Source organism: Cervus canadensis, chromosome 6 (assembly GCF_019320065.1).
Source record: "Cervus canadensis isolate Bull #8, Minnesota chromosome 6, ASM1932006v1, whole genome shotgun sequence".
NCBI lineage: Eukaryota > Metazoa > Chordata > Mammalia > Artiodactyla > Cervidae > Cervus > Cervus canadensis.
The window spans coordinates 24,092,110-24,158,285 of record NC_057391.1 but is presented as its reverse complement, the minus strand read 5'-3'; the positions used below and the strand labels follow the sequence as shown (position 1 = coordinate 24,158,285).

Sequence of the window (66,176 nt, the reverse complement as noted above, 5' to 3'; positions counted from 1 at the left end):
TTTCTTTTAAAGTCCTCTATTTCTCCTCTATTACTCCTTAATTTTCATTTTCATTTCACTATAACCTTGCAAAAAAAAAAAAAGGAGAAGCCTTATTTTTAAACTGAACTTCATATATATTTCTAAAATTTTTTGTGTTTTTGTTTTTCATATTGTATTTTTAAGAGTCTAACCTCTACCCTAAATTTTTAATCTTTGTTTTTTAGTATTTGGTATCAATTTTGGACATTTAAGAAAATCCATGCTTCAAGAGTCAATGAACTCTTGGAAAGCATTTTCTGCCTCTTGTTAGTTTTGGAAGCATTTTCCCTGCAAAAAGTTCTCAAGGTTCTTGAAAAAGTGGTAGTCAGTTGGCAAGAGGTCAGGTGAATATGGCAGATTAGGCAAAGCTTTGTGGCCCAGTTCATTCAACTTTTGAAGCATTGGTTGTGGGATGTGTGGTTGGGCATTGTCATGGAGAATTGGGCTCATTCTGTTGACCAATACCAGCTGCAGGCATTGCAGTTTTAGTGCATCTCACTGATTTGCTGAGCATACTTCTCAAATGAAATGGTTTCACCAAGTTTCAGAAAACTGTAATAGATCAGACAGCAGCAGACCACCAAACAGTGGCTGACCATGACTTTTTTTTGGTACAAGTTTGGCTTTGGGAAGCGCTTTGGAGCTTCTTTTGGTCTAACCACTGAGCTGGTCTTACCAGTTGTCATATAAAATCCACTTTTCATCACACATCAAAATCTGATCAAGAAATGGTTCATTGTTTTTGCAAAGAATAAGAGATGACACTTCAAAACAACATTTTTTTTTATTTATGATCAGCTCATGAGCACCCACTTATGAGTTTTTTCACCTTTCCAATTAGCTTCAAATGCCAAAAGACCAGAGAATGGCTGACACTGAGTTCTTTAGCAACTTCTCGTGTAGCTGTAAGGGAATCAGCTTTGATGATCCTCTCAATTGGTCGCTGTCAACTTGCATTGGCCAACCCCTCATCTTCAAGGCTCTCATCTCCTTTGCAAAACTTCTTGAAGCCCCATGGCACTGTACATTCATTAGCAGTTCCTGGACCAAATGTGTTGATGTTGCAAGTTGTGTCTGCTGCTTTAGGACCCATTTTAAACTCAAATAAGTTCTGGAGTGCCTGGAGGAGGTACTGGAGGCACTGGAAGAGATAAAAATAAGTGCCTGGAGGAGGGCACAGCAACCCACTTCAGTATTCTTGCCTGAAGAATCCCATGGATAAAGGAGACTGGCGGCCTGCAGTCCATGGGGTTGCAGGAGTTGGACACAATTGAAGCAATATAGTATGCACACAGGGGATATAACCAATATTTTATGATAACTTTAAGTGGAATGTAATCCCTAAAAACTCTGAATCACTATATTACATATCTGAAACTTATATAATATTATAAATCAACTATATCGCAATAAAAATAAAATTTTAAATTAATTTTTAAATGCAACAATAAGAAAACAAATCAAACAAATGAGCTAAATATCTAAATAGACACATTACCAAAGAAGACAAGCAAATAAGCAAACTAAAGAGTGTTTCACATCATATGTCATCAGAGAAATGTAAATTAAAATAATAAGTAGATACTACTACATCCCTATTAGAATGGTCAGAATCTAGAATATGATAAGATCAATGCTGGTGAGGATGTGGAACAACAGGAATTCTCACACATTGCTGGTTGGGAATGCAAAACGGGGTAATACAAAATGGTACAGCCACTTCAGCAGACAATTCCGAGGTTTCTTACAAAGCTAAGCATATGCTAACCATATGGTCCAGCAATAGCATTCCTTCGTATTTACCCAAAGGAGTTTAAAAATGTCCATACAAAAACCTGCATACAGATGTTTATAGCAGCTTTAGTCATTATTGCCAAAACCTGGAAGCAACTGAGACGCCCTTCCCCAGGTGAACAGATAAACTGTGGTATATCCAGCAATGGAATATTACTCAGTGCCTAAAAGAGATTTGCTCTCAAACCATGAAAAGCAGGTGGAATCTTAAATACATATTCCTAAGTGAGATAAGCCAATCTTAAAAAAGTCTAGAAACTATATGATTGCAACTCTGACATCCTGGAAAGAGCAAAACTATGGAGGCAATCAACCATTAACTCAGGAAAAGGCTCAAAAATACCACACAGTGGCCTATCCACAGAGCTTCTCAAGATTCAAACCATTCCACACAGGGTTTGTAACTTTCCCCTCAGGAAAACATGAGTGACAGCGAAAGGAGGAAATGTTAAAAGTGCTCAAACCATAAGATTAAAAGTCAAAACATCGAATTGATGCGGATGTTCACGCCTCAGTACCTCGGTGTTGACCAGTTTCTCTCCACATGTTCCCACAGGAAAATGTCCGCTGGGTTCTGCTCTCCCGCCACAGACTCCCGGGCGCCCTCTTGCGGCGGAGACGCGTGTGCCTGACAGGCGCGTGGAGGCCTCCTTGCATCCCTGGCGCCCTGCTGACCGGGGCGTGGACTGCAGTACTGGCCCCCAGCTGCCTGTTAGCATCTCCCCTCTGCGGTTATGCTCTCCAGTATGAGCCAAGTGTCAGGCTGATGCCTTGCATCCTTGTTTACTGCGCCAGCACTGCGGTTTACAGCCGAGAAGAATCTACTTTTCTTCGCCCCTCTTCATTCTTTCCCTGCAGTAATAAATCCCACTATGGAGCCCCAAAAAAGAAAAAAAAATTGTTTGCCAGGACTGGATATAGTCTAAAAACCATAGAATGTACGATACCAAGAAAGAGTCCATAGGTAAACTATGTATTTGGGGTTGATTATGACGTGCCAATGCAGCCCATTCTAGTGAGTGATGTCAGTAAAGCGGAAGGTTATGTATGTGTGTGGGTAAGAGGTACATGGGAAATCTCTATGCCTTCCTCTCTATCTTGTTGTAAACATAAAAGTGCTCTAAAAAATAGCCTTGGGAGGGGGGAAGGCTATCAGATTTATGTCAGAAATATAGAAGATATGCATGAACTCCCCAAAAAAGAACTAAAAAGCATAATAAAATATATACGACATCAGAACACTCATAATACCTAAGAAACAAGGTATTGAATGAGACAACGTAAACAACAAACAGATCAGACCAAAAAAAATAAAACTTTCAGTTTCAGAATAAAACACCTGGTGGCTCAGAAGGTAAAGAATCCACCTGCAATGCGGGAGACCTGGTTTTGACCCCTGGGTTGGGAAGATCCCTGGAGGAGGGCATGGAAACCCACTCCAGTGTTCTTGCTTGGAGAATCCCCATGGACAGAGGAGCCTGGCAGGCTATAGTCCGTGGGGTCGCAAAGAGTCAGACATGACTGAGCGACTCAGTTCAGTTCAGTTCAGTCAGTCAGTCGTGTGTGACTCTTTGCGACCTCATGGACTGCAGCATGTCACGCCTCCCTGTTCATCACCAACTTCCGGAGTTATATAATAAGAAAATGTAAGTCAGAGAAGTAGAATTTTACATAGCATGATATTCAAAAAGAACTTATTCAATTAAGTTCCCCATGGTTTTACCTAAAAAACTATTTTTTTTACAATTTTCTTGTAAAATACATGACAGAAAATACATAAAACATTTATGCTAAATACAATAAGTATAAAGAATAATTAAAAGACAAATATCCCATAGCCACTACAGAAGTCAAGAAAGAAGGCATTGTTAAGAACTCTGGAAGTCTTGTTATCATACTTTTTCTCCCACTAATTTCTATCGTACATTTCTCTGCTTTATAATTTTTATTTATCTACTAAAAATAGTTTAGATATACTTGTTTTAAAATTTCACTTAAAAGGAATCTTTCGCTTAACACAGGCTATTTTAAATTTTTTTATATACAATAAAATTCACTCCTTAAATTGATTTCACTTTGATCAGTTTTTGCTGATGTATTTTGGAAATCTGTTGTCAGGTATATCATACATTTGGGATTGTTATACCTTCCTGGAGAAGTGACCCCTTTTGAATCATGCTGTATCCTAAACCCATAGACAGGAGACTGGTGGGCTAGTCCATAGGGTCGCACACAACTGAGCGACTGAGCATGCACAGGTATCCTACTTTATTCTTGGTAATGTTCCTCATTCTGAAGTCTACTTTGATATTAATATGGCTACTCCACCTCTCTTTTGATTAATGTCCATTTGGTATACTTTTTCTAATATTTTACTTTTAATTTTTTTTAATTTAAAGTGGATTTCTTGTAGAAAACATATTATCTTGCTTTTTTCCCCCCAATTTACATTATCACTCTTAACTGGTTTCTTTAGATCATTTGTATTTAGTCTAATGGGCTTCACTGGTGACTCAGCGGGAAAAAATCCACATGCAATGCAAGAGACACAGGTTCAATCCCTGGGTCAGGAAGATCCTCTGGCAATGGAAATGGCACATTCCAGGATTCTTGCTGAGAAATCCCATGAACAGAGAAATCTGACAGGCTACAGTTCATGGGGTCACAAAAGAGTTGGACAGGACTTAGCAGCTAAACAAGAACAACAATTTAATCTAATACCTGAAATGGTTAGATTAAAATCTACCATTTGGGGACATCCCTAGTGGTCCAGTGGTTAAGACTTCATCTTCCAATGCAGGGGGTGTGGGTTCAATCACCAGTTGAAGAGCTAAGATCCCACATAGCTTGTGGCCAAAAAAACAAAACTTGAAACAGAAGCAGTATTTTAAAAAATTGTAAAGACTTTAAAAATGGTCCACATCAAAAAAGAAATCTTTAAATAAATAAATAATAGCTCCCATTTTGCTAACTGCATTCTATGTTTATCTATCAGTTCTTTTTTTCTTCTTTTTCTGTAGTCTTTGGCTTATTCTTTATGAATCCATTTAACTCCTTTATGCCTTACGATTTGTATCTCTTTTTTAAGTTTTCAAATGGTTGTCCTATGGTCTACAATATACATACTTAATCAGAGTCAACTTCAAATAATATTATACTACTTCATATGTTGTAGAAAGGATTTATACAACTTTCCCATTTCCTCACTCTCACCCTTTGGGCTATTTTTTTTGTCATGGATTTTTCTTTTATCCTATAAAAAACACACAAAATATTGGTACTATATGTATTTCTTTTATTTCATTTCCAGTACTTTTCATTTCCTTGGTGAAACCATGTATCTGTCTGGTAACAAATTCCTTCTGCCTGAAAAAATTAAACATTACTCCTAGTACAGATCTACTGGCAATAAATTCTCTAGCTTGCATAAGAAAGTATATACTTCTTCATTTTTTCTAACTTTTTTGAGGTAAGATGATAAATATAAATTGTACTTTGGGATATACAACATGGTGATTTATTAATAATATATGCATACTTTATGAAATGATTACCACCTCAACACATATATTGCCTCAGATAGTTACCTTTTTTGTGTGGTGAGAACCCTTAAGCTTTCTCTTAATAAATTTCAAGTATAATACAATATTATTAATTATAATCACCATGCTGTACTTAGATCCCTGGAATTTATTTATTTTACAACTGACAGTTTATATCATTTGACCAACGTGGCCAACATCTCCTGAACTCTCCCCCTCCCTAGCCTCTGGCATTCACTATTCAGAGAGCTCGTTTGTGGAGTTCACTCTTTTAGATTTCATATATAAGTAAAATTATACAGTATTTACCTTTCTGGGTTTCAGTTAGCACAATGTCTTCCACATTCATCCAATTTGTTGCAATTGGCAGAATTTCCTTCTTTTTTTGCAGCTGAACAGTATTACATAGCTTTGGATATTTGAGTCTTTTGTGGTTTCATATAAAATTTAGGATTGTTTTATTTCTGTGAAAAGTGTTCTTGGAATTTTGGTGGGGTTTGCACTGAATCTGTAGATGTTTTGCAGCAGTATGAACTTTTTAACAATATTGATTCTTTTAATCCATGGACACAGACTAGATTTTCATTTATTTCTGTCTTTTTCAATTCCTTTCATCAGTGTCTTATAGTTTTCAATGTGCAGATCTTTCACTCCTTGGTTAAATTTATTTAACCTAAGTATGTTTACTTTTTGATGCCTGGTGACAGGAGTATTTCTCACCTATGGCTAAGAGAGGCTAGAGTTCAGTTAAAAGGCTGTTTCAGGATTTGTAGTTGGGCCAAGGTTAGAGGGCCTGCCTCAGACACATAGTCTTTTCTGCCACTCAGTCCTTGGACAGGCACAACTGGAGGCTAAAAGGAGCAGGAACTGAGTCACAGATTATGTCAGGATTCACAGGCAAACAGCTTGGTGGGACTGTTACCTGGGGCAGAGGTGAGCGTGACTCCTGCTGGGTTTCTTGGAGGAATGGCACTGGTGGAGACCAAGGCCAAAAGTGGTTGAGCTGAGCCACAGGAAGATGAGGCTATTTCTGAATCTGCACCCAAGACCTTGGTCAGCAAGTCTACATCTGTGTGTCAGCCTGCCTTCTTAAAATGGCATGCTTTGGCCATGGGCTTCCCTGGGGATTCATAATCTCTTATCTGGATCCCAAAACTCCCACAAAGGCACTTGTGTCCTTGTATTGCTGCCAAATTATTGTTGCTGATGGGGGAATGTAAGGCCAGCATTATCCTGATATGAAAGCCAGATAAGGATACCACAGGAACAGAAAAGTACTGCTAGTATCCCTGATGAATATATATGGAAAAATTCTCAGCAAAACATTAGCAAACCAAATTCAACAACACATTGAAAGGATCATACATCATGACCAAGTGGAATTTATTTCTGGGATGCAAGGATGGGTGAACATAAGCAAATTAGTAATGTGATACACCACATTAACAAATAGAAGAACAAAAATCATATGATCATCTCAGTAGATACAGAAAATGCATTTGACAAAATACAACATCCTTTCATGATTAAAAAGGCAAAAACTGTTAACAAATTGAATATAGAAGGAATATACCTCAACACAATAAAGGCCATATTATTACAAGTAAACAGCTAACATCATACTCAAATGTAAAAGCTTGAAAGCTTTTCTTCTAAAATCAGAAACAAAACAAAGGTATCCACACTCACCATTTCTATTCAACATATACTAGAAGTCCTAACCAGAGCAACCAGTCAATAAAAAGAAATAAAAGTCCTCCAAATCAGAAAAGAAGGTAAATTTTCTCTGTTTGCAGATGACGTAATCTTTTATATAGGAAATCCTAAAGACTCCAGCAAAAATTTTTAAAAAAAAGAATTGTTAGAATTATCAATAAATTCAGTAAAGTTGCAGGATGCAAAATCAGCATACAAAAATCAGTCTCATTTATATACACCAACTATGAAATATCTAAAAGAGAAATAAAACAATCCCATTCACAATAACATCAAAAACAATGAACTAATAAGAATAAATTTAACCAAGATAAAAGATCCATACACTGAAAACAGAAAGACACTGATGAGAGTAACTGACAAAGACCCAAATAAACAGAAAACTAGCCTTTCATGGATTGGGAAGAATTAATTCTGTTAAAATGGCTTCCCTGGTGGCTCAAACAGTAAAGAATCTGCCTGCGATGCAGGAGACCCAGTCTCGATCCCTGGATTAGAAAGATCCCCTGGAGAACGACATGGCTACCCACTCCAGTATTCTTGCTGGAGAATTCCAGGGACAGAGGAGCCTGGTGGACTACAGTCCGTGGGGTCACAAAGAGTGAGACACAACTGAGCAACCAACAGACACACCCAAAGCCATCAGGTAGACTCAATACAAGTCCTATCAAAACTTCAATGGATTGTTCACAGAAATAGAAAACACAACCCTAGTGTTTGTCTGGAACCACAGAAAACCCCAAATGACCAAAGCAATCCTCAGAAAGAAGAACAAAGCTGGAGGCATCACATGTCTTGATTTCAAACTATTCTACAAAGCTATAGGAATCAAAACAGCATGGTATTGGTATAAAAATAGACACATAGACCAGTGGGACAAAATTGAGAGCCCCAAAATAAACCCCCATATATATAAGTACAACTAATATTTGACAAGGAAGTCAAGAATACTCGACGGAGAAATGGCATTGAGTGCCAATAAGCTGCCCTGGTAACTATCAGTGAAGATTTTCTCATTGACTATCATTCACCTTTCCCCAGGAGTAATATTTACATAAGTGGTTTAACAGGATCCTAGAAAGAAGCCCCAATTCTTTCAGAAGAAAAACAAAAGACCAGTGATTAAAAATCTCATCACATTTACACTGGTTTCAAATTCCCCATTCATAGAAAGTGAAATCAGAGTAGAAATTGACAGTTTGACTAGATAAGTCAAGTAAATGGCTTCTGCCATCTTGGATTTCCCTCCACAGCAAGTAAGGTCATTCCGCATCATGATTAGGCAGTTCCGCATCATTCAAGGCAGTTCCTACCTAGTACCAATCACCTGATTATTACAGTGAAAGGCTCCAGGATATTTTAGTGGATTTAATTATAAACTAGCCAACAGAATTCAGTTTCCTATATCTCTATGTTGTAGTGCTTCATTCAAGCTAGAGGGGAAATATTTGCTTACAAGCATGTCTCAGTTTCAGAATTAGAGTCATGGGGGAAAAACTTCCATTTATTGTACTGATCCCCACAGAAGGTGATTCCTCAATGGAATGCAATCCCTGCAGTGAAAAACCTCCTGAAATTTACCCAATATTTCCCCTGGATTCTCTGTTCCCTTGACTCCAGCCACTTCAGAGGAGCTAATCTACTAAAACCTGGATGAGTCCTAAAGATTGAAAAGAGGAGGCACTCCAGGGGAAGCAAGGAAGCCACTGATACCACCTGGGGAGAGACAGAGTTTTAGAGTAACCCCTGAGAGGAAACATGGATTAAACACTGTTTCATATGCTAAATGTCTTAGCAAACTTAGAAAACAAACCTCTGGAGGCTCCAGGACGGAAGTAAGCCCAGTCAACCACATAAGAATGCCCTCACCTGGAGTTTTCCTCATCAGAGTCAGTGAAGAGGACACGCTTTTATGTTCAGCTCTACCATACCCATATATCTCTTCAAACTGAGCCAGGAAATCCAACAGTGTTTGTAAAGAAAAAAGGACTAACTGTTCCTGTTACAACCACTGATGTGATATACTGTAGAGTGCCTTTTACCTCATAAATCTGGTTAGTCATTATTCCTCTGTATCAGTAGAGTGTAAACTTTCCGTATGTGAACATAGAACATTTTTGTTCATTGGATAAAAAGCCATGGACCCTTTATGAAGCCTATTTGTGAAATGAACAGTTAGCATAGATCATCTGCACCATTTTTTCCTATTGTATTTTTTTTCCTATTGTATGATTTTTATGATTATTAGAGACTATCTTTCTGAAAGCAATCTCACTTTCCAGGTAGTATACTCTTCCTTCAGAATGCCTGAGAAGACAGAATACCAAGTGAGGAGCATACAGAAGGAAGCTGTTTAATCAAGCTATTGTTCTCAAAGTAGTTGGACTGGTGAGTTGACTGGTTGGCTGGTTGGCCAGTTTCTTGTATTGGAAAGAGGAGTATGAAAAAACTGGCCCCTAAGTTTGTCCTCATGTAATGATTTATGAATCCCCAAAGCATAAGAAATAGTGTGTGTATGGCATAAAATTGTGATATTCCATTCTAACACCCTAACTATTCCCAGCAAGTAATTTTGGAGACTTTGGAGGGTGGAGTTATGAAGAACTTAATTGAGTCAGTTTATTCCATCAACGGTAAAAATAAAAACTGACAACTCTAGACTTTTCTATTAAACTTCCCACTTTTTGACCATCCCACTGCTTATCTACATTTTCACCAAAAGCTGCAGGAAAAATAATGTCGCGGCTAATAAATCTTATAGGGCACTGTGGCAGAAAGGATGAAATGAGATGTGAAGTTGTCAAATCTAAGAGTGTTCCAAACTGTTGTTCACATTGAGCAGACATAGTTTGTTTTTTCAGAAAGAAAAACAGGAAGCACAGATCTCATGATTCTGGTTTAAATCTGTGAACTTGGATTTATCTCTGACCTATTACAGAGAAAGTGATTTATTTATGCTTTGTAAATAACAGTCTGGGAATCTTCTATCAAACACCTTATTCAGTGAAGATGGTAAACAAATATATTTTGGATTCAACAATGATTGGAAAACTGGACAGCTTTAGACTTGGATGCTCAAACTTCCTTTTAATGCTTCCTTAAAAACTACCAATGGAAAATTCAAAATCTTGATTCATAAGTATCATACATGATCTTCCTTTCAATTTCTCTGTTCTTTTTTGCCTTTCAAATTTCTTTATCTCCTATTCCTAACAAAGTTAAGACTGGTGACTTCTAATAACAAGGCAGGAGACCTGAATTTAATAAGAAAACTGAATGTTGAAACTATTATTTTTAGGTCTCTTGCTGTTCAGTCACCAAGTCATGTCAGACTCTTCACAACCCCATGGACTACTGCACACCAGGCTTTCTTGTCCCTCACCATCTCCCAGAGTTTGCCCAAGTTCATGTCCATTGCATTGGTGAGGCCATCCAACCATCTCATCCTCTGTCGCCTTTAAGCCTCTTAGTGTTTTCTTAATATTAATCAATTACAAGATTACTCTGTTGTTTGAAATGTAGAAAGATTTATACATTTTTGTACAATTTTTAAATGCTGCACAATTTTTAAATGTACAAAATTTAAAATGCATATACTGAAAAGTACATGCCTGTCCAAATATTTGAAAATGTCCTCACTTTCTTTTCAGAGAACAAAATTAATTCTACCAGATAAAATTGCAGATAAAACCCTGTTTGATTGTAGATCCCTTTAGTTGTTTTTATCATCCAAAATACTAACTAAATGAACTAAACCTTTGTATTGAAAACACCATTTTCTTTATCTAGGTAGGGTCTGAATATAAAAAGCAAGATAGTTTATTTTTTTATAGTATGTGTAAAATACGTGAACTTAAACGAATAGGGATATTTTAAAAATAATAGCAAATATTTATGATATACTAGGTCTCTTGTACTTTTTTTAGGCATTACTCAAGTGGTTAGAGTGATATTTTAAAGGAATTTAGGAGTAGCCTCCAGTCTTGAATGTCATGATATCTGTCACAAATAGTAACTAAGTTGATTAGGTTATTCTGAAAAGACAGTGTCCTGGAGTAATTTTTATCTCCATGTGTAAATCAGCTAATTCTGTTCTATCGCCAAAGGCTTAGATCAACCTCTCCCTAACTGTCCTCAAAATATGACGTTGTTGTTTTGTAACAAGGTATGCTGAATAAGAGAAAGTGGATGAGTTTGTGCATGAATATCTATAGTCAACTTTAGAAAAAGGCCAAAATCAGAAAGAATTTTCTTAAGGATCAAAATAAAAAAGAAAGAAATTTACACCGCTGGTTGTACAAACTGATGTGGATCTTTCTGCATTGGATTCTAACAAAATAATACTGAGATTTAGATCCATAGTCAATTCAAAATAAGGTGAGATTTATTCCCACTTCATTTCAAAATACCTCATATATTTTAGGGCAGGGCTTAAGTTCCCTTCAATAAAATTCTTAGGATATGTAGGAAGCAAAATAACTTGGGTTGCACTCATATCTTTCTTCTTTGTAGATTTAAGACCCATGAACAGGTCAGAAACACACATCGTGACTGAGTTTGTTCTCCTGGGATTCCCTGGTTGCTGGGAGATACAGATTTTTCTCTTCTCACTATTTTTGGTGGTTTATGCCTTGACTTTGGTGGGGAATGGAGCCATTATCTGTGCAGTGAAATGGGACCCACGACTGTACACCCCCATGTACTTTCTGTTGGGAAACTTTGCCTTCCTTGAAATCTGGTATGTTTCCTCCACTGTTCCTAACATGCTAGTCAACATTCTCTCCAAAACAAAGGCCATCTCATTTTCTGGCTGCTTCCTCCAGTTCTATTTCTTCTTTTCCCTGGGCACAGCTGAATGTCTCTTCTTAGCAGTAATGGCTTATGATCGGTACCAGGCCATCTGTCACCCACTGCACTACCCCATCATCATGACTCGGAGGCTCTGTGGAACGCTGGTATCTCTCTGCTGGCTCATTGGATTCCTTGGCTACCCAATCCCCATTTTTTTCATCTCCCAACTTCCCTTCTGTGGACCCAATATCATTGATCACTTCCTGTGTGATATGGATCCACTGATGGCTCTGTCCTGTGCTCCAGCCCCCATTACTGAATTTATTTTCTATACTCAGAGCTCCCTTGTCCTCTTTTTCACTCTTATGTATATTCTTCGATCCTACACCCTGCTGCTCAGAGCTGTTTTTCAGATCCCTTCTACAGCTGGCCGGAGAAAGGCCTTCTCGACCTGTGGTTCTCATTTAACTGTGGTGTCTCTTTTCTATGGGACAGTCATGGTAATGTATGTGAGTCCTACGTATGGCATCTCAGCTTTGATGCAGAAGATCCTCACATTGGTATATTCAATAATGACTCCTTTCCTTAATCCCCTGATCTATAGTCTTCGCAATAAGGACATGAAACTTGCCCTGAGAAATGTCCTGTTTGGAAGGAGAATTAGTCAAAATTCATGAGCCAAAAATGTGTCATACTTCCGAGTTCTAATGAAGAATAAGGTGGAAATGTGTAAGTTCTTTCGGTAGTCTTATAGTCTTTACTCTGAGTAGTTAGAGGCCATTTTTTTCCCTGGAAATGTGCCTAGCTTAAATATCTATGCTGACTACTAAAACCTTAATTCACTGAACTTCGACATGCAGTAAAAAATTTTTAAAGACTGTCTTTATTGGAATTTTAAAAATGGGATTGTTATATGAGGGAAAGTAGACACTGCTGAAAGATTTATCATAAGTTTTAGGACAAGTCAGGCTAATGACCTTTACCAAATGGTTAAAGGTACAGTGACTTTTTTAACTTTTTATTTAGTTATAGTTAATATACAAAAAGACAGCACATAATATATTTTAAAGGTGCTGTGAATTTTTTTCCTTTTGGAAAGAGTATCCTTTTTAAAATTAATCCTTTTTTAATTTAATTCTTTTGAAATATAGTTGATTTACAATGTTGTGTTATTTTCTGGTGTGATTAAAGAGGTACCTTTAAGCACAGTGATTCAGTTTTCAAACTCTTTTCCATGTGACTTATTACAGGATTACTAGAGCTCCTGTACTATTCAGTAGGACTTTATTGTTTATGTATTCTATATATAGTAGTTTGTATCAAGGGACAGAGACTTTTAACAAAAAAATCTTTCTATAATCTTTAAGAGACACCTCTTTCTTATACCTAGTCTAACAATCTTATCTAAATACACTTTCTCTCTATTGAAAGAGAGAAAAAAATTCTCTCAACCAGAAGAAACTCTTTCTTAGAGATATAGTTCCTTTGTGGTAAGTTTGAAATACAATTTGAATATCTGCTAAATAATAATTTGTTGAATTTGCTTTTAACATTTCTGTTATTACACATACTACACTGTGGTTGTAGTAATTTATTTGCATGCACTTCCCCTTGAGGGAGCTCCTTGAGGACAGGAACTGCCTTTTTCAACACACAGTGTCAGAGACAAAAAAAAAGCCCCTGGAATCTGGGAGCTGGCCTGGCTCTCTCAGCCAGGCCATAGTGTAATCCTGTTGAACATAAAGAAGTTCCCAGACCACTCTAGAGTCATGTTGGAGCACAGACAAAATCAAGAATAGTCACAACCACAAAAAATGGCCAAATACCCTTTTCTTTAGGCTAATATGAATGGCTACTGTCTCTTTACCAGATAAAGCTTTAGCCCAAGTGCGTTCTAGATAGCCCTTAAGACATTCAATCATAGAATTTTCTTCCATTTTCTGACAGTACCCAGAGAAAATCTCTATTCCCTTCAAGCTCTCCCCAAAGTCAACAGCAAAAGCCCAAATCATATAATAAATCCTTTCTAATGTCTTTCTACAGAGATGCGCCATGTTCCTCATGGCATGTGTTCTCTCTCTTTGCAAAAAAACAATAAACCCATCTTTGTTCAACTACAGTTGTGTTCGTGAGGGCCATTGTTATTGGGAATCAACAGCAGTATAATACTTAGCATAGAAGAAGAGCTCAAATATTTATCTCATTCTATTTAACAGGAATATTGTGTCCCATTATATGAACATATCACAATTTATTTACTTAATTTACTCAATTTACTTAATTTACTCAATTAAGTTACTTTATTATAGGCAATATTTTACAACTAAAACAATGCTGCAATAAATGTCCTTAAATAAAAGTCTCTATTCAATCACATAAGTATTCCTTAAATTAAAAGAAGGATTTATGGGATATAAATTATTTAATTTTTTAATTACATAAAATACTGTTAAACTCTAGATACTTCTAAATTGTGTACTACTTTTCAACAAATGGTTCTGGGACAACTTGATATACACATGGAAAAGAATGAGGTTGGACACCTACCTCACACCACTGACAAAAATTAACTCAAAATGGATCAAAGATCTAAATGTAAAAGATAAAACTACAAAACTCTTAGAATGAAACATAGACTTAAATCTTAGTGTCCTTAAATTATACAGAATTATATGTTTTTAAGATATAATACCAAAAATACAAGCAATAAAATTAAAAATAGATAAATTGAACTTCATCAAAGTTTTAAAATTTTATGCTACAAGGATATTATCAAGAGAGTAATGTCACAGAATGGGAAAAAATACCTAACAAGAGTCCAGTATCCAGAATATATATATATTTTTTAAATACACTCTTACAACTCAACAATAAGAACACAAATAACTCAATTTTTTAAATGTGCAAAATATTTGAGTAGGCATTTCTTAGAAAAGGATATACAAATGGCTTGTAAGCAAATGAAAAGACACTCCATTAATCTCTAGGGAAAGATATATTAAAATCACAGTAAGGTACCTCTTCATACCCACTAGCATGGCTAAAATCAAAAAGACAGACAATGCCAAGTGCTGGACAGGATTTGGAAAAATTTGAACACTCACATGTTGCTAGCAGAAATGTAAAATGGTGCGGCAGCTCTAGAAAACCATTGGCAGTTTCTCAAATAGTTAAACATAGAGTGGCCATATGATGCAACAAGTTCATTCATAAGTATAACCCAAGAGAATTAAAAACATATTCATACAAAACATGTATATGAATGTTCATGGTAGTATTATTCATAATAGGCAAGAAGTAAAACAATCTAAACCTCCATCATCTGATGAATGGACAACAAAATGTGGTATATACACACAATGGAATATTATTCACCCATTGTTACATGAACTTTGAAAATATTATGCTAAGTAAAATAATCCAAACACAGGCCATATACTATAGGATTCAATTTATATAAAATATCCAGAATGGGCAAATCTATAAAGACAGAAAGTAGATTAGTAGTTTCTAAAGACTAGGCAGAGGGAAGAATGGAAAATGATTGCTAATGGATACTCAGTTTCTTTGGGGCTGACGAAGATGTTCTATAATCAGATAGTGGTGTTGGTTGCAGAACATTGTGGATATACTAAAAATTACTTACACTTTAAAAGGATGAATTTTATGCCATGTGAATTGTGTCTTGCTAAAACATTTGTTTGAGAGTGCTCATTTTCCCACAGCCTCCCCAACACTGGTTTTTATCATGGTTTCTCATTTGTTTGCCAATATGAGAGGTGAAACTAGTATTGTGTTCATTTTCCTTCCTTGAATTTTACATTTAGTGCCACAACAGCTTAGGAAAATAATTATATAAGCATCAGTATATGCAGTAGCCAGAAATTCATTCAAAAAGGAAGTTGCAGTTGACTGGTGGCTTGAAGATAGGAAGGAGAGGGGAACAAACATGTGCTGAGAATCTTCCAGGTTTCTTTTACTGTGCTGTGGTCTCTACATAAATTGTCTCATTTAATCCCTGTGACACTGTTATAAGATACAAGTTATACCCATTTTACAAAATAAGACCCAAAGGATCTGTGTTAAGTATCTTTCTAAGCCTGCAGAGCAGAAGATGAGGTGAGGCTCTCTGGGCTTAAAGAGAAGCCTAAGCAAATGTGTGCAGTTGATAGAGGGTAAGTGACTAGCCTGATGAAAGTTGAGGGTTCATCTTGGGGTCATATTACGAAGGGTATTGAATACCAAACAGGAAAGATATGTAGACACTGAGGAACAGAGAAAAAGACTGATAGAAAGGAAGAGAAAATCAGAACCCTAGATATCCTTCATGACCTAGGTATCCATGCCATCCAAATCTGCCACCTCCTCTATTTCAACAAATCTCAACACCTCCATCTCCACACCACCTCTCAATTGTTCCCAAGAAAAGAAGTAACTGATGTAAAATTACCGTTGAAACTCTTGAAGGATGAATTTATGGAACAATATTTTTCACCCTTACTTTTGTGTTGTCTTGGAGATACTCCTTGGATGCTGGATGTACAATTTTTGAGGATGGAAAATTGTGGCAAAATATAAAACCTGTCACAGTGAGAATTCTCATTGACTTATTCCTCCTTTGTCATTTCTCCACTTTAGCTTTCGAAATTCTCTAAAACCTTAGCCCTACAAAATTTCCTTTTTCCATGGTTTTTTTGTGACTTCTTTTCCATAGCCATTTGTGTTTTGCTATCTTCTGGTGGTCATTGTACTTCCATTGTATGCCTAAGAATAAGACAAAAAAGCTTCAACCCACCCAAGTATTATATGTGAAGGAGGATAATGGTTAGTTGAATCTTCTAGTTAATCAGAAAAATCCTTTTGACATTGAGTATTAAAATCTTTCTAAAATGTGTTTGCCCATTCTTAAACCTTGCTATGTTAAAAATTATTTAATCTTTCACCATACAAGAACACAGCAAGTGTAATATGTTGGGACAGGCAGTGACCAGGCAATCAGACCATAGGCAATCCAATCCCATTCTATCACCAGCCAGCTACCTGTTCTTACGTAAATCACTTCACCTCTCTGGCCTCAGCTCCTCTATCTATAAGAAAGCTAAGGTGAGTGAACCTAGGGTGGCCTACACTGATTTTTCTCAATATATGACAAGTCTCATAGTACTTACTCTGTAAGAAGACACAGGTACATGAACAGTTTGCTTTAATTGAGTGTGTGTGAAGCGCTATCCTGGAGTAAACACAGGGCCCTATCAGAGCATATGGGAGGAGCCCTGGATCCAAAGGTATACGGGAGGTGGCAGGAAAATAAAAAATGAAGAGAGAGGACTGGCTATAAGAGTACTGGAATAATCTAGAGAAGATATTATGATGACCTCATCTAGGACAGTGCTTCTCAAAGTATGGTCCACAACAAGAAAACAACAGAAACTATCACAGATTATGTCCTTGTATCTGAGCAATTAGACATCCCTCAGAAGTGCTTTATTTGGATTAATGGATTAATACAGTTTTAACCTTAATTATACATTTTTCTATAAAACAGGCAAGTACAAACATCAACTATGTGAAAAACTACAATTAAAAATTAAATATAAGTGCCTAAGGAGAACGGGCACTGTACAAACTAAGCTTATCTATTAGAATTTTAGTCTTTTCTGCATTCTCTTCATGGGTTTAATTAAAAACACATAATTCCTTTCGCTTTCTTACTTTGACATAAGAACCCCACAAAACAGCCTGGTTTAGTGTCAAAGCACCAGTGTGTGCTCAGCAGTGTCCGACTCTTTGTGGCCCTGTGGACTGCGCACACCAGGCTCCTCTATCCATGGAATTTTCCAGGCAAAATACTGGAGTGGGTTGCCATTTCCTCCTGCAAGGCTCTTCCTGACCCAGGGATCAAACCTGCATCGCCTGCATTGGCGGGTGGATTCTTTACCACTAGTGCCACCAGGAAGTAGACCCAGATTAAGTCTGGATTTACCACCTATTATGTATGATTATGTATTTTGCATGAATTATGTATGACCTTATTCATCTTAAATCTCTCATATTGTTATATCCAACACAAGAGTAGGTATTTAGTCAACAGTTATGAATTTAATCAGGAACTGAGTCTAAGAGGAACCAGTAAGGTAGTGAAAGAGATCTCCTCTTTGTTTGCCAACTTATGAATTGGGCTACAGCAGCAGGCAACTAAATAAAAATTATAGTCCTCCCTCCTAACTGTTCAACCACCTGGCAGGGCATAGGATATGGCCCGCACCAAGAAAGGAGCACAGAGAGAAGCAGTGCTGGACAGGGTGAAAAGACTGGTAGGCTGACACCCTGACTAAGATTCCTTATCTCCTGGGAAGCATGGTTTTTCCTGACCACACTGGTAAACCAGGTACTCTGCCATCTAGTGGGGCCATACCCTCAGATTCCAGCACTCTGGATCTACTTCTGCATTCATATGATGGAATTCTGGTTAACACCCTCTACAGCCATCCTGCCCTGACTGTGTAGCCATTTTATTTACTTTCTCTATCCACATAAACATTCAGTTCAGTTCAGTTCAGTTCAGTCGCTCAGTCGTGTCCGACTCTTTGTGACCCCATGAATCGCAGCACGCCAGGCCTCCCTGTCCCTCACCAACTCCTGGAGTTTACTCAAACTCATGCCCATCGAGTCGGTGATGCCATCCAGCCATCTCATCCTCTGTCATCCCCTTCTCCTCCTGCCCCTAATCCCTCCCAGCATCAGGGTCTTTTCCAATAAGTCAACTCTTCGCAGGAGGTGGCCAAAGTATTGGAGTTTCAGCTTCAGCATCAGTCCTTATACATGAAAAAAACATGCGACAAACTGATTTCTAAATATAAACAAGAATAAAAGTGTTCAGAGAATTATAATCAACAACAGAATAATGTTTGCTTATTCAAAATTTATTGAATGTGTACTATAAATAAACACCATGATAGGGTTAGGGACACATTCTATAAAGACAGAGAAGATATCACAATCTCTTGGGAGATGTATATATAATAATTTACACATCACATATATTACATAGTGATATAATTATATACATATGTTTGCTTTATCTAGAATGCAGTTCTCAATGAACACTGATGAAACCATAGACAGATTTCTGTGTCTTTCTTGGTCTTGTCTTAAGACATAGCCTTGTAAGCAAGTTTATCTGTAGGATAACAGCCACCCTCTCATTCAGTAAAAAAAAATGTCACAATTCAGCCCTCAACAAAGTGTTTTCTATCCTGGATAATAACTGTGACCTGGCCAAAGAATGTTGGTAATAACGCACTCGAAGTCAAGTCTACTACTATTGCATTGCTTCTGCAGAGGTGAGTTGGTACAAGGAAGTTTCCTTTAGCAGTATCCATTTATTCAAAAAGAAGTTACACAAATATGCTTATGTTTGCAGAGATATATGTATTCTCCATCATAGCTTTAAAACCACACTAAAAATAATTTTTAGATGTCATTTAAAACCATAATGCATGAAGCCAGCCTGAAAAGGCTACATATTCTTATGACTCCAAGTATATGACTTTCTAGAAAAGACAAAAATATGGGAACAGAAAAAAGATCAGTGGTCGTCAGGGGCTAGGCAAGAAGGGAAGGATGAACAGGTGGAGCACACAGGATTTTTAGGGCAGTGAAACAACTCTGTATGATACTATAATGGTAGATACAAGTCACTATGCATTTGTCAAATCCATAGAATGTACAACATCAAGACTGAACCCTAATGTGATCTGTGGACTTTGGGTGATCATGATATGTCAGTGTGAGTCCACGGACTGTGACAAATACACCCTTCTGATGCAGAATGTTGACGGCGAGAAGCGTGTGTGTGTCTGTGTCTGTGTCTGTGTCTGTGTGAGGGCACAAAGTATATGGGAACTTTCCATACCCTCCACTCAGTTTTGCTGTGAACCTAAACTGCTCTAAAAAAAATAAAGTCTATTTTGAAAATACTTATTAAAAATGTAACCCAATAATGATTATTGTTGAAAACTGTACAACTGCTGTTTGTTTAGGCAGTGACAAACAGAAGCAGATAAAGTAAGTTTTCCACAAGGCTTTTTGCTATAGAGAAGCAATCTGTGAACCAAAAGGGACTCACACTCCTCAAATGATACATTTTTTCATCTACTCCCATCATTCCCCAGACCCATGTTAGACACCTCAGCTAGAAATCTTCTCCCTCTCTGCCAGAAAGAGCAAAAAACTTCAAGTCAAACACAGTAGTTGGCAAAACCTAGAAGAGTTTGGCACTGTTTAAGCTGCCTTGGTGAAAGGACTCCCCCAAGGATCCCTATACCCCCAGGCCTAATCCAAAGTTATTTTAACAGATTAGAAAAGAAACTTGGAGAGTCATAACAGAAAAACCTAGAGTCCCCAAGGTCCCAGTTTTAGACTCTCTGCAGAAGCTATGCTTTGGTTGATTAAAGCAGGAGCTGGAGGCCCATGAGAGCCAATTAGAAAAGGAAGTTAGGATGAGGGAGGGAGAAATGATTCCAGCAACTACCAATTAAAAGTGAATGGATCCCACAGTACCAAGGGACCATGATTCAAACTGTTGCATCATCCAAGTTCCAGCACCAACTCCCTGAACATGAAGAGAGAGCAAAGAGGAGGGGTAAGGAAGAGAAGCAGGGGTGTCCCACACTTTGGCAAGCTTCCACTTCTCATCTCAAGTGAATACACATCTGACAATTAAGGTGCAGGTAGAATCTCCTGATTAGCCATGCAGAAAACCCCATACCATGCCGTAAGAGGGACAGGACCTGTGGGCAGGGAAACATGCCCAGAAAAGTTCAGCAGGAAGCTGCTGATACAACAGACCTGCTACCAATTCAGAACTGCTCCTGTTAAAGCAGGTTACACGTGATTCATCGTCCTTGTATAGAACAATACTACTTCCATCACTACTCTCCCCTCCATCCTGTACTTGTAAAATACATGATGATTTTCAAGTATGTTCACAAATACTACTTCATTGACAGTCACAAAATCCCTGTGGATTCTGTTGGCTATGTATTAATATTTCCATCTAAGAATTTTAAAAAGTTAATGCTAAAATTCAAGAGATCTGCCTAAGAGCATAAAGGCACTATTATTTTTATACTTTTAAATGATATGCTACTACCTTTATATACACATAGAATATCCCCAGGGGAAAAAAAAATGTAAGAAAATGGAGTGGTTACTACAGCAGAGGAAGTAGGGGGTCAGGAGTGGAAATGAAGCCTTCTTTTCTCTTACTATTTTTTGGTAATTTTACACTATTGTATATACAATTTCCTAAAATTAAAAGAAAATAAAGTTACAATTAGGGAGCAGAAAACCACAATCCAATTCTCTTTCCCACCGTATAGTGCTGTCTCCCATGTTGGGTAAAGACGGAAGACAGTTCTCTTTCCTTTTTATCATCCCACTTATTCCCCATTTCATCATCACCATCCACATGTACATATACATAACACAACTTTCTATGAGAATTTTCCCATGATTGCCTGTTCTGTGCAAATCTGCTAGGAGCTGAGAGTATGCTAAAAACCAACCAAGTGATAAAGAAACTGAATTCCAGCACACTTGAGTGATCTTACTTAGAGTGATTCTAACAATACATTTTATTTGGGGAAAACAATAGCATTTTTGTTCAAATATTTTGAGAGAACAGAAAAATAAGCTAGCACTTCAGTATGAAGGATCAGTTTTAGAAAGAATGAAGGCCATAATATCTGCCAGTTTGGGGAATACAATTCCCTAATACTCAACAGCCTGGCAAGTCACTGACAAAAATGGGAAAAACTTCCTCTCCTGAATATCAAGAGATATGACACAGTGGGAAATGCAACTACACACATTTAAAGATAATATATATGTTAACAGAATAATGGAAGAAATTGCCTCTCAGGTCACTTTCAACAATGAAGCACTGACTCTACAAATCACAGATGTATGTAGATCAGTAAATAGAGAAAGAAAATGTTAACAGAATCCCGGCACCAAGGGGCAGTCATTACCACAGACTAACATAGGAGACTATCAAGGAAACAGCATAAATGCTCTCTTATCCATTGGTTTCTTTTTTTTTTTTTTAAACATTTACTTTTATTTATTTGGCTACATAGAGTCTTAGTTGTGGCATGTGGGATCTAGTTCCCTAACCAGGGATCGAACCCAGTCCCCCTGTATCAGGAGCGCAGAGTCTTAGCCACTGGACCACCAGGGAATCCCCTCTTATTCATTGATTTTGTATAAATTTATCGAGCGCTTGTGTCAGGTACTGAACCAGGATTGACGACTGCTAAGATGAGTACCTTCAGAAAGCTCACAGCCTGTAGGAAACTGGCAAATAATTAAAACACAAAAGTGCTCTGAGAATATAGAGACAAACACATCAAAATTGAATATGCTTGGGAAAGCTTTACAAAAAAGGTAATGTTTGAGCTGAATTTCAGAGGATAATTAGGAACTCTCCAAAAGCAATGACAGAAAGAATCACACGTGCAAAAGTACTGAAGTATGAAAGAGCATGGAAACGAACAGATACTAAACATATGCTGGGGTTGCCATGCATTAGAATTATAATTCTATAATTATATTCTGCCCTATTATATTCTATTAATTATATTCTGCCCTCCTATAAGAGGGCAGAAATGAGGTAATATAGATAAGCACACTGAAATATGAAGGCTGTGGCCCATGTGAAGGGAGTATCATATTGGAATTAAAGAATTGCTGAGGGCTTTCTTGAGATTTGTGTGTGTGTGTGTGTGTGTGTGTACCATTTTTAAAGTCTTTATTGAATTTGTTACAATATTGCTTCTGTTTTATGTTTTTTGGTCACCAGGCATGTGGGATCTTAAGATCCCCCAATTGAACCTGCATCCTCTGCATTGGAAGGGGAAATCTTAACCACTGGACTGCCAGGGAAGGCCTTTGCTGAAAGTTTTTAAACAAGGAAATTAAATGATCAGGTTTGTCTTGAGAAAGATGAAACTGTTGGCAACATTTCCCACTTCAGAAATAGCAGAAGAGCACGTCAGCATAAGGGTAGAGTATAAATTTTAGACTCGGGAGAACTGGGTTCAAATCCCAGCTCTAATACTGCTGGAATTCTAGCATAATTGAGCCCTGCTTGTCTCTGTACCACTTGCAGGACATGTGTTAGTTCACTAATCCTCATAATAATCCTACAAGTTAGGTAGTAATGTTACCTCCATTTTACAGATAGCGACACTGAATCTCAGAGAGCTAAGAAACTCTCCCACAGCCTTAGAGCAGAATAACAGTTAAAATTTCAAACAATGGCTCTGTTAGTTACAAGCTTATTAACTTGGGACACTACTACTATTATGATCATTATCATTAAAATAATAACAGATAAGCAAAAATAACTTATCTATTCTTGATTCTAAGATGGAAGAGTAGAAGGACGTGCGCTCACCTTCTCCTGCGAGAACTCCAAAATTACAACTTGCTGCTGAACGACCATTGACAGGAGGATGTTGGATCCCACCAAAAAAAGATACCCCACATCCAAGGGCAAAGGAGAAGCCCCAGCAAGAAGGTAGGAGGGGCAAAATTGCATTTAGAATCAAACCCCATACCTGCCAGAGATGCTCAGAGGGCTCAGACAAACCTTGTGCACACAGGACCCAGAGACCCAACAGAGACTGAGCCAGAACTGTGTTTGAGAGTCTCCTGTGGACGTATAGGTCAGCAGTGGACTGCTGCAGGGGCAGTGGCTCTGGGTGCACTAGATCTGGGTATCGCATAAGCCCTCTTGGAGGAGGTCACCATTAACCCCACCGTAGAGCTACCAGAACTTACACAGGAATGGGGAAACAGACTCTCGGAGGGCACAAACAAAAGCTTGTACACACAAGGACCCAGGAGAAAGGAGCAGTGACCCCACAAGAGACTGACCCCAACTTGCCTGTAAGTGTCCTGGAGTCTCCAGGGGAGGTGTGGGTCAGCGATGGCCTGCTGCAGGGCTGGGGGCACTGAGTGCAGCAGTGCATGCATGGGACCTCTTGAAGGAGGTTGCCATTATCTCCATTACCTCCACCATAGTTTGGCCTGGGTCAAACAATAGGAGGGAACACACCTCCTTCATCAACAGAAAACTGGATTAAAGATTTACTGATGCCCCACCCATCAGAATAGACCCAGTTTCCCCCCCAGTCAGTCTCTGCCATCAGAAAGCGTCCATAAGCCTTTATCCTTCTCCATCAGAGGGCAGACAGAATGAAAACCACAATCACAGAAAACTAACCAATCTGATCACATGAACCACAGCCTTGTCTAACTGAATGAAACTATGAGCCATGCCATGTAGGGCCACCCAAGATGGACGGGTCATGGTGGAGAGTTCTGACAAAATGTGGTCCACTGGAGAAGGGAACGACAAACCACCTCAGTATTCTTGCCTTGAGAACCCCATGAACAGTATGAAAAGGCAAAAAGATAGGACACTGAAAGATGAACTCCCCAGGTCGGTAGGTGCCCAATATGCTACTGGAGGTCAGTGGAGAAATAACTCCAGAAAGAATTAAGAGATGGAGCCAAAGCAAAAACAACACGCATTTGTGGATGTGACTGGTGATGGAAGTAAAGTCCAATGCTATAAAGAGCAATATTGCATAGGAACCTGGAATGTTAAGTCCACGAATCAAGGCAAATCGGAATTGGCCAAACAGGAGATGGCCAGAGTGAACATTGACATCTTAGCAATCAGTGAACTAAAATGGACTTAAGTGGGTAAATTTCACTCAGATGACCATTATCTCTACTACTGTAGGCAGGAATCCCTTAGAAGAAATGGAGTAGTCATCATGGTCAACAAAAGAGTCTGAAATGCAGTACTTGGATGCCATCTCAAAAATGACAGAATGATCTCTGTTTGTTTCCAAGGCAAACCATTCAATATCACAGTAATCCAAGTCTATATGCTCCAATCAGTAATGCTGAAGAAGCTGAAGTTGAATGGTTCTATGAAGACCTATAAGACCTTCTAGAACTAACACCCAAAAAAGATGTCCTTTTCATTATAGGGGACTGGAATGCAAAAGTGGGAAGTCAAGAGATATCTGGAGAAACAGGCAAATTTGGCTTTGGAGTACAAAACAAAGCAGGGCAGAGGCTAATAGTTTTGCCAAGAGAAAACACTGGTCATAGCAAACACCCTCTTCCAACAACACAAGAGAAGACTTTATACATGGACATCACCAGATGGTCAAAACCGAAATCAACTGATTATATTCTTTGCACCCAAAGATAAGAGAAGCTCTATACAGTCAGCAAAAACAAGACCAGGAGCTGACTATGGCTCAGATCATGAACTCCTTATTGCCAAATTCAGATTTAAATTGAAGAAAGTAGGGAAAAACACTAGACCATTCAGGTACGACCTAAATCAAATCCCTTACGATTATACAATGGAAGTGACAAATAGATTTAAGGGATTATATCTGATAGAGTGCCTGAAGAACTATGGACGGAGGTTCGTGACATTGTACAGGAGGCAGGGATCAAGACCATCCCCAAGAAAAAGAAATGCAAAAAGACAAAATGGTTGTCTGAGGAGGCCTTACAAATAGCTGAGAAAAGACTCAAAAGGCAAAGAAGAAAAGGAAAGATATGCCCATTTGAATGTAGAGTTCCAAAGAATAGCAAGGAGAGATAAGAAAGCCTTCCTCAGCGACCAATGCAAAGAAATAGAAGAAAACAATAGAATGGGAAAGACTAGAGATTTCTTCAAGAAAATTAGAGCTACAAGGGAACATTTCATGCAAAGATGGGCACGATAAAGGACAGAAATGATATGGACCAAATAGAAGCAGAAGATATTAAGATGAGATGGCAAGAATACACAGAAGAACCATACAAAAAAAGAACTTCATGAGCCAGACAACCACGATGGTGTGATCACTCACCTAGAGCCAGACATCCTGGAATGGGAAGCCAAGTGGGCTTTAGGAAGCATCATTATGAACAAAGGTAGTGGAGGTGATGGAAGTCCAGTTGAGCCACTTCAAATCCTAAAAGATCATGCTATGAAAATGCTGCACTCAATATACCAGCAAATTTGGAAGACTCAGCAGTGGCCATAAGACTGGAAAATGTCAGTTTTCATTCCAATCCCAAAGAATGCTCAAACTATTGGACAACTGTACTCATCTTACATGCTAGCAAAGTAATGCTCAAAATTCTCCAAGCCAGGCTTCAGCAGCACATGAACCATGAACTTCCAGATGTTCAGGCTGGATTTTAAAAAGGCAGAGGAAGCAGAGATCAAATTGCCAACATCCGTTGGATCATTGAAAAAGCAAGAGAGTTCCAGAAAAACATCTACTTCTGCTTTACTGACTACACCAAAGCCTTTGACTGAGTGGATCACAACAAATTAGAAAAGTCTTAAAGAGATGGGACTACCAGACCACCTGACCTGCCTCCTAAGAAATCTGTATGCAGGTCAAGAAGCAACAGTTAGAACTGGACATGGAACAACAGACTGGGTCCAAATTGGGAAAGGAGTACGTCAAAGCTGTATATTGTCACCCTGCTTATTTAACTTATGTGCAGAGCACCTCATGAGAAATGCCGGGCTGGATGAAGCACAAGCTGGAATCTAGATTGCCAGGAGAAATATCAATAACCTCAGATATGCAGATGACACCACCCTTATGGCAGAAAGTGAAGAAGAACTAAAGAGCATCTTGATGAAAGTGAAAGAGGAGAGTGAAAAAGTTGGCTTAAAACTCAACATTCAGAAAACTAACATCATGGCATCTGGTCCCATCACTTCATGGCAAATAGATGGGGAAACAATCGAAACAGTGAGAGACTTTATTTTGGGGGGCTCCAAAATCACTGCAGATGGTGACTGCAGCCATGAAATTAAAAGACACTTGCTCCTTGGAAGAAAAGCTATGAGCAACCTAGACAGCATATTAAAAAGCAGAGACATTACTTTGCCAACAAAGGTCCATCTAGTCAAAGCTGTGGTTTTTCCAGTAGTCATATATAGATGTGAGAGACTATAGAGAAAGCGGAGTGCTGAAGAATTGATGCCTTTGAACTGTGGTGTTGGAGAAGACTCTTGAAAGTCCTTTGGACTGCAAGATCTAACCAGTCCATCCTAAAGGAAGTCAGTTCTGAATATTCATTGAAAGGACCAATGTTGAAGCTGAAACTCCAGTATTTGGCCACCTGATGCGAAGAACTGACTCAGTGGAAAAGACCCTGATGCTGGGAAAGATTGAAGGCTAGAGGAGAAGGGGACAACAGAGGATGAGATGGTTGGATGGCATCACCGACTCGATGGACATGAGTTTGAGTAAGTTCCAGGAGTTGGTGATGGACAGGGAAGCCTGGCGTGCTGCAGTCCATGAGGTCACAAAGAGTTGGAAACGACTGAGCGACTGAATTGACTTTTAAAATGTGAAAAAACTTAGAGAAAGCAAGATTTCAACTATAGGGAAAAAACTATTGCCAAAGTCAAGCAAGAAATGCAGAATTACTAAACTAAGACAAAATGAACAGAAAGAAAATAAAGACATGTCTAAGGGATATGATCAACACAATAACCATATGACAGACTGGAAACTAGAAACAAAGTATCAGAAGTGATGCCCTAAGTTTCTGGCCTGGATAAGTGAATACATGGTGATGTCAGCTGCTCATATAGAGAAAACAGGTGGCTGCTAGAGACAATGAGTTCTACTTTAGATATATTGGATTTTAATTGCCTGTGGTACCTATTGCCTGGTAATCTGATGTAAATTGATCACTAGTTCTAAGGAAAAAGATCTGGAAATACAGATTTAGGAAAATTAGTAGTTTGGTAATTGAACAACACATGGGTAGGAGTGAAATGGTTCAGTGAAAATGTTTTGAGGGAGGAAAGCAGCAGGCCATAAGTAGGACTCTTAAGGCCACCATCATTTAAAGAGAAGATGAGGAAGAAGTGTCCGTAGTAGGTCTCAATAAGATTTTGACTTCACCAGGGCTATGCTCATCGTATCCACAGATAGAAACGATCTGTGCTTTGGCACTTACCTGGATTCACTATGTTAATGGTTACCTTCTCAGATTCAACACTCTGGGTTTTTTTCCCTCCAGTTCTTCCCCTAATCACGGTAATTAGGCCTCTTTTCCTCCCCTGTAGAAACTAGTTATTAATCTTAAACTTCGGCTCTACTCTTGGAGTAACCTCCTAGAAGTCCTACATGCTGGTTTGTACTCTGCCAACCTGCTAAGCTGGAACTGCACAAGGTCTTTTTTATATAATAAACATACTATTACATTTGTTGTTCAGTTGCCCAGTAATGTCCAACTCTTTGCGACCCTGTGGACTGCAGCATGCCAGGCCTCTCTGTCCCTCACCATCTCCCAAAGTTTACTCAAGTTCATGTTCATTGCATCAGAGATGCCACCCAACCATCTCATCCTCTTTCCCAACATCTGGAACTTTTCCAATGAGTCAGCTTTTCGCATCAGGTGACCAAAATACTGGAGCTTCAGTTTCAGCACCAGTCCTTCCAGTGAGTATTCAGGGTTTATTACTACATAAAATATGCAAAATATTACCACATAAGACATTGCATAAGGTCTAATTTATATAATAAATCCCTTGTCCCATAACTCATGAAGGTTCTGCTCCTGTGACTGAACCATAACTGATACATTCCATCCTCCTAGTTCCTAATTCTGACCTCCATACCCCTCATTTTCTGATAAAGAATAGCACAATTTGCCCTCTCTCTCTGAAACGCTGGAGACCTATTGAAACTACAAGAAGACAATTACCAGAGCAGGAGCCCTGTTTCAAAGGCTCTTCAAGCCAAAAGAATAGTTTCAAAATCATTATTATTCTGCATACACAGTGTTAACACCCTCTATATTAATCTTATTTGCCTAACCCACTGTCTGTCCAGTCAGCCAGCCATTTGTTAATGAGTCAGGCAATGTCTAACACTCAGAGATGTATATAGTAATGTCTAGAACTTAAAGGTAAGTGTAAGTTAGTGGCTTTGCTTTTAAGAGTTCAAATCATATAATCAAGATATCATAATATAATAAAATATGTGCCATATAATTATAGATTGTACCAAGTGCTATATCATTTCCTAAACATATCTCCCTAAAATTTTTTAATACATATTCTTCAGTGTTAGATGCTCTCTTTTGCATTTTACATCAAACTTATAAGTAGTTAACAAGTATTTTATTAAAAGATCCTCAACATCACAAATAAAGGAATGCAAATTTAAAACAATGGAATGTCACGTTGCCTGCTGAATATAAAAACTGTATACCAGCTCATGAATAGGCACTCTTGTAACAGGAGAAAAAAAGAATATTATGAAGACAAAAATAAAAACTAACAGAAAAAATATACAAAAAATGACAAAAAACAAAGTCAAGTTCTTTGAAGACCTGTAAGAGACAAAAGGCTGAAGGAGAAACAAGTTGCAAATAAACAATACCAGTAGAGAAAAAGGAAACAAAATGACAGATACCATGGAGAATAAACAAGGAATATATTACAAATATTTAGGAGAGTAGATTTGGAGACTTAAATAAAATAAACTACTAAAAAATACAAAATATCAAGACTAAATCAAGAGAAAGCTTGAATAATTCAAAAAAACATTAAAGAATTTAAATCAGAAGTTAGTCTTCCCATAAAGAAAATGCCAGCTGCTGATGTCTTTACAGGCAAGTTCTACAAAGAAAAAGACAAACTGATTTTACATAAACTTCTCACATATAGGAGAAATACTCTTTATTCATTACATGAGGCTAGCATAACTTTCATACCAAAATTAAACTAGAACAGATTAAGAAATAGTGTACTTATAAACTAATAGCACTTGTGACCCTAAATATTACCCATGTGAATCCAACAATGTTAAAAAAAAAAAAAAATACATATCCTTACCAACAAAGGTTTGTACCAAGAAGGCAAGTTTGGTTTATTAATCAAAAGCAGAGAATGCTAATCCACCACACTAAGGGATTAAAAGAAAAAAAAATCATCTGCTATCTCAATAAATGCAGAAAAAGCATTAGATAAAATATAATCTGGCATGCTGCAGTCCACGGGGTTGCAGTCAGACACAACTTAGCAACCAAACAACAGTAATAAAAATATAATACCTTTTCATGATAAAAACTCAAATAGGATTGAAATCTAAGATCAAGTATATGTAAAAACCATATAACAAACATTTAATATTGAAATTTTGAAAATATTCCCGTTAAGTATAGGACTGCTTGCAATCATCACTTGTACTCAACATATTAGAGATCCTAACTACTGCAGAAAACAGAACAAAATAAAAAGTAAAGGGGCTGAAAAGGAAGACGCAAAACAGTTGTTATTTACCGGAAACCAAAGGAACCAACACATTATGAGAGAGTTCTAAAAAGTCACAGCCACAAAAAATATATATATAAAATAGTCGATTGTATATCCCTTCTCAAGTACAGTCAGAAAATGTCATTTTATGAACTATACCATTTATAATAGCATAAAAAACTATGAAGTATCTAGGAAAAAAATTCTAATAAAAGATATATAGGGCTTTCCCAGAGAAAGTATACAATTATATTGAAAGACACTGAAGAAGACTTAAACAAATGAAGAAAATCATGGAAAAGAAGATTCAGTTGTTATAAACATGTCTATTCTTCCTAAATTGATCTATAAATTCAATGCAACCCCAAGCAAAATCCCAGAGGAATTTTTCATGAAAATTTAGATCCTAAAATATAAATGGACTCATTGGTTAAGGACAACATGGCTCACTGTTACTGACTGGATACTGACTTTTATGGTATGGTATGTGTTTTATGGTATATGTTCTATACCATAACACAATATGGTACTGGTATAGAAATAAAGAAATAGATCAGAAAAGATCAGAAAGAGAAAGCTCAGAAACAGACCTACATACTATATATGAAAATTTAAGACAGACTGGGCTTTAAAGATCAGTGGGTAAAGGATTGATCTTTAATAAAAGGTGTTGGGCCAATCAATTACTCATTGGGAAAAAAATTATATACTTACATCACAACATAAGGAAAGGTCATAATAAAAAGAAAGGGACAAAATGATAAAAATTCATAAAAACAATAGAGAGGAAATGTTTTGATGACTTCAGGATAGGCAAGGACTTATTAAAATACAAACAGTGCTAATCATAAAAGAAAATATTGATAAATTCAATAATGCAGAAATTAAGAATTCTGTTCAACAAAAGATCCAATATAGAGTTAAAAAAAAAAACAGCCAAAAACTCTTAGACGTTTGCAGCACATAAAATGACAAAAGATCAGTACAGGAGATAAGTAAATCCTACAAATCAATTTGAAATCCAATGTACAAGTGGGCAAAGACACAAATAGGCATTTTACCATGAAAAAGAATATGAAAGGACGCTCAAAGCCATTAATAGTGAGAGAAATGCACATTAAGGCCACAGGGAAATATTCAAATTTCCTATATTTGTGAACCCTAAAACATAATGAGGGAACCAAACAGAAATGGGGATGCAGAAGACTCATTAGGAACATTCATCCACTGACAGCAGAGATATAAACTGGTATAACCACTTTGAAAACATTTGATATTTCTCAAAAAAAGCTGAGTACATGTAACTCCATGATCCAGCAATTCTACCCTTGTGCCAGTACTCTGAAACAATGGTTCTCACATATTGGTATGCATCAGAAATCTTTGAGAACCATTGCTATAAAAGAAATTCTTGTACTTACTCACCAGGACACATAAAGAATACTCATAATGTACTGCCTTAATAGCAAAAAAAAAAAAGAAATCCAATATCCTTTAACAACAGAATGAATACATTGTGGCATAATCAAACAATGAGATATTTATCTGTAAAAACAAGATGAGATCATGAGTGGACATTTCTAATTACTCTTTAAACTGTACATATATATTTTGTATACTCAACTGTACATTTATTTCATCATTAAATCTTTTAAGTTCCACTTCTATCACCTACTGGCCATCTTTCTATTGTCTGGCCCAACACAGATATGTCACCTTGTCTCAGGACTTGAATAAAAGGGGTAGTTATTAGATGTCCTCTCTTCCCAGATGGCTCACCAGGTAAAGAATACACCTGCAGTGCAGGAGACGCAAGAGACACGGGTTCAATCCTTGGGTCAGGAAGATCCCCTGGAGAAGGAAATGGCAACCCACTCCAGTATTCTTGCCTGGAAGATGCATAGACAGAGGAGAAGAGCGGCTACAGGCCATGGGATCACGGAAGAGTCGGACACAACTTAGCAACTAAACAACACAATTGGATCTCCTCTACTGACTTTAACATACACATCTTACCACCCTCCTCCTTCCCAATCATTCAACCGTTTCTCAAGATATTTTACATTCCCTCAAGTTCCTGATCACTGTTTCATGACTATACACCTCACAAGCAACAATGAGAACTGGATACAAGGCTCCACATGTGGTCTGCCAGACAATGTATTAAAAACTCTTTCTGTCTAGCAGAGAAAGTATAGTATATTCTCATTCGTATAGTCTTTAAAAAAAAGTGTTTTGCATCTATATCATACTAGTTACTCCTACTGACTTTATCTACTAAAATTCTGAGTAATTTTTCATACATGATGTTGAAGATACAACTTAAAAATTGCCCTTTTTGGACCAAAAGAATGGACTTTAAATTTTTATTTTAGATTCAGCCCTTACAACTTCTTAAGATAGACTGACATTTATTCTATCATCCATTCTCTAGGGACTTCTCCATATTTTACATTCTTCATAAACTGAATGAGTCATCAATGATATTCAAGGAGCAAGGACAAAGACCTGAGGCACAGCACTAGAAGTCTTCCAAATTAATCTGTATCCATTAATGAACTCTCTGGATGTAACCATTCAGCTGGTTAATAATCCTCCCTCATATTTCCCTATTTTCCCACAAGGATATCAAGAAAAACTATTATAAAATATATCACTAGAACCTAAAGGAACTGAACATCTAACTCTCTCGTCTTTCAGCCTAATAACACTGTTAGAACAGTTCTGCTGTCATGTTGGACATGATAAGGACCACTCCTGAGGATAAGAGAATAGGGAAATGGAAGAAAGTTGATTCACAAGGACTTCATGGAACTGCCATTCCTGCCCTGAGCTGCCTATTGCCAGATTTCTTTTAACTGAAAGAAAAATAAACTATTTTGTATAAAGAAAAAAGTGGGGGAGGGGTATTGCTCTAATGGATTGAAGTGATCCTAAAACCAAGAATTCAAGCCTGGAGAGAATGAAACAAGCCAAACTACACAGTATTTTTTTTTTTCCAAACAAATTTAATTCTGTTCCAGCCCCAAAGAAGGGGAAGGACCTAAATTTTAAAATAAAAATAAAATAAAAATTGCTCAAAAACTAAGTCATTAAAAAAATTAAGCCCCCTCCCTTAGCAATAAATACTGAAACGATATATACACATGAGGCTCAGGAAGGAGGCAAGAAGGGGAACCTTGGGGACTCTATCCCATGGCAAGGTCCCAACCCTTCTACCAATTCCACGCTCTTTGCCAAAACATAGAAGAGCAATGAAAGAGGCAGGAGAGATATACCAGGAACATGTGTGGCCCCAGAGAGCTGAAACCTAATAGAAGACACAAGTGTCTTACAGGGCAGAGGAAGGAAAGTTGTCATCTAAAACATCCCCCCAATTCCAGCTGCGTTACTAGAAGTGGCTGACGGAGCGGCTGAGTGCCCTAGAGCTTATCTCCTGGTCTCCACTCTCTGTAGCATGCAATCCCAGGAGGGTCATTCACACTGTGGCCTCGAGGCAACCGTGGCAGCAGCCTGGCTGCTGGAGCCCTGAGGCTTCCCATTCACCACCAGCAGGAGGGGCGTCTCCACACGAATACTGGAAAAGGAATAGTCCTGGAAAAGACAAATATAGAGACTAATTACAGATCCTAGGATGGAAGAAACTCTAGCACAGGAGTACACCATCTTGACTTTCTTCCCCTCCTTTCTACCTTCTTCAGTAGATACACCCCTTACCTCCATCTCACATTAAACAAACATGAGCTTACATAGGGTATGCAATTTTCCCAAAGTTTTCAATCCTCAAAAGGAGTATCTGGGGCAGGCAGATCGCCAGTACTGTCATTACAAGAAGGGGACAAGTGGATATATGTACATATATAACTGATACACTTTGCTGTACACCCAAAACTAACACAGCATTGTAAATCAACTATACTCCAATAAAAATTAAAAAAAAAAAAGGGGGGGTGGACAATTCTCTAATTCAAAAAGGATAGGATCCTGGCAATGCCCAACAAAACAAGTCCCACTGGCTCTACAAAATCTGCCCTTTCCACAGTGTTTATCAACAATTATAACTAAATACACACAGTGGTCAATCCAGAGCCAATGCAAAGTCCGAGGAACTCTTAAATCAAGTGTTTGTTAGGCTATAAATTAATCTGCCAAATATAGATTGACTTCTTTTATATAAGGAGGAATTAACAGAGGTAGGTTTTAAACGTTCTCCTAATAACAGAAGATATCAGCTCACTTTATCAGTTCAAATGTACTTTAAGTTGTAAAACATGTTGCTAAAAGATCTTTATCCAAAATATACTGTTCTACTTGGAGTGTAAAGGAGGTTTTTTTTAAGTCAAAGTAAAGAGATTCTCATAGAGCAATTTTTTGAAACATACTGAGCAAGTGACCCCCCCAAAAAAAAATTTATAAAGGATTACAAATAGTCAATAAACATATTAATACAATTTTCAACCTCACCAATAATCAAGAAACCAAAGCCAAAGAATACTGATGCTATCCTTTTCATGAAAAATCAGCAAATAGTTTTTCAAAGATTTCTACACATAAGTGCAAAGAAATATAACTACATTCACTGTTGGTATTAACTGGTAGAACCTTCCAAAAACTAGTTTGGCAGTATATATCAAAAGTCATAGACTGCATAAGCTTTGAAACTAAGATTTTACCTTAGAAACTCATTTATTTCTTTAGTCAATTAATTAAACTTATGTAATAATCATGGATATGAGCAGATATAAATAAAAATATTTACTACAGTACTTTTAGAACAAAGAAAAATTGTAACTAATCTAGATCTGGGGTCAGCAAATTTTTTTGTAAAAAGTCAAATAGTAAATATTTTAAGGCTTTGTGGGTCATATGGTCTCTGTCCCAAAGCTGTCCAACACTGACACTGTGGTGTAAAAGCAGCCACATGCGTGCTCAGTCGTGTCTGACTCTGTGACCCCACGGACTGTAGCCCACCAGGCTCCTCTGTCCATGGGATTTCCCTGGCAAGAATACTGGAGTGGGTTGCCATGCCCTCCTCCAGGGGATCTTTCAAACTCAGGGATCAAACTGAAACTCCTCCATTTCCTGCACTGGCAGGCAGATTCTTTAACCACTGAGCCACTTGGGAAATCCCCAAAGTAGCCACAGATAACAGTAAACAAATGAGCATATTTTGTTTCAAAAAAATTTAATTACAAACACTGAAATTTTAATTTCCTATAATTTTCACATACCATAAATTATTATTCTTTCCATTGTTTTCATTTAAACATATAGAAACCATTTTGGGCTCACAAGTCATATAAAACAGGCAGTGAGCCAGCTTTGGTCAATCAGCCATAATTTGCTGACCCTAGGTAGAAACAGTTTGAAAAAGTGGTTCAACACCTGCTCTTGTAGAGTTTTATGAGGATTAAATGAGCCAGAGCAGGCAGTAAAACTCTAAACAGAGTGTCTAGAGTCAGTTAAGTGTTCAGTAAATTTTTACTATCCTCATCATCATCAGCTCCTCTGTCTTAACTCAAAACAAATGTAGAATTTGTTGAATTGTAGAATTCAATTGTAGAATTCAAATTGTAGAATATGGAAAGCCAAAGGAAATGTTCACAAACATCTGCATATAATATTCCACAATTAATTTAAAATATACATACAAATGTGTGTATATTTTCATGAAAAGAAGAGACTATAGGTTTACATACCAAACTGTTAACAGCAATAACATATGAATGAGAATATTTCAGTCTATTTTTTAAATCTTATTTTTATTGAAATAATTGGCATATAACATTATATAAGTGGAAGGTATACAATGCAATGTGTTAATTTGATATATTTATATACTGCAATGTGATTACCACCACTGTATTAGCTAACACTTCTATCACGTCACATAATTACCATTTCTTTTTTATGGTGGGAACAATTAAGATCTAATCTCTTGGCAGCTTTGAAGTTTATAATGCCATATTGTTGTCTATAATCACTATGCTATGCATTAGGTCTCCAGAACCTATTTATCTACTGGTTGCAAGCTTGTATCCTTAAACAAAACCTCCCCAATTCCACCATCTACTGTTTTCACAAGTACAGTTTTTTCAGATTCCACATGTGATATCATAGATAATTTTCTTTCTCTGTTCGGTCCATTTTTAAAATTCTCTTTGTTTACCAGAAGTTTTTTGGTAAAAAAAAAAAAAAAATCTAGCTTTTAGTAAAAAATAATTACATATATGTGTGTAGATATAAGATATCATACCACACATACACACACATATTACATTACCTTACATAAATATTTTTTATAAGAGGTAAACTTAGTCCCACTTTGAGGACCTAAGGGCTGAGAAAGAATGCTAGCCATCACTCACCTTTCCCTTGTGCTGAATTCGGTGAAGACGAAGGTTAGCCTCAGGGATGGCTACAGAGTCCCCAATGAGTACTCCCCAGCTCTGCACCATATTATACACCATAACTGCATAGCAAGGTCCGTCTGAATCTACCAGGCCAAATGTACTGCCAGGTTAAGATGGGTTAAGAGGGAGGGACGGGTGGGAAAAAAAGGAGTGAGCAGCAAAGAAAAGCAGAAACAGTGATTTTAATAATACCAGCAAAATAAACAAATGCTTTCATAGTTACTTCCTTAGAAATCCTACAGCAGGTACCATCATTCACTATGTACACCTGAGGGCTCATTTGTCTTAGATATATATCTTTAAAAAACATCCATAAGACTCATCAATCTGTCACTTTCCCAAGAACCTGGGAAACAGGCACACTGAAGCCTTCAACAAATATTAATAATGAATGAGCTCAAAATGTTACAGCAGAACAGTATTCCTGCTCTACCAATTTAACTATCACAATATCAAACTCTCTAACCATCACTGTCAATTTACTTAATTCCACAAACTTTCACTGAATACCTATCTGGTGTCAGCCACTGTGCTTAGCAGTGAGACATCAATCCAGCTATAAGTGACTTTATTCGTCTAGTGGATGTCAGACAATTAAACCATCACTTACAATACAACTGCAAAAGGTTCCAGAATAGCTCTTTTCTTGTGCTGAATTCAGTGAAGCCAAAGGTTGGGCTGTGGGGGCCCAGAGAAGAAATGTCTAAATCAATGGAAAGCCAGGAAGGTTTCCATTTAGACGAGACCTCAAACTGAATCTTAAGGAATGAAAAACTACCTGGGTTAAAACAGGAAAATTAATCCTCAGTGGAAATAAAAAACCTCTACAGGGAAGGGAATAGGGCTTGACAAGAAAGGAACATGAGAGAACTTGCTGAGGTGGCGGTATTGTTCTCTATAGGTGTCCGGGTTATATGAAAATATCCATTTGTCAAAACTTAGGAATGTACACTAAGATTTTCACATTTCATTGTATACAAATTTTACATAAAAAGAAGAAAACTATAAACAATACTGAACTCTAATGATTGCATGCTGAATGCATACTAATGTTTACAATTACTTTGAAATGCACCAAAAATAAGATATCAACAGATGAATAAGGGAATAGACAGATATGTGATAAACTAAATATAATAAAATATGAATAGTACAATATAAGTACACAAATGTTCACTGTAAAATTCTTTCAATTTTGCTGTATGTTTGAAAAATTTTATAATAGAATGTTGGGGGAAAAAATGTAATCTATATCAAGAAGCAGCAAAAAGATTATCCAGGTCAATAATTGTGTATAAAGACACAGAGGCATGAAAACGGCTGTTCTGAAACCTATAAAATAATCCTAAAATTGGAATAAAATGTACAAGAGGAAAAATGACAGAAGACAGTAGACAGGGAAAAAATCATAAAGGACTCTGTGTGTTAAACTAAGGAGTTAAAACTTTATCCCAAAAGTTACACAATACCAGTAAGAGATTTTAAATAAGAAACAGCAATGGTCAAATCTGTATCTGGGGCATATTCCTCCGCACTGTGGAACACTGGAGGGAAAACAGGGAATAGGGAGACTTGTCTGGAGAAGTGCTGAGGCTGAATTAAATTAGCAGACACAAAGAAGTAGGGACTAAAAGGTATATCTATTAGTCTTGGCGATTGCCTCAAGGCAAGAGAATGGAGAAGTTTATAACAACTTCCAGAAGTCTTAATTAAGTGACTGACTAGAGGTAACACCATTGATTGACAAAGAATTCAGGGAGGTGAAGCAGATTGACAGAGAAAGATGACATAAGTAATTTTGAACATAATGAGTTAGAGATTTTATCAAAGCCCAGAGGCAGGTAAATACAGGAATCCAAAACTTAGAATTGAGGCTTGGGCTGGAGCTGGACCTGTGAGCATAAAGGAGGCAGCCAAAGCCTTGGGTTTATATGACATCACCAAATGAGATGACCTATAAAAGAGACGGTGAGGAATCAGTACTCAAGCTCACTTGGCACACTCAAATTCACAGTAAACACTGCAATCAAGCACAGCATCCTCTCCTGGTGAAAAAGCCTCAGAATCCTTCTAAACAGTAAGCCATACAGCCATTGCCAAGTGATCAAAGTTGGCATCTATTTGCCATCCTAGCAGAGAAAGAGGAAAGAAAGAAAAACAGAGTCTACCTCGAACTTAACATTTAGAAATTAGGCAGAAAAAGAGAAACCAAAGAGTAGCAAAATATTTGTTCCAGGGCCCCTAAACCTACCTTTGCTTATACTTCTTCCTCATTCCTCTTAACTCTAAGGTCTGCTATAGTAACTAAACGTTTCTCAACTATCTTCCTGTTCTTCAAACACATACACCATGAAAATGCCATGGAGGAAAATCAGGCACACAGTGGGAGCTGTATTTTAGTTTGAATGAAGCAGAAGGAATTTGAAAGGCAATAGTGACAGAGAAGTCAGGATGCTGAGGAGCCATGTAATACAAGCTACTGGATCAAACACCGGTGAGCCCAGGAACAAAAGCGTTTCAGCAGAAAACAGAAAAAGGAAACCAGTCAATCAGGGATTGGGAAGTGAGCAAAGGACCAAGCAATGATGGCACTGACTGAACCCTCATTTTTCAAAAGTTAAAATTTTCTAAATGAATATTCTTAACTCATTTCCTCTGCTCAACTATAAGAACCCTTCACTTGGCTGTGTTACATTTTTTTTAACTCCCAACAACACATATAGCAGATGCTCAATAACAAATGTTGCTCAATATTCAGATGTGGAACAACATCTGAGAGAATCTCTCCAACAGGCCTTAAATTCAAACTCAAAGCTCACCTTCCAGAACTGCTTAGGCATACCTAAGCCCAAACAGGATTTAGAATTCTTTCTCCTACTTCTATGATCATGAAAACACAAAGAGGTAGGAGAATTATACGGTTTCCATCTTATAGAAAGATATCCTATATTATAAAAAAAAATGTAGCTGTCAAATTTCAGCTTCAGATGTAAGAGTCGACAGAACACCAAACTCGGGGAAAAAATGGGTGGTAACAGAATCTACAGAGAGACTGTCAGACATCACTTAGATAATACAATGTCTCTTGGGACAGTCACAGAAGGTAAAGAGAATTCACTGATCTCTGACCACTAACGATTATCTTCAAGTTTCAGAGAAAGGCCAGGAAATGAGAGCAACTAATTTAAAAGGATAAAAAATAGAAAAGGCAAGAGAAACTCACAAGGGGACTTTCTCCTCTGTGGTAAGGCTGAACACCACCTTTCCCAGGACCACAGCTCCACTATTTACACCAGGCTGCAGAGCACTCAGGGGCTTGCGCTCCAGAGTCACCTTCTGCCCCGAAGCTGACTGATAGCGCCCATCACCACAAGGGCCTAGGTGGGCTGGGCGCAAGTTCCCCAGCATGCTCTGTAACTTTTTGGTCTTCACCTTTCCCTGCAAAGGAAAAGGAAACAGGTAAGAAGCTGGAAACGAATCACCCTCCTTGAGAGTCTAGTCCTCCCCACCACCTACCCACCTCTATAGGGTCACTACTACCGAGGCCTAATATTTTATTGACCTACGGCAGAATAAAAAAGTAGGGCTCAATCTTCAGACATCTTTACCTTGCTCTCAAGGAGGCTGGTTAATCTAGTCAGGAAATCCAGGAGCTGTTGCTCTCGTTGCCAGGGCTCTGGCCAGGCAGGGTCCAGTGCTGCAGCCCGAGAGAAGCCCTCCAGGGCCTCACCATAATTCTCCTCATATTTATGTAACTGCACAAGAAGTAACAAAAACCTTCCCAATTATGTTTAACACAAACTATGCAGAAGTGGGCTAGCACAGTGGGCTAGGAATCTAGAGAAATAAACTGTTTTCCTGTTCCCAACTGTTTTCCTACTCTACAAACACTCCCAGTTGTTTTCCTGTTCTACAAATGAACTGCGTGAAGAGCTGGTAACACCTTATATCCTTTTTCCTGGCCAAGGTGATCACAACCTCAAAGGTGAAATCATTTCAAAGAAGCCAACTGCCAAACTCTAAAGCAGTTAAGTTGCATACATTGGGTGATTCTATTTTTATGTTTATAATGAACATTTCAGGAAAGTCTTGTAAACTGTGCCCCACCGTCCTCTATTCACCCTCCCACCAACTCAGCCCCTTTTCCTTTCCCCCTGGATACTTAAGTCAAACTAAGCAAGCTTTTCCCAGAAATAATTTGGCTTTTCTCTAGCAGTTAGTACTCAACTTTGTCCCTATGAATACTCAGTTATCCTCACAGGCTAAGACCTAGATAGCTTATGTATTTGACTTTCAGATGACCACTCCCCAATATAAATGATAATTTCTTTTTACCGTTGCCCTGTTCAGATGAAGATCAGGATTGCTGGAAGCTGTCCTGTCAACCTTCTCCTATAGTAGAATAAGAAGACCATCAGTGGCTCCTGTCTCAGTCTTAAGGATGGCCACATACAACATGTCCTAAACCTCCTCTCCTTGGAAAAATTTAAGTTTTTGCTTGTCAAATTGTTTCCTATACCCACACTATTATACAGTAAATGCTTGTGTGGAACATATTACACAGTCCCTGAAACCTCAAGGATGTAAGGGCTTTGTATATGCATGGAACTTTAAAATATGATTATAATTTACCCATGTAATAGTATAAAGATAGAAGCAATATGTGACTAATATCTGATAAAAAATTTTAATTAATGAGATGTTAATATAAATGAAGAAAATCTAGAAAAACAAATGATGCTGATTTAACGCATTTCCTCTGACCATGAGTCCAGCTTCAGACACAAACAGAATCATGTTACTACATCTAAGCCCCCTTAAAACACACAGAGAAAGCCAAATTCTGATTTGCTACTTTAAATAGATGGCCAGAAACCATATGGCAGTACAGACAGACATATCTGCAGCTATCTTCGTGGCTCTGATCACTTTATTTTTTTTTTATTCTATTCACTGCCTGGCACACTGCAAAAGCACAAACAACATGAATTAAAATCATTTAAATGACTGGTTCAAATATGTTTAAAAATGTAGGTCTGATGAAGAAATTAAGAGTTAAAAGCAATTATTTAGCAGAAGCCAAATATAAAATTTTAAAGAAGTACATCATATTATACCCTAAAATGTAAGCAGTTACCAGATTAAGAAATCAGAGTAAAACAAAATACTTCTGCCTAAAAAGTTCCCTGATTGAATAAAAACCAAACCTGCTGACTACACAGGTTGGGTTGAGTTAAATGTCACTGTTAAGACTACAGTGACATGGAAGCAACCTAGATGCCCATCAGCAGACGAATGGATAAGAAAGCTGTGCTACATATACACCATGGAATATTACTCAGCCATTAAAAAGAATACATTTGAATCAGTTCTAATGAGATGGATGAAACTGGAGCCCATTATACAGTGAATTAAGCCAGAAAGATAAACACCAATACAGTATACTAACACATATATATGGAATTTAGAAAGATGGTAACAATAACCCTATATGTAAGACAGAAAAAGAGACACAGATGTATAGAACAGACTTTTGGACTCTGTGGGAGAAGGCGAGGGTGGGATGATCTGAGAGAATAGCATTAAAACATGTATATTATCAAGTGTGAAACAGATCGCCAGCCCAGGTTGGATGCATGAGACAAGTGCTCAGGGCTGGTGCACTGGGAAGACCCAGAGGGCTGGGATGGGGAGGGATGTGGGAGGGGGGATCAGGATGGGGAACACATGTAAATCCATGGCTGATTCATGTCAGTGTATGGCAAAAACCACTACAATACTGTAATTAGCCTCCAACTAATAAAAATAAAGGGAAAAAAAAAAGGACTACAGCGAGAAGCACAGTGTGTGAGGAAGTCGTCTCTGTCATTTTTTAAAAAGCCAGCTTATTACTGCATGTTCCTCTGTCATGAGCATGAGTCCTACCAGGGGAGCTGCAGTCACCAGCACAGAGGCGACAGAAAGCGCATGGTGTACACATCTGTCCCCACAGCTTCTGGGTGTGGCTGCACCAGAGTGACTTTACACCAGGGCAAAGCCAAACAAATAGTGTGAGAAATGTACTTTTTAAGAAATTAACTTATTTGAGTTGAGATATTTTTGAAATATAAAAATTGGTTGTATATTTTAAAGCTATAATTCTTGGAGACATTCTGTGATTAAAAATTTGACTGTGCTTATTAAAAATGGTTATCTATGTTTCACAATTCAATTTTGTGAAATATAAACTTTCTGTGGGATGGTAAAAAAGGACAGAAAAAAGAATAGTCTCTAAACTGCAAACATGAACATAAGGTAGCTATATTCCTTATTCTGCCACTCAGAGCAAAATAAATAACAGTAAGTTAAAAAGCAAGTCTCTATGTCAAGAGAAAACAAAAGAAGGTGAATACGAAGTCTAAATAAAAAGTACTCAGGAGGCCAATGTAAACCTTGTTAACCATGAGCATTCATGCACTCAAAGCCTGAGGGAAACCCCCCCTACAAGTGGATATTAATATAAACAGCCTGAAAACCTAAGGCAAAGCATAAGCTCCAGTGAATTACTCCCTAGGATATAATGTAGAATGGATTACATGCTATTTTCTATTTTAGCCTGTGGGAAATCCAGATTCATACTATTTAATGGTTAACCTGGTTTACTGTTTAATTTATACTTATGTAGCAGAGTTCTAATTTTTTTAAAAAATATGTATATGTGTTAATAAACGTTATTTTAACATACACTTTTTTCCCATTCAAAAAGATGAACATATTCGGATGGGCTCTGTGATTTGGTTACACATGCCTCTATAAGAAATCTAAAAAATAAATAAATAAATCTAGACAGCTCAAATAGCTACCTCGCACTGAGGCACACTCTGCAAGCGATTGCTAATACTCAAGTTATAGGAAGAAATACCTCACCTCTGCAGGACTGGCTTCACAAAACCACTCATCAGATGCCAGCAAACACTCCCCATGCTGCTGGCTAAAATGCCACAAAGAAGACTGAACAACATTTTTGCCTCTGTTGCTGCCTCTACATATCCAGCCTGGGTGACCATAAATACTTACTGCTTGGGCATAAGCACTGAGGGCTTGCTGGGAGATCTTAGGGTTCTGGCCAGTATTGAAGTAAAGAGAAAGGTAGGCATTCCCCAGAATATCTGAAAGAGAAATACAGATTTCTGGTTCTGCGTGTAAGGAGCTTAAAGTCACCACTCTATCCTAACAAGTAAAAAGCTGAACAGACTAAAAAATCCACAACTTCTCTTGGATGCATAATAAAGGGGACATTACGGGCAAACCACTGCTCCAAAATCAGACAGACAGGGGTGAATACAGGGAGTTACTGCTTAGCAGAAACTCAGGAGCTACCACACCAACAGTGCTGGGGTAGGAAAACCTAAACTGAAATTGATGAATTCTGGAGCCTCACTGTGGACAAGCCTGGGAGTTAAAAACTCCAGGGGTACCAGTCATAAGGGACCCCCAACAATATTGTAAGATTTACCTCCAAGAACTCAACCAGATTCCCATAGCAAATATCAAAGAATACCTTCATACTTCTAGCAGAGGCAAGGGACAAAGAAACTTTTTTGAAATATGCCAGAGCACGCCATTCTTTTTGTTGTTGTTTGTGTGAGTTTTTTTGGCCACACTACGTGGCTTGAGGGATCTCAGTTCCCCAACTAGGGACTGAACCTGGGCCACAGCCGTAAAAGCCTGGGATCCTAACCACGAGGCCACCAGGGAACTCCTGAACACTCCATTCTTGACAAGTGCCCTCAGGAGAAACTAGTTAACCAGAGCCTAACCTGCTAAGGTATTATCAGAAGGTAACTGACCTAAGGAAGGGAAAGAACCAACTCTGGCTAGCTCCAGCCTTCCATATGGAAGAAGGGAAATACCCAACTCCAACCAGCTCTAGCCATCCTGTGCCTCCTAAGTGGGGGTGGGAGGGCAAAGAAAAAAACTGAGAAACACAGTGATGGATCATCTCAGAGCCCAAGTGTTAAGGATAACTATTTTGGTCACCCTCCAAAGTCTGTATGAAAGGCCCCACATCTGAAACAAACCAGTGATGACACTATACTCAGGGTATACCCAAAATTCCTCTGGGATAAAGAGGCAAACACAAACCCAAAGGAGAAACAACAGGAGACTGCACAAAAGCTCTGCTTTGCTTATAGGGAAACATAAGCCTCCTCTCTTCAATGGACAGGTCCAAGAGGTACTAGAATAGTGGTTCATCAAAATACCTTTCGGGCTCCTTCAAAGCAAAGATGCCCTAGCTTCACACTTAAGAGTCAGACTCAACAGATGGGCTCCAGATGATCCTGGTGTGCAGCCACGGTTGAGAACCACTGCTCTAGAAACCTGCTGGAGATCTTTTGAAAGCACTCACACCAGGAGCGGCCATCAAGGATGTCCATCTGCACAGCCAACTTAGCCTGTCGGACACTGTCCATTACGTGGCGAGAATGTTCATCTCCGGAGTCGGTCCGCAGCTGGCGAAGCACCATTGACAGGTTTTGAAGGGAGACTTTGTTCTTGCACTGCAAGTGGAGAAGTCATAGACTTAACCTTCATGGTTCTATTTCTCCTTTCCAGATCTATTTTATTTCAGGCTTCTAATTTTTCACCTTAATTCTTACTGCCATATGTATCTAAGACTCCCATCTACAAGGATCAACTCAGTTACTTTCCTTCACTTCTCAACTACCTCTGAACCTGGTTCCATCATCTTCTTCCTCATCCAAGTCTGCTCCCCTATCCTCTCTCCCCTCTTCTGATTCTGTCCTCCTAGTTCCCACGCAGTTATACTCTGGTATTCGTGGCCTAAGGAAACTCACAAAACCAGAGAAATCCCACCCTCCCCATCTGTTTTCTGAGGGCAGAGTGGGCAGCTCACATGGGTGAGGGCTCCTGAGAAGCAGGTATGGGCGGCTGCAACATCCCCTTTCTTCCAGTACACCTCACCCAGCTGGTTCCAGGCTTCTACCAGCTTGGGCTCCAGCTTCACAGCCTTTGACAGAAGCTCCTCAGCCTTGGGGCTATAGTCAGGGGTCACATTCAGTGCCTTCCCAGTCAGCATCAGAACCTGTGCATTGCCCTGGACTGAACCTAGGAGGAAGGGAAAAGATAAAGGAAACCCAGACAGTTTTACAGGTGAGACCAGGGTACTTTCAAGGAATCCCTATGCCAGTTCTAGCAATCAAATAACTAAGGAAAATCTTCATGAACAAACAATTTATTGAAAACCTATCACATGCAGACTATTATGTTAGAAAACAAGGTAACAAAGAAAGCATTACCCCTACCTTTGAGAGGCTTACAATCTAGTGGAGAGGACAATGTCTATCCACGGATAATTAAAACACAGTGAAAAAGAGCATACGGCATACACCCAATGAATGGACTTTACAAAGTGAAAAGGAAAAAGACAAGACACTTCAGGGAGAAAAATAATGTAAACAAAGACAAAGAAGCAGAAAGGAGAAATACATGTGGCATGTTCATGGGAGGATGGATGGTTCAACCTGAATGAAACAAAAAGCTTCTCTGTAAGTAGGTAGTCAGAGAGAAGGGTAGGGGAAAAAAAGTCAGACAATGAAGACTTGAATAACAAAGGACTGGTTTAGACCACAACCAGTCAAGAGGAGGAATCTTTGAAGACACAGACAAGAGATGAGATTAAATTCATGAAGCAATTATTTAGAAAGATAATGGCCATGGTCATTATTTAAGTAGATTTGGAAGTAAAAGAAATTAAGAGGCAGAAAGGTCAGTTAAGAAGATTACTCCAACAGTAGCCAAGCAATAAGTATGCTTTTTCATTTCAGAGCATTTGGAAATGGAGTTTAGGGAATGGAAAGGCTGCCATCCTGCACAGGCACCCTTAGAAGAAATATTCTGTTGTACTAACTTGTAGCAGCCACAAACAGGATACCAAAGAGTCTACAGAGAGAGCAAAGTTCCATCTCATTTCAATGAAGAAGAGCGGGTTTTGTGTTCTTTGGGACTCATACCCGCTGCTTCCTCCATCTGCTGCAGGGTCTTCTCCATCTCTTCCCGCACATCTTGTTGCTTCCTCCCTGCATGCTCAACACTATGTGTCTCAAAATAGCACTCTCGAAATGAATACAGCTGGTCCACCAGTTCCTAGGAATATAAGAATGAGACCATTATAAGAATGGGCTCCATTAGCGGAGAGGATACCAGACAAGTAAACTTTGAGACTGGCTAGCCATACCAACTTTTGGCCTAGAAATGCCGATCCTCTACCTCGCCTAGGAATGACACAGAGGGAGGTTACAGATAAGGAAGGAAAGTTGTTCAGCCCTCTCTCACACTGTCTCAAGTCAATCTGCACCATGATGACAGTCTCTCCTCTTAGACCCAGCAGAGCTTCCAATATGATTAAGCACTTCACATACCTTAGTCAGGAGAGTGGAAATGCTTTTCACCTTGAGATAAAACAAAGTTAGTAAGATCATCCTATCTGGTACTGGTCCCTAAAGTATAAAACTTTGAAATTTACCCTTAAAACTGGACTTCCTAACAATAATGATCCCTTACCCCTGATTTTTCCTATGCTGATATCTGAAAATATGTGACATTTGTGAATATGACAAACACGTGAGAGCCATTCTCTACGACAAACAAGCCAATTTAAGCTTGATAAATTTTGTATTTTTGCAGTTTTTTTTCTTTAGATATTTGTGGTTTTTGTTTGTTTAGTTTTTGTCAAGTCATCCTCTGGCTCACTTGCATTCTTTCCAAGTAAATGTTCTCCTTCCTCTTTAACTATCTCTGAGTCTTCCTGGGACATCAATCAAAGCTTTTCCATTATCTATTCTTTCCTAAAACAAAACAGCAGTAGAAAGGTATAATCCAATCCCACCAAGTCTTACCAAATACCTCTGCATCACATCCCAAATCCATCCACCAGTCTCCAAGTCACTATGAGTATCCTCAACTAAATAAGCATCATTACTTGCCTGAACTATTTCAATAGCTTCTTACCTGGTCATCCTGCTTCTACTCTTTCCCATTCTCCTCACTACAGCTGAAGTGGCCTTACAGAAAGGTAAGGTCATGTCACAGACTAGTTTACCACTGCAGACAGAATAAAATCCAACTCCTTATTATGACCTAGAAGACTGTAAGATCTGACCTCCCACCATTCATCCTGCCACAGACTTCACTTCTTATCACTGTCCTACACTATTCAAGCCAGGTCCTCAAAATCCATTCTCAATCCTGCCTACACACATGCTGTTCCCTCTGCCTGGACATTCCTTCTCCAGACCTTTGCATGGCTCATTCCTCTTCATTATTTAGGTCTCAGTTCAAACACCAATTTCTCAGACAGGCTTTCCCTGACTACCCAAACTAAAGTAACTCCCTCCTCCACCCCACTGTTAAATCACACTCCTACTTTTCTTCACAGTACTTATTTGAAATTAAAATTCTACCCAAAATGATGAAGTTAGATTATCTCCTTCTGTAACAGTGCTTTTCAAGTTTTATTGTATTTCCAAGGCCCAGCCTACAGAGATTCTGATGTTAGTGGTTCTAGCAGAACTCAAAATTCTGCATTTTAACAAGCACCCTGCATGACTTTAATAAAAATAACCTGTAAAATACACTTTGAGAAAAATCCTTTAATGTATTCCTTCTAACCGAAAATGTCTATAACAATGATATAAAGTTTACCACCATTCCCAAGAATAGCAACATCACCATCCTTTTCCTCTCTCTACTGCATTCTCCCATTCCGCCCTTGCACCCTCCCCAGATACCCCAGGTATCCTCTACCTAGCTGCTTAGGGCATCTACCACAAATAAGAGCAGGAAAAGACAGCTCTCAACAAATATTACAACCCATTTCCTTTCGTCATGCAGTCAGCATAGCCACATATTAAGAATTATAGAGAAGGTCTTACTGTTTGTTTCTATTTGTAATAGAATAGAAAACATACAAGAAATTGGCTTTGTTGGCTTGTTTTGCTACAGCGAACATTTTTAATAACTTTTGTCCTGGCAAAAATCAATATATATATTTTGTTAAAATTCCAACAGGTACATGTAAAATATGCAGGGTAAAAAATTCCTCATGATCATTCCAATAACCTCAGAGATAACCACGGCTTAGTCTACCTTTCCAGGTTTTTTCCATACATATACAAACATATATACACAATGTTTGTAATACAGCGCTAGACTGAGATTCTCTGATTTCAGACAGTCACACTAGGGAAAAGAATTACATCCAAGTCAATCGGATGTGAGGTAAAGTTCACACTCTAAAAGGTGTTATTAGTCTAATCTACTAAAGAAACAAAGAAATCTCATCAGTGTTTAAACTTTTGCTGTAGAAGCCTTTAAGAAAGTTACAAACCCGTCATAACTCTAACATTTACATTTCGGGCTGCCTTAGAATACCAAAAATTCAGTTTCTGAGTACATTTCAGGCTGCCTTAGAATACAAAAAACACAGTTTCTGACATTTAAGAAAAATCTTGGGTTATTAAAAGAAAAGAGTCAAGCAATTAGTTAGCTCCAATCTACCAAGTACAAGACTGTCCCAGTTACCACAGTCAATGGCGAGCTGAGTAGAGTCTGGAGCCTTCTGCATTAGATCCCAAACTGGAATTGTGGAGTACACAAAGAAATCAAAACTGTTAAATTCTAAGGAGAGTAACCAGAATGCACGCGGTGCAAGCCATTACTGTGATTGTTGCCAATTTGAAAGCATGAAAGTACTGAAGAAATGGTCTTTGGAGGAATCAAAACTACAAGCAATAGGTAATAGCGCCTGCAGATCTGCCAAACACACGTGTATGCTATTTGTTACGGGCGAATGGGGGGAGGGGTGAACACAACCTCCCAACAACGCACAGGAATAAAGTTAGGAGCAATAAATCCTCTTCCCTACAGGGCTGAAATGGACTGCAGTCGGGTCAGCACCACGGGATCCCAACAAAAACTGGCTGCGCCTGTCGCTTGGCCGCGGGGGCTCGTCTAGCCCGTGGCGGCTGCACCTTCGGGAGTTGTTATAGTAACCACGGGGACGCAAGTAGCGTCGGGTATGTGTCAAGAAATTCGCAGGCAGTGCATAAACTGGGCTCTCTACTTCTTCCCAAGTAACAAAAGCAGATATGTATTTTAATCTATTGCCCCACCTGCAATTTCTGCAAGACCTCCTTGACTTCTTCCTCTTCAACAGCCATCATTTCCCAGGTTCTCCGCCCCCGACTTAAAACCACAGAGACGCATACCCGTTCCCACGATAGAGCCACAGCGACATCTAGAGCTCTGGAGGCTTACGGCGCCTGAGTGAAAGCTGGTTTTCAAGAAAGCGCGCCGCTCCGAACGTAACTGTGCCAAGTGGATTTCTCTGGTAGCTCAGACGGTAAAGAATCCGCCTGTAACGCCTATAGCCCAGAGGAAATGGTCTGCATTCACTTTCAAATTCAAAAATTTGTCTTTTCCAAGTCCTGCAAACAAAATGTTCTCGGTTTAAGTACCTGCGTATTATTGTTTCGTATATTCCTATTTGTTTATACCAAGATTATAATACCCCAGGAAAAAAACAGGCTAAGAAAGTGGGTGCCTCTGTTATAAGTTTAAAATTTTGAAGGAAATGTGGTACAGTGGTAAGGTAACTTGCCTGAATGTTTTCCAAACTTTACAGTGATTTTCTATATAGGAGGAATTTTATAATTTTAAAAACACTATCCTAATAAATGGACTACATTTGGAATGGTATTAAGAAAGCCATCACTAATACACTAATAGTGTGTGTGTGGTATGCGCGGGCACGCTGGATCCCTGCGTTGTGTGTGTGTGTGTGTGTGTGTGTATGTGTGTGTGTGTCTGTGTGTCTGTGTGTCTGTGTGTGTGTGTGTGCGCGCGTGCGCTGGATCCCTGGGTAGTGGGTAGTTTGTGTGTGCGTGTACTGGATCCCTGGGTAGTGTGCGTGTGTGTGTGTACGCGCGCGCACGTGCGCGCGCGTGTGTATGAAGAGGCCGGTAGGCTAGTCCATGGGGTCACAAAGAGTTGGACAGGTCACAAAGAGTTGGACATAGCACACACACACATGTACCAGTGCACTAATAATGTTTACATATTGATAAACTATATCCCAAAGGGTATTTAAGAAACAATTGACTGTATCTGAAGAGGGAAATAGGGGGACTGAGAGCTGTCTAGGAGATGAACATTCTTCTCATTGTGTACACTTTGGAATGTTTGTCATGTAAATGTATCACCTATTCAAAAGCAAACATAATTTAAAAAAAAAAAAAAAGGATTTGCTTCCACCTAGACTATCTCTGCCAGGACTATCAAGATTGCCGGGAGAAATATCAATAACCTCAGATATGCAGATGACACCACCCTTATGGCAGAAAGTGAAGAGGAACTAAAAAGCCTCATGATGAAAGTGAAAGAGGAAAGTGAAACAGTTGGCTTAAAGCTTAACATTCAGAAAACTAAGATCATGGCATCTGGTCCCATCAGCTCATGGGAAATAGATGGGGAGACAGTGGAAACAGTGTCAGACTTTATTTTTTTGGGCTCCAAAATCACTGCAGATGGTGACTGCAGCCATGAAATTAAAAGACACTTACTCCTTGGAAGGAAAGTTATGACCAACCTAGATAGCCAACCTAGATAGCATATTAAAAAGCAGAAATATTACTTTGCCAACAAAGGTCCGTCTGGTCAAGGCTATGGTTTTTCCAGTGGTCATGTATGGATGTGAGAATTGGGCTGTGAAGAAAGCTGAGCACCGAAAAATTGATGTTTTTGAACTGTGGTGTTGGAGAAGACTCTTGAGAGTCCCTTGGACTGCAAGGAGATCCAACCAGTCCATCCTGAAGAAGATAAGTCCTGGGTGTTCACTGGAAGGACTGATGCTGAAGCTGAAACTCCAATACTTTGGCCACCTCATGCAAAGAGTTGACTCGTTGGAAAAGACCCTGATGCTGGGAAAGATTGAGGGCAGGAGGAGAAGGGGAAGACAGAGGATGAGATGGAAGACAGAGGATGAGATGGCTGCATGGCATCACCAATTCGATGGGCATGAGTTTGAGTAAACTCTGGGAGTTTGTGATGGACAGGGAGGCCTCGCGTGCTGCGATTCCTGGAGTTGCAAAGAGTCGGAGACGATTGAGCAACTGAACTGAACTGAGACTGTCTCTGCACGAGACACAAGACACTACAAGACTAACTGCTTCCAGAAAGGAAAAGTTCAGGAATAAGAGTGAAAGGCAAGAGTTTTCACTCTATAAATTTTTTGTACCTTTGGAATTTGTACCATGTGAATGTATTAAACTCTTACATATTTTTAAAGTAGAATGCAATTTTTTTAAAGTAGCATGTAATAGTCCACCAGAGTTTTTCTTTAGTTTTAATTATAGCTTACTTATACTTCAAATTGATTCTGTGAACCTAACAAACGAAGCAAAGGTTCAGGACAGAAATCATTAATGTACAAAAATGATTTCTTCGAATCACTTTTCAACAAATTTTAAAACTTCACAGGGAAGAAAAAACTGCAACCTATAAAATCTGTGTAATTAGCAATGAAATAGAAAGGGGTGTTTTTGAGCTTTTAAGTAAAGATTTTTTCATCCTCTTTCTCAGATACCATTTTAACTTTGGGGTACTATAAAAATTATTTTTTAAGAGATTTGATATTCTATACCCTTAAAGAAGAAAATGTTACTTGGTTGCTATTAAATTAGGTAAAGCAAGGGTATTTACTTGCCTTTCTACAATGACTAAATATAAAATACACTCAAATGATTTCAGTATGACTTTTATTACCTAAAAAACAATGGAACTTGGCATTTAGGTAATTCCATGGCAATTCTTTCCAAGCCAGTAACAATAAATCACAAAATCTAATAAGAGTTAGAAAAGGCTGTAAGGATAATTTAATTCAACACCTTACATCACAGACATAGAAACAAAGCCCCCGAAAGTTTAAACTTAAACTTGTACAACTAATATATGGGGGAAAAAATAACCAGAACCTTGATGTTCTGGCTCCTCAACCAGTATGATTTCAAGTCTTGCCTCTAATAGGATGTAAAGTTACTGAAAGTATCCTTCAAATTTCTTTATTGGTTTTATATTTTACTGTGATAGTAGTCAGAAATGACCACTATTTAATAAAGAAAAACAAGGAATAAATCATTAAAAGTATTTTAATTACTGTAATCTTGAGATCAACAACATACTGGCAAGCTTCCTGCAGTAGAAGTGCATTCCTAAATAAGCAGATCCAGGGCAACAGCTAGCAAAAAAAAAAAGAAGTAATTTTATCTTAAATGCCAAAAAGTCAGCTTTCAACATAACTTTATCAATGTGAATTACTCTTAAATAGAAATAGGAGCTAAACATACATGCATCAAATTGTACCTTCCTTCATTCACTGATATGACACCTCCAAACAAGTTCATACATCGGCAAATACATTAAGTATATACAAATAAATATATGTTTCCAAATAACAAGCTACAAGCTCACTCACTAGTTCCTGAAACCAAAATTTTCACATAAACATACTGTCAAATGCAACAACAAAAAGAAATGTAAAGGAACCTATACACACCAGAACCCAAGCTGACATGTAGACATAAAACAGAGGTGCTTATACAGTATACTTAAACATAGGGCTCAGCCAGAAATAGCTCAAACATAAACAAATGGTGATCTACAAACACCCAAAAACATTGTAAGCTTTTTGCTACCAGTGAAAACAGTTTACCCTAAAATTGAGTTTAATAAAAGAAACTGAAAAGGAAATCTGAAGCCACCCGCAGCCCACGGCCACTTAATCTCATAAATTGGAAATGTGAAGACAACTTGGAAGATTCAGCACAAACACAAAAGGCTGGTGACTCCTATGTGAAACAATGATTATTTACTAAATGAACTGAAAGTGAACAGAGAAAATTCTGTGAGGTCAACTAAATTCTTTTTACTTTAAAGGCCCTGCTAGAGACTGGCTGCTGCTCTAATTCATTATTTGGGGAGGCAAAACTAAAAAAGCTGTTGGCAGGTTCAGGTGCTGTGGGAGAACCCACAAAAAATGGTCTGAACTGAAAATCTCCATCTCCACCACCCCGATTTCGAACTGGTGTACTGTCCAAAGGAAACTTGGAGTTGTTCCCTAGAAGAAAAATAAGGGAAGAACTTAGGAATCTATTTCCTTACAGATCTTTTGGATGAAAAAAACAAAGTCAGTCAATAATATTTTAACAAAATTCAACACTTATGACATGCATAAAACATAAACCTTGGATAAAGAAAAGATGACCTCCTCCCCTTACCACAGTATATATATCTTACCTTCTTCCTTGTGCAGTTTCCAGTGATAGCCATTACCTCATCACCAAAAGTAATTTAACACAGTGAAATACTTTTGTAGAGCTAGAATTTACAGTATCATAATTTTATTATCTATTAATCTACATCCAAGGAATATCATATATGTTCATGTGTGTGTGTGTGTGTGTGTGTGTGTAACTTTTGTCCCAGGTTCTTTAAGAACAAATTTCTTTTTTTACAATTTCCATAGGCGCTCTGGAAAATATATGACTACCATGAAAACCTGGCACATATTCACGTCCCAAGATCAATTAGCACACCCTTAAGAAAAATTATACAATAGATCTGACAAAATAAGCATTTAACAACTTCCACTGGGGCGTCCCTTGAGGCTCAGTTGGTAAAGAATCCGCCTGCAGTGTAGATCCCTGGGTTGGGAAGATCCCCTGGAGAAGGGAAAGGCTACCCACTCCAATATTCTGGCCTGGAGAATTCCATGAACTGTATAGTCCATGGAGTTGCCAAGAGTCAGACACAACTGAGCGACTTTCACTTTCACTGAACCCATCCTTGGCTTTAGTTATATAACTAAAGGAGAATGCTGACTATATCTACTTCAAGCCAACAATGGTGGCAAGAAGTGAAAGGAAAAAGATAAGTGTTTGCAAAAAAAGGAACAGGTAAGAAGTGGTAAAAATGGAAGAAAATGAAATAAATGTGGATAGTCACAAGGAAAAAATAAGAATACCTATAATGCCCATACACAATAATACTTTGATTGACTAAATCATATAATTAACTGAACGCTAAGTTGAAACTTATTTTTGTTTCAATTCTCCTATCTGATATTCTTCATTACTTCATGCCTTTTCTAAGATATCCTCTTCTCCTCAACAATAAAATTCAAAAGAAGAAGTTTTATAAAAATCCAGCTCAAATAAAAGTTCATCTCAAGAATTTTCACTTTTTTGTGTGTCAAAAAAGTATATTAATAGCATAGTAAAAACTACTAGATTCTGTTATATCAAGAGTGGTACAAAGCAGAGAACTCAGGAAGAGATTCACTGCCATCTGACAAGTAGAAAAGCTAGACTGTATATTTCCAGGAGGCAGAAATCCTATCTGGATAATCCTTACATCCCCATTGCCCAAAATTTTTTCCAGCAGCCTGGCACATGAAACATGCTTGATAAATATTTGATAAATTTATGAATGAATAAACAGAAGAACAACCACTAATAACTTAAGAACTGTGCAATCAGTATTGTCATGTGAAAGAAACTAAAACATGGTCTTCTCACAGGATAGCAAATAGTTAAAAGAGTATGGGCTCTGAAGATAGCTCTGTGACCCTGACCAATTAACTTAACCTTTCTGTTCCTCAGCTTTCTCATCTGTAATATAGGCATGATAACAAACACCTACCTCATAAAGTTTTATATATGACACAAATACATGTGAAATTATAATAGTTTCTAATATTTAGTAAGGAATTATTAAATGGCAGCTAATATTATTATTATTACTGCAATAGCTTTTCATTTGAAGTGGAAATTTGCCAACTTTAATTTTGGAATTATTTGCTCTCTATTCAAATAAATTGAAGATGTAATTAAAAATGTAAGCAAATAAAACAGATAAAAGTAAGCATGTGCTGATCGAGACACAGATGAAGAACCTAGAGCCTACCACTACTACTACCACTCTAGGCCTCTGGAGTCTCCACTAACTGTGTGGAACTATGCAGGGCACAGGGTGAAACATCACTAATTTAATTTAAAGAACTGATACTGGATATTACATGTCCTTTCTTACCTAATGGGAAGCCAAAAACACCAGACTGTGCAATCATAGATGGTTCAAGAGTACTATCTTGGTTAGCAATAGTGATATTTCGCAGCCTAAGGCTATCATAGAGCCCTTGGAGCTTTTGATACTGGCGATTTCGCTCCATAAGTTTCTCAGAAATGTCACTGAACTTTTTCTTATATTCTTCTAGCACTTTCTTCATGGAGGTGACCTCCCCTTTCATAGAGGTCAATTCTACATCCTTGCTCTGTATTTGCTGAGTATATATCTTTTCCATCTGTTTCAGATGGCCCTCTGCCTTGCTGAAATTGTATTCTTGATAGAGACGCTCCTGGTGTACCTGTCCCAAGAGAGAAAAGATTTAAGGTAATAAACACAGTTGTTTATTTTAACTTTATACAAACACAGAAAGAAAAGAAAGACACACATACTGGAATGTTATTACTTTAAATTTTAGAACCAGATTAAGAAGAAATTAGGATGTACAAAAGAATAATTATTATAGAAAATAATACACTATGTCACTAAATGCATAGGAAAAAAATGGAGGAATACTCTCAAAGCATGACCATTACACAAACAAAAAATGTGAATATTTGTTTAACCTCAACAAGTGACATGTAGACCAAAAGTTTCCAAGAAATCTAACACTATATTTCAAGTAATCCATAGTGTGGAAAACTTATTATAAAACAGTCCCCAATTATCCCTGCCTTCTGACACTTGTATCCTCCCCTTGATCTAGACAGGACCTGTGACTAGCATACAGGAAAAATGATAGGCTATCGCTTCACCAGTGCATTACGTAAGAATATAGAGTTTCTCTTACTAGCATACTCTCTCTCTTGCTGGATTTGTGGAAGCAAGAGGCCAAGCTGGAAAGGCCAACAGGCAAGTGACTAAGAACAGTCTCTGGGCAGTAGCCAGCAAAACACTGAGGTCACAATGACTTTAAGGACAGACTTTACAACAATACCACATGTTCATGTTCAATCAATACTACTCCCCAAACTGGGATCTACTTTAAGATAGAGTGTCTATTCATTTCAGTCAATAAGTATTTACTGAGACTTAAGACCAGTAACTATGATGGTCACTGAGGACCCAAAGATACACAGGAATCAAAACATGACCTAAAGAAGTCTCCTAACTAGAAAAGATGAGCAAATATATAAGTAATTACAATATAGTATAAATAATACAACAAACGTAAGCATAAGAAGATATAGGAGCATACAAGAGGAACGTTTTACCTAGAAAAATATAATTAAAATATTTATGTGACAGATGACAAACAGACCTTTTAGAAGCATTATTATAATTGCATATATAAGATATAACACTACTATACACAAGGACCTGATTAAAGTTCTCCACAGATAAGTCTTTCTAAAAAGAAGCCAAAGGCAGAAATCAAAAAAGGAAATAAGGATATGAATTTAAAGATAAGAATGCTCATTATAGCATTTTTAAAATAACTTACAATTTATGATGCAATTCAAACGTTAAAATTATGATTTCATCAAACACAAAAATTTTAAAACTCTGTATGTCAAAAAAATCAATGAAGACTAACAAAAGTGAAAAAAATTTCTTGCAACATCTGAGTTAAGTATATGTATAGAGAGAATTCTTATAAACCAGTGGGGGAAAACTACAGCAACTGAAATAAAACAGAAAATTAATACAAGAAAAATATACTTAAAATACAGGAAAATGTATTCATCTAAAGGTCATCCAACAAATGCATATTTACAGAGCAATGAGATTCTACTGTAACCATACCTAATTGGCTAGCAGAAAATATGGTGAACGAGTACCCTCCTACATTTCTTAAGGGAACACAAACTGACATGATCTAACTGGAGGGCAACTTCTAATACTACAATTTTTAAAACTTTGAAATGTTTCACTTTCAGGTGTTTAAAGTTAGCAAAAAATTAAGGATATGAATTTAATGATAACAGTACTCATCCCAGCATTTTAATAACTTGGATATAAATTATAATACATTATAACCATTAAAATTATGGTTATAGAATGGCTAATTTTTAAATATTTAATAAAATATTCATAACAGGCATAATCTATTGTCAATTTACCTGGCCACAAAAATGGTATCTGTGGTATTACCCTATTTTTGTATAAACAAAATATATATAAATATATATTTATACACAGGAAAATCTAATAATATACAAACATAAGTATCAAAACTGGTTATCTCTGAGTGATGGAATTATGGATTATTTTTATTTTCTTCCTTTTGGATTTTTCAACACTAAACACATTACTTTTGCAAAAAAGAAAATTAAAAAGAGTATTTTTCCATACATTTTTAAAAAACAAATACACAGTGAAGGAAAAACTTTAGAAGTATTCACATATACCTCAAAGCATACTCTCCAGGGCAACTAGCCTAAGCACTAACCTGGTATGTCCAGAAGGCCAGCGCTCGGGAGCTGATGTCCAATACAATCTCTGGTCGAAGTCCCGCCAATACCATGGCTTTATATTCCTCTGATGGACTGAGTTCTGTGCGGACAATATCTAGCTTTCCAGAAAGAGTACTATTGCAGGCAGGGCAGATAGCTGGTGAACGACTAAACTCACCGCTACCATGCTGATCACAGAATATATGAGAGCAGGCAGTGACCCATGCATAACCAGAGAGTTTGACACGACACTTGCGATAATTACAAAGCAGCATGTCTTCACACAAAGACATAATAGATAATAAAGTCTTCAGATGCTGAAAAGAACCCTAAAAAGGGATAAATGAAAAAGTCAATTTGCAGTAAAATTAAATAAATAAATAAAAATAAAGGAAACACGTTTTTATTTTACTAAGACAAAATAATATACCTTTTATTATGCTTTTGTATTACAATCAATATATAATATTGATTTCAGTCACCCAACAATATTGTGCTCCTTCTTTGTGCAAACCACTGCTAAGGCCATGAAAAAAATTTTTAAGGAAAAAGTTAAAGACACAGGTAGTTCCACATATCACTTATAAGTTAAAAATATTATGTTCATAAAAATTTTAAAAAAAAAGGTTTAGGAACATTTACAAAGTAGAGATAAAAATTAAACTAGTGCTTTTTGCCATTTCTCAATGCCTAAACAAAAATCCAAATGTATTACCCATTCATAGTTTGCTAGAATATTTTAGTATCACTTCTCACACTTGGCAGATATAAAAAGTCCAGGCACTAATTTTAGCCATTCTTTAATGCAAAATATTTTAAGTTACATTTTTAGGTTTTCATATATGCTGATATCTCAGATTCTTTACCTGTGTTGCCTTGACTAAAAAAGACTATTAACGTATACTATTAAATAGAAACTAACCTAATTCATTCAAGTAGTTGACTTTATGAAGCCTGAAAATCTATATAAAAGCAAACTTTATCACCAATTAAACAACTCACCTATTAATGTAAATACTATTCAATGCTATGCTTCTATTCCATTATTTTTCAATATAGTGTCTACTGTCACTGGAGTTTAACTAATCCAAACTAGGCAGCAATATCCTGAACATATCAAAATTAGTCATTATTGTATAAAATAGGTTCTTCTCTTATGCCTCAGACAGTAAAGAATCTGCCTGCAATTTAGGAGACCGGCGTTTGATCCCTGTGTCGGGAAGATCCCCTTGGAGAAGAGAATGGCTACCCACTCCAGTATTCTTGCCTGGGGAATTCCACGGACACAGGAGCCTGGTGGGCTACTGCCCAAAGGGTTGCAGAGTCAGACACGACTAAGCGGCTAACACTTTGTATAAAATAATAGTGACACACCAGTTACACACCAAGGGAAGATGGTCAAATTTAGGAACGGATAAATTCTGTCAAGACAGTTGCCTGGGTCACAGGGGTGGGGCAAGGACGCTCCAACATTTTTTACCCCAAATGTCCCTGCTGAAGGAGTCTCCACAGGTACCCGGCGGCCGCAGTTACAAGGCCTTTGTCCCTCCAGCAGGGTACAGCGCAGACGGGAAGCTGAAGAGCTGGGGACAGTTTGGAACCTGAGTCCCTTAACCAGGCAGAGCCAGTGTTAAGTTGCTCAGTCTTGTTCGACTCTTCGCAACCGCCAAGCTCCTCTATCCATAGGATTTCCCAGGCAAGAATACTGGAGTGGGTGGCCATTCCCTTCTCCAGGGGATCTGCACCAGGCAGAGCGAGAGGTGCAGCTAGTTCAAAATTTTCCACAAAGTCGGGGAAAGAGTCAATTTCGTAAACCGTCCAACTTAAGGAGCCGTCCAACTTAGCGAGAACCAAGTTTTGAAGATTAGACTCACGGAAACGTCAAACTCAAAGCGCTCTCAAAAGAAAATACTAACAAGATTAACACAAATTTTTTTTAAAAAAATCTAACCTGAGACGCCCAAGAAAAGCGCGGGAAAACACCGCTGCTGCTTTAACTCCACGACGACGACGACAAGCGAGGATTCGCCGCTGGCGTCGCCACTACGTCAGAGGGCGCATGCGCGGAATCGCCCCAGAGCCTGCCGGGTGGTGGGCGCCGAGTCCACGCAGCTCAGGATCCTGGGACCCGAGGGCCCTGGCACCTAGACTGTGGGCGGTGCACCCCCAGGCGCGCGTTATCTTTGAGCGAATCTGACTGAGCCTGGTCTAGGTGTCCCATTTGGGAGCCTCGCAAATACTGTCATTGTGTGCCGTTTTCACACATTGTGTGCCTCGACTGGCACGAGCTGTTTTTCAGTCGCTAGTCGTGTCTCTTTGTGACCCCCATGGACTGTAGCCCACCAAGCCCCTCTCTCCTAGCCGTCCTCAGCCTAACATTTGAGATCAGAGCAGAGTGGGGACAGTTGAGAAGCTCACAGTAGGCGTGAGTACACGCAGGTGTCTGTCCTGGGCAATTTTAGGGAGTACCGGCTGGGCAACAAGGCTTTGTATTTCAGGAAAGTCCCCCAAATTGTGTGATATCTATAATTTGACACCTAACACCTCTGTTGTATTTTCTGCCGTTTTTTAATCCATCTTGAGATAGACATCTTTGCGGTTTTTCACATCCTTTATGTAAAGAACTTGATTTAAAATCTGCATATGAACGTTCATTACAGCTCTTAAGCGATAGGGTTAGGTGTCACAGCTTTTCTAAGATCATCTGCCAGTGTACATTTCTGGGCCTGCTTGCATTAATAATTGTTTAAATGTTTGCACCTGTTTTATCCTAATACTTTTACCTATTACATTTTCTCTTCTGTACTTACTTGTATGACTTTCTGCTCAATCTATGAGTCTATTAGAATTCATATTAGAAGTTAAGCTGAGAGCTCCAGGGGCCTCAGAATATAAGCCTAAGGCTGACTTTTGTAGCCACCTTTCCTGAAGATGTGACATTAGTATGAATTAGTAACAGAAACAATCCAATAAATCAGCAACACAACGGGGACACTAAGCCCTGCAAACCCCCTTGTGGGTTGTGAATCTATATACTAAACCTTTCTCCTTCAGACAAAAACCTACCCTGATGAAACAACTTTCTCTAGTTTTTTGTCTGTCTGTAACTGGTTCACAGTAACCAAGGTCATCTTGGCCTTTGTATGCTTTTCCTAAAATGTCTCCTGAGAGTTCAAAATAGAAATTCAATCTAGTGGTACAAAATGGGTTTGAAGAAAATCAGGGGTTTATGTGTAAACCATGTAATCCCTAACATGTTTTGCTTATTGAGCCTTTTGTGCATTTTCTGGTTTTAACTATGCCAAATGTAGAAATATTAAAGTACAGTAAAAAGGTATATTCTCATGTCAAGTTATAAAACACAAAGCATTCACATTTGACCAGTATCTAACTTTGTGATTCTAGCCAAGTTACCTTTGTGCTACAATATGATCCCTTCCTGCTTCTTCAATTTTATTGATTCCCGTAACCCACACCATTTTTAAAGTCAGTTTCCAATTCCCAACCCATTTGGCTAAAAGCCTATATGAATTGTGTGTGCACATATATATGTATATATATATATACAGATATACCTACATACACACACACACACACACACACACACATTTGGCGGCGGGGTGGGGGACGGACATGTTTTGCCAGATAGGAAAAAGTGAGGGGAGCGACAAAGTCTTAATATAATATCCCACTAGTCTGGAATACCAGGAATTGACTTAACCTGTTTCTTGGTGGCATGTGTCCTGTTCTCTCATGGCATAGAAAAACCCTTCCGTGGCTCATTTCTAAGGTGCTCCTGAGGATGAAACCACTGAAATCAATCAAGGCTGGGATACAGAGACCTAAGCACCAAAAGGAGCATTTTAAAATATTTGTTTTTCGAACTTATGGTTCCTGAGAGGAAGGGATAGTTATGGACTTTAAGAAGGTCATGTACACAGTGCTACATTTTAAATGGATAACCAACAAAGACCTATTGTATAGCACATGGAACTCTGTTCAATGTTATATGCCAGTCTGTATGGGAGGGAGTTTGGGGGAGAATGGATACATGTGTATGTATGGCTGAGATCCTTCGCTGTCCACCTGAAACTACCACAACATTGTTAATCGGCTATACCCCAATACAAAATGTTTTTGGTGTTAAATGAATAAATAAATAAACAAATAAATAAAATGCTAAAAAATAGGTTTTTATTATTACATATTAAGCATATAAAAAATGTGTGGAGACTGACCATCACTCAATCTAATAAACCCAAACTTTTCTCAAGTTTGATGTTTTTTAATGAGGTAACAAGTTACAGATACTCAATCCATTTTCCTCTTACCTCTCCAGAGGTAAACAAGCCAGATTTGGGGGTTTATCAATCTCATACAGGTTTTTAATATGTATATACATCAGACTTTGTTTTCATGTTCTCAAACTACTAAATCTCACACAATACATATCAGTTGGCCATTTTTAAGTCTTTTTTTTTGAGATGTAAAGTTAATACACATACCTTATATTAATTCATTTTAACAGTCAAATTCCACAAACCGCAGTTTATTTATTCATTCTTCTAATGGACATTGGTTCCAGGTTTTTACAACTAAAAATATTTTACTGCAATAAACTTTCTGTGCCCATTTCCTTGAGTATACATGTCAAGAACTCCTTAAGAATACCCAACAATTGGGTATAATCATCTTAAAAAAAATGATGTTGCCAAACCTTCTCCAAGGTAATAAATTAATTTCACTGCTACCAGCAACTCCAGCCTCGGCAACATGTTTAAGTGTCAGAGTTCATTTGTTCTGTTTTGAATTTGCCCATCTGATGGCAGTGAAATGGAATCTCAGTGTTGTTTTAATGTAAAGTTATTTTATCAGTCGTTAGATTAAGCATCTTTTCATGTGAATGACTACTCAGGGATCCTCATCTATGAATTGCCCATTCATATCCTTTGATCATTTTCTTGATTTAAATGGAGCCTTTGTCAGTTACATTGCATGCAAACTTAAGTTTGAATTTTAGTGTATACAAATGTATCAGTCTTTCTTTTGCCTTATGGCTAATCCAATATCACAGTGCCATAGTCTTTGCTTTTACATAGGCTTGAAGTTTTGCTTTCCATTTACAGATCTTTTATCCATTCTTCTTAACATAAAAAGCCTGGATAAACTCTGACAGCACAATTTGTGCACTCATTATCATATACCATTTAACTGGTATTTTACGATGAAGTTTGATTTTGATCTTGTTTAGATATTATAAGTACTTAGTGGCTATATTATGTACCACATTTCTCTAAGAGCTTCAGAAATAATAATTTTCCTAGTTATGTTTCAGTCTGAGATAGTCAGCATCATCTACTCTAAATCTAATTTGATATTTATATTTGCTTTAACAGAAGAATCTTAATCTAGAGAACAGGTTTCATATTATAACAAGTTATTATTAAGACTCATTGCTATCCAGGTAGTTTATCAAGTAAAAATTTAAGTCCCAAGTATTTCATGTAATCTTGTTGAAATGCCATTAAAATGGTTGTCATTTCCAGAGATTCAAAAAAAACCAAAATTCTACAGATATTTAATTAACTTCAAGTATTTCTTGAGTATCTATTCTGTGTCAGGCATTACAGATAAGCAAGTTATCCTGCTTTCATGGAGTATACAATCTAGCAAAGAATCGAAGAATAATAGAAGAAAATATTTTACTCTTTCTTTTACTGCCTCTTAAGTTGATTCTTATAAACCATTTCTGATGAGAAAAGTCAGTGTCTATCTTTAATTTGAAGAATCATCCACCTTCATGCTGCAGAGAAAAAGATATTTTTAATACTTCCCTGAAAGGTGAATAACTACTCAATAGAAAACTGAGTAAACCATTTAAAATTTAAACATGAATGACTTCAGAGTATGTTTCAATAACTCCTAGAATCAACTGACTAGAGCACTTCCTTTCACAGTCCTAGATCAGTGCTATTCAAATCTGTTGCAATCAGGGGGTTCTCTATATATTAGATCCTCATGTTTTAGAATTAATGGAGTTTTTTAATCCCAAATATAATTCTTAATCTAGAATCACCACCTGCTTCACATTTGTTTGACTCCGCAAAAATCAGAAGGCACTAACGGACAGCCAACCCATCCCCATGGTGCCCTGAGTGAAGACAAGTCAGTTTGGATATATGATGGACTAAAATCCCACTACTTAAAGCTCCAAGCAGTGAGAGGAACAGCCATCAAAGATTATCTCCAATCACTTCAATAAATGTTTTAAGAAACATCACTATCACTTCTAAATTTCTAAAGAGTCAGTCGAGAACTAGAAGAACCATTAAGTATCAACTGGTCCAGCTAGTAGACAGACAAAAAGAGGAATTAGATGATAAATAAATTAGTGTCAAAAAGAATATAATTAAGAAAATGTTATTGAAACAATGATATTGGGATATACATTATAGGCCTTATTACCATACTTTGCCTAAACCTAAAATTAAAATAGACTGTGTGCTAAGGGTAAAGATAATGAGGTATAGCCCAACTGCCAGAAGGATGCACATAAGCAATAAAAACAAGGAATTTCTCCTAACTATTATGCATATGTCAGAAATTGCTAGGTAGTACAAAGTCTAAGATAAATATACACATGGGCTCCAGTGATAAAATAGCTAACATCTATTGAGCACTTACCATATGTTAATAATGTTCTAAGCCCCACACATTTATTATCTAATTTAATCTTCTAAGTCAAGTATTATTCCTTTGAGTCAGGTACTATTATTATCACCTTCTAAGATATAAAGACCCTAAGACATTGAGATATTAAGAAACTTGCCAGGGTTACATAGCTGCTTAAGTGATAGAGAGTGGATTTGAACCAAGTCTGACTTCAGAAGCCATGTATAGCTACTATGCTATGCCACCTTTCAACATCTTCAGTTGACTTTTTAAAAAATAAAATTTGTAGCACCTTAAAAGCTAGCCATGAAGTCACTAAGCTGAGTTTTCACAGATTCATATGTATGTCAAAGCTTCTCAATTTCAACGTAAGCCTTACCATAAAACAAAAATGCTGTTATTATCTACTATACATCCAGGATTACAGCTCCCAAGAGTTCCGGGCTGGAAGAGAAGTGAGACTCCAGTCTAGTTTCCTGAAATTTCATTTCTGCAAAAGACACAACCAAAAGCTAAAAAATTATTTCAAGTGCTGATGTTACTTTGAACATTGCTTTTAAATATCTGTATTTCCTATATTTCACAGTCATATGTTGCCCCATTCTCTATTGAAACTTGCAAGTACAAGAATACAAGCCTGTCCTATCTAGGCTGCTTTAAATAACTTTAAATTAGAGACAAATATAACAAAGTCAGAAAATACTGGTTAACAAGATCATCCATAGAACCCGATTCCAAAGACAATAATCCCTAGTATTGGAATATATCCTTTCAAATGACTTCTCAAGTAAACATAAGCATACAAAAGTGTTTAAGCAGAAAAGGGATTATACATATTGCTCTGTAATTTGTTTTTAAATTAATATATCATGAATACTCTTCCATTTCAAGGAAGATAAACTGATATCATAATTTTTAGTGATTACATAGTATTGCATTTTACTATCTTGATTTTAAAATTGATTTAACCAACTCTGGGGTTCTCTTAATCTTATGTATAAACTAACAAAATAGTGACCGGTTTAATACTGTCAAGTTAAGTGGTTAACAGAATTATACCAGTTATCAGTGTTCTTTCTGTAGTGTTTGAATTTTTAGATTAAGGATTCTTGACCCAAGTTCTACCTCAAAGAGATACAACAAAAGATCAAAGCTCAACAAAGTATTGTAGCAGCAAACTCATAGTTCAAAGATTTAAAAATTACCTAACATCATAAGCTAGATCCCAGTAAGAATTTCAAGAAATAGAAATCAATTCCAAGTGTTTGCG

General features: G+C 37.7%; 3 protein-coding genes and 1 non-coding gene across 8 annotated transcripts in view; 1 reads left to right on the top strand and 3 right to left on the bottom strand.

Annotated features, from left to right (window-relative positions):
- The first annotated feature begins 11,557 nt into the window (after window positions 1–11,557).
- On the top strand, window positions 11,558–12,587 carry LOC122444042 (olfactory receptor 11H4). Its single transcript, XM_043472840.1, has one exon. The coding sequence runs from the start codon at window positions 11,597–11,599 to the stop codon at window positions 12,539–12,541; it is 945 nt and encodes a 314-aa protein (XP_043328775.1). The 5' UTR covers window positions 11,558–11,596; the 3' UTR covers window positions 12,542–12,587.
- Window positions 12,588–33,233: 20,646 nt separating this feature from the next.
- Window positions 33,234–49,940, bottom strand: TTC5 (tetratricopeptide repeat domain 5). Its single transcript, XM_043471365.1, has 10 exons — window positions 49,832–49,940; window positions 46,673–46,805; window positions 45,556–45,767; window positions 45,049–45,199; window positions 43,716–43,807; window positions 40,995–41,051; window positions 40,268–40,414; window positions 39,883–40,097; window positions 36,615–36,759; window positions 33,234–33,840 (listed from the first exon to the last, which is right to left on the bottom strand). Exons 1-10 carry the CDS (start codon window positions 49,880–49,882, stop codon window positions 33,721–33,723), a joined length of 1,323 nt encoding a protein of 440 aa, XP_043327300.1. The 5' UTR covers window positions 49,883–49,940; the 3' UTR covers window positions 33,234–33,720.
- Window positions 49,941–52,848: 2,908 nt separating this feature from the next.
- Window positions 52,849–66,176, bottom strand: part of CCNB1IP1 (cyclin B1 interacting protein 1) — a 13,822-nt gene continuing 494 nt past the window's right edge. Inside the window, exons 2-5 of one of the 5 annotated variants that reach the window (XM_043471361.1) lie at window positions 65,286–65,396; window positions 58,231–58,563; window positions 55,806–56,139; window positions 52,849–53,832 (exon numbers count right to left, since the gene is read on the bottom strand). In XM_043471361.1, coding sequence (XP_043327296.1) covers window positions 53,630–53,832; window positions 55,806–56,139; window positions 58,231–58,563; window positions 65,286–65,288 — 873 coding nt within the window. In that variant the 5' untranslated portion in view covers window positions 65,289–65,396 and the 3' untranslated portion in view covers window positions 52,849–53,629. Of the gene's footprint in view, window positions 53,833–55,805; window positions 56,140–58,230; window positions 58,564–58,664; window positions 60,160–60,185; window positions 62,314–63,575; window positions 64,038–65,285; window positions 65,419–66,176 lie in introns of those variants that run through there. The other 4 variants (XM_043471362.1, XM_043471363.1, XM_043471364.1 and 1 more) reach the window with 4 other exon arrangements.
- Window positions 64,323–64,470, bottom strand: LOC122444469. The gene has a single exon (XR_006270298.1). It is a non-coding gene; the product is annotated as a small nucleolar RNA SNORA79 (small nucleolar RNA).

What these genes read in the sequence shown, in the direction of transcription:
- LOC122444042 (XM_043472840.1), top strand. Translation starts at nt 11,597, where the DNA reads ATGAACAGGTCAGAAACACACATCGTGACTGAGTTTGTTCTCCTGGGA.
- TTC5 (XM_043471365.1), bottom strand. Translation starts at nt 49,882, where the DNA reads ATGATGGCTGTTGAAGAGGAAGAAGTCAAGGAGGTCTTGCAGAAATTG. An exon ending in AGGTCTTGCAGAAATTGCAG is followed by an intron (nt 46,806 to 49,831) that starts GTGGGGCAATAG and finishes TTATATTCCTAG; the next exon opens with GAACTGGTGGACCAGCTGTA. An exon ending in GAATTCAGCACAAGGGAAAG is followed by an intron (nt 33,841 to 36,614) that starts GTGAGTGATGGC and finishes TGTCTTTTCCAG; the next exon opens with GACTATTCCTTTTCCAGTAT.